Raw genomic sequence first — 72,089 nt, forward strand, 5'->3', positions numbered from 1 at the left:
TTACAAATAATCTGTATTGCTATCAGCCCTGAAAAAAAACATATTGGTTGACCCCTTGGTTGGTTCATTATCCTGCCATTTAATCAACCCTCAACTTTATAGGCCCTGGAAATCTATTTTCTCAATCAGCTTCTCACCATCAGTGAATGGATCATATGTGTTCTATATACACACAAGCATTTCATGCTTAATCATATACAAGCACATACTGTATATGATGATAAGACTCTGAGACAAGTAATAAATAGAAGTTTAACACTGGGTGTAGTTACTTTTTGAAGACAAAAAATTTTTGGTGTATTAGTGTTTTTTTCTTGCTTTTCTCACCAGTCAGAGTTTAGCTGGGTTTTTAAGTGTTAAAAATATTTATATATAATATTTTATAGTATAATCCTGCCATCCAGAGAGAGACACACTGAGAGCAAGTAGAGCAGGCAGAGAGCGGGAGAGTTTCTGCCAAAAACAAGCAGAGACCCAGGGAGACATGATAGCAGCTGCTCGCTAATAGCTACGTGTGTTTACAGCAGAGAGCAGGAGGGAGGACAGATGTCACATTCCTTTACTCTGTGCTGCGACTGCTGCTGCAGACAGTCAAGGAGCAGACACTTTCAATTTATAACGGTAATGTCTGTCACCCAACTAAGTAATGATAACACGCTTAGTATTTTACAAATTAGGGTTTTTTTATTTGATGAAGGTGGGCACTGATACGCGAAAATGAACTAAATGGGTTTTATTCCTATAAAAAAAAAATGACAGTGAGGTTGGTGGGCAAGTAATATAATCGGTGTATGCCTGATCACCATGTCTCACTAGAAACAACTTTACACACAGCAACACGTTTTGCTCCCACCCCCCACCGCCGGGCCGAACAACTTTTCTGGTGGAAACCGTTAATGACAATTTGTTTCTTACAATATGATTTAAATGATTTCTGTGATCGACTGATTGATTAATTGACTCATCATTTCAGCTCTATTTGATTTTGATTGCTAGCATTTTCTTTCTGTTTTTCTTCCCTCTCGTGCTGTTTAATGAACAGTGGAGCGTTCTGAAAAGTCTCAACAGGTATAAAAAGTCAAGCAGTAAGTCTTGTGTAAAAAGGCTGTATTTAGTCGTCTTCAGGGAAAGGCTGTGAAACCTTGGTGCAGGAGGACTGTGAGAGCTCTGATGTGTCTGATCAGTGCTGTATCTTCTGGTGTCTCTTGAGGTTGCTGGGATGGGAGAAGCGGCGGTTGCAGATGGAGCAGCTGAAGGGCCTCTCGCCTGTGTGGACATTGCGGTGGATATCCAGTTGGCTCTGGCACACAAAGCTCTTGCCACACACCAGACAGGTGTAGGGCTTCTCCCTGGTGTGCCTGGCCATGTGCTTCTGCAGGTCAGACTCCAGGAAGAAGCGCTTGGTGCAGCTGGTGCAGCCGTATGGTCGCTCCATGGTGACAGCGTGGTAAAATGCCAGGTGGAGGCCACTGGAGTAAGGTTTCTGGTAGCTGTGGTTGGGGTTGGGGTGGGTGACAGGGCGGTGCAGAGCGATGCTGGATGAGTTGGCTTGGTGGACTGTGTGTGCATCACTGGAGGTAGTTACGCCACTAGATGTTCCTGGAGTATCATGACGGGGGAAAACGGACACTGCCACCTGCACTGAACTCTGTCCTGCTGATTCCAGCCCAACACACTGAATTGTGGGTAATGTATTTTGTTCATGTCTGTCTCTCCGTCTGCCTGTTTCTCTACTGCTCGGGTCTAAAGCTGTGTTCCCTTCATCTGACCACTCACACTCTTCTGCCTCCTTGTCTGATGTGCCCCCTCCATCAATGACTATCACCTCTGACAGGGAGGACTTGGAGGTGAGGCTGCTGGTGTCTAAGGCAGCATCATTATCTTTCCTGCTATCCGTTACATCATCACAGGAAGTCGGAGTGTCTGAGCTTGCAGGTGGCTGACTCTCCCCTGCTCTGACATCACCTTGTGTTAACTCCAGCTGGGGACTGTGGATAGTGTTGCTGCTGCTGTCTGTTTCAGCTGTCCTGTCGACAACAATGCTGACGATGTCGGATCCACTGACCTCCACTTTGCTGTGATGTCTGGCTGGTCGGGCATCCTTTGAGCCAGTGTCACCGTTTGTGCCGGTCTCCAACGCTCCCTCCACCTTGATGATCAGGAGCTCCCCCTCCTCCTCCTCTTCAGGCTCTGCTGACTGAATGGACAAACAGAGAGGTGCATTAACAGGTAATGTCCACATTTTTGAGTACTGAGGACTGAAGACAAAGCTGATTATTTCTGTATACAATACAATGACAGGCCACATAACATATTCAAGATATGCACTTTTCAGCAGCAGGTATTCTTCAACCACTATTTCTTGCATTAATCTAGCAAACACATAATGATGAAGCGGAAACCTAACAAAACTATAACAATAAAAATGCTTTGTAAATTACTATTATTAATGCACTAAAGTCCTGGTGGTTATACCACAAAATGACATTCACTTGTCCAGGTGAAATAGGGGGGCTGGAAGCTTGGTAACGTAGTGACTATCCACTGCAGCCAAGCTAGTGCTCATCAGTCACAGTAGCTTCCATGCAGGTTCCCTCTACTGTTCTGTTTACTTCACCCAAGCATCTCACGTAAAATGTTCCTGAATAAAAAGTTACTATAGAGGGAAAATAAATCTCTTGTTAGCTAATGGGACAATAACTTCACAGTTTATCAGCTATGGATTTACTTCATCACAGTGAACCAATCCACTGATTGAGGTGATTCCATTGGAATGAATTTAACCTTTTTAAATCCTAGTGTATCCAGGCCTCAACCCTATTAAAGCGACATGAAGTTTGATTGACAGAGACTTTACACATTATTATATACAGTATCATGAATCTGCATCTTTACCACAAAGAGCTCTGTCATTTACTGCCTTATCTTTGATTGATGTATAACTAATCGTTTTAAGAATAATATCAACAGTATCTTAAAATGCAGATTTTTATTTAAACTTTTTCAGCCCTAGGTATTGTCTGTAGTTGCATATAGTCTCAACAACCAAGTCAGAGGACGCTGTCAAAGTGCTGCTTCCTCTACCGCAAGTTTGTGTGCTTGTTCACTGCCTACAGTTATTATGAAATCTTGTGCAGTAGAGCACACCTCCCTGCAGATTGAAGCATGGAAGCTGCATAATGAATTGCAAAATTTTCATTTTGATTTACTCAGCCCATATTCACAGTGTAAATTACACCACTGGGTACAGTGTATGTGATATACATGTGGTGTAATCAACTACACAGCCTGCATGTTTGATCAATAAGCTTAAGAATGTATACTGATATAAATGACTGCAAACCATTTATTTTTAGAGTGAAAATTTTTTTTGGTTTTCATCAGTAAAATTTTCTGAAGGAGCTCATTTATCTTGAACCCTGGCAGCCTTTATATCATCTATGTATTTGTAATAGACAGTGTGGGCCAGATTTACTAAAACATGTTCCTTACCTCAGAAAAGGAAGAAAATAATAATATATACAGTATAATTATATAAAATTTACTGCATATCACCTACTGAAATAAGCCAGTGTAATAAGGGAGTGGAACACTACTTTATTCTGATTCTAGCGTTTAAACTACATGTCATGATCTGCAGTACATCCCTCCAGCTTCCTTTCAACTGTGCATACAAGTAAATCAATTACCACATAAATGGTCCAAAAAAGTCAATAAATAATCAAACATTCAATTTGAAACTGCGCCAGCTCAGTTTAACAGCCCAGTTGCTTTTCTGATATTGACCAGGAGCTGCAGCAAGTTCATGTTCTCCCCAGGAAACAGTTTAGCAGCTGATCAGCCATCCAGATCCGGGAAACCCTCATGTCAAACTTAATTATAAGTGTCTGAAAACTTACTTTCATATCTTATATTCTTCCAAAAATAGCACAAAAAGTAAGGAAATTTGTGTTTGGTAGATTATTTCTTTGTTGTAACAATGCTTGGCAATAAATCTTTGACCGTTGGAAAGCCTGTTCATTTCCCTTTCAAATGGTGCCACATTTGTAAGGAACATGCATTTGTGGGATGAGCAGCAGAGCTGAGTATGTGGGTTGCGCCCATGAAAAATTTGCCAAATCTTCTCTGCCAATGCCAAACAGCTTATTCTGCCATTGACTCTTGATGATTGAAGTTTGAAGAAACAAGACATATTGGCAATTTAAAAAATTTAAAAAATGTATTCATTTAACAAAGGGGAGCCTAAGTAGCATATGGAAGAACCATACACAGCCACAACAGCCTGGCACCTCCTCCTCTTGCTGGTCATACACTGCTGTGGGATGGCATCCCATTCTTCAATCAACATTTGTCGCAAGTCAGCCAACGTGGTTGTGTTGGTTACTCTGGCACGAACAGCACACTCAAGCTGATCCCACAAGTGTTCAATGGGGTTGAGGTCAGGACTGCTGGCAGGCCATTCCATCCTCTCCACTCCCAAATTCTGGAGGTAGTCTCTGATAAACCCTCCTCTGCAGGGGCGAGCGTTGTCATCTTGGAGGATAGAGTTTCGTCCCAGACTGTGGAGATATGGGATTGCCACTGGCTGCAGAATCTCATCTCGATATCTCTCTGCATTGAGATTGCCTCCAATGATGACAAGCTTCGTTTTTCTAGTGAGGGAGATGCCGCCCCACACCATCACACTGCCTCCACTCTATCGGTGCAGCAATCAGCCTAGCGTTTTCGGCGTCTTCTCCACACTTTGACCCTGCGATCCAACTGCCGTAGGCAGAATCTGGACTCATCGCTGAACATAACGTTCCTCTACATTTTCAGGTTCCAGTGCACGTGTTGCCAACTACCGCGCAAACTGGCCTGACGGTGAAGGGCAGTCATGGCAGGCCTCCTGGCAGCCCTATGAGACCGGAGATTGGCTGTGTGCAGTCTGTTCTGTTCTGCAAATAATGCCGCAACTTGGTTTTGCGGAAAACCAACTTGAAGTTGCCCTATCGCATGGGCCCTATCCAGATCAGTCAAACGTGGCATGCCGATTCTTGGAGCAGACACCCACTGACCACTGTAGCAGGGCCCATGCTAACGGGTGCTGCCAATCAGGCACCTGATTGGCAGCACCTGGGGGTACCGCCAATCAGGCGCCTGATTGGCAGCACCTGGGGGTACCGCCAATCAGGCGCCTGATTGGCAGCACCTGGGGGTACCGCCAATCAGGCGCCTAATTGGCAGCACCTGGGGGTACCGCCAATCAGGTGCCTGATTGGCAGCACCTGGGGGTAGCAGAAGCTCAAAACAAGAGTCAATAGCAACAGCAAAATAAGCTGTTTGGCATTGGCAGAGAAGATTTGGCAAATTTTTCCACAGTCAGTACATACATTTTCTTGTGGATAATGTGGTATTTGACAATGATCAGTTTTCTCTTTGGCCATCTTTCCCTTTATTGCCAAAGAGAATGGTGTGTCATGGCTTGATGCCCCTCCTTCTACTGGAGGAGCTAGAGAGGTGCTAGCGCTGGCTGATGACACACTCAGGCTAGGAGACCACAATACATCAAACACTGAACATTCTTTCAGACTGACACTGTGCTGCCTTAAATCTTTGGTCAAATTTGATGTGCAACCTGACTTACAGCTAATTGACATCCCACATACACTGCACTTTGCCTTGTTGTTTTCTGTGTGCTCAAAAGTGAAGCCACGCTTTTGAGCATTTACCATGGTCCATCTTTCACTATTGTTGTGACGGATCTAAACAAAATTGACACGCTGTTGTGTTGATTCATGATATAGACAGGTCCTAGCAGATAGCCATGCCCTTGCAGATATGTAGCCTTTGTTTGCAATAATACAGGGTTATCGCTTTTAAGGAACTGATAAGTAGAACCAAAATTCAAAGCCATGTGCACAAAACAAACAAAACAAGGGGAAAATGACTACATTGTGCTACTAGAAGAACTTTTAGCTGTGACTGTACCATGGAGTAGCTACCTCTGTTTTGGTGGTGGTGACGACCTCCTGATCAGGGTCCTGGTCCAGGTTGATGGGCTGGGTCTTCTGCACAGACTGCTGAGCCCCTGGACCTCTGTTCAGAAACCTGGTCCTGCCCTGCAGGGAGGGGCCTGTTAAAAGAATAGAAGAATGATCAGTCACTAATTTAGCTCAACTCTACATGACATTATTTGTAAACAGGACAGACTCATTGGCCCTCTTTACATTAATATGCGTCTTGGGTGATCCGATCGCAAGTGGGCTTTAAGTGCTTTAAGTGCAGGTGTGAATGCACCCAAGACACATCGAGGACACATTGAGATGCGATCACTCAGAACACATTCGAAGGTGGTCTGAGCTGCATGTGGCCACATTCACTTAGCAGTGTAAACGTTCAACATAATGGAGCTCAGGATTTATCAGGAGGACGGCTGCTTTACTCCAAACAGTTCCACTGTATAAACCTGGACTCTGTGTATGTGTAACAGCTGACCTATTGGATGTGCAGAAGAACACAGAACATTAAGTAACATAAGATCCTGATCGATCCTGTAAGCATATCGGAAGATTTAAATAATCAGTGAAGCTGCGCACGAGGCACAGCAGTTAACAGTTAACAGTTTTGTTAACCTGGGTCCATGGGTTAGAGTTCACACTTGTGTGCAAACAACCACAGACTCTGGGGAAACAGAGTTTCTTGAGAACTCCCTTTATTTCTTAGGCCCTGTTTACACGTGGCATCAACATGCGTCTCGGCTGATCCAATCACAAATGGACAGTACAGGTAAGTAAGTAAGTACAGGTGTGAACGCACCAAAGACATATTGAGGACGCACTGAGATCCGATCACTCAGACCACATTCGGAGGTGGTCTGGGCTGCATGTGGCCAGATTCACTTAGCAGTGTAAACGCAATGCGTCCTGGGCCACACTGAAGGACCGCCTACTCAACTGACATCCTCTATTTTCCTGCAAACTAGGCACGGGAATTGCATTGCTGCCTCCTGGTCTACAGCTGTGTTCAACTTTTTTAGTAACAGGATAAAAGAATGCATTATTTTGTTTTTCCATTTTTCATGTGAATAAAAAAAAATGTAATCCACCTCCTGTTTTCCCCATTCCCCTAACCCGTTCTCCTCTTAAAATCGACAATTGGAATATAAATTAAACCAAAACCAGAAAATAACTTGTTTTTTGCTTGTCTAAAAAAATATTTCAGAAGCCAAACATTGCTGAATAGTTTCTTCTTTCCTGTCAAGTTGATAACTACAGTTTTTAGATTTGCTGTGGTGCTGGACATAATGGAGCTCAGGATTTATCAGGAGGATGGCTGCCTTACTCCAAACAGTATGAATCTGGACTGTGTGTGTAACAGCTGACCCGTTGGATGTGTGGAAGAACACAGAACATTAGGGCTGGGCAATATGACCAAAATCTGATATCCCGACATAGGTAATTTCATATCCTGATAATGATACCTATCCTGATATAGCACATTTTTATTCAGTGAATAAATAGTTGGTCTGTGCCCCTCTCCTTCCCCCCGCTGTTTGTCCATCCTTTGTGCAGATTAAATTAAATTACTCTTCTGGCTTTTTACTCCCAAAGCTTTTGTTGCATTTACAGTGATGTAACAAGTGAAGTTGTCGTCAACTCGAGTACTTCACAAGCTTCACTGTCTGTGTTCAGCACACACAGAGGGCTCAGCCCCGCCCACAGTGAACCATAGAAAGCAGAGGAGAGTAGCGCGACCAAAAATGACAGGAAAATGCAGCAGAGACTCTCACACTGAGCTGATATTAAACGAGTGCACATACATTTGGTAAATAACATAAATAAAGAAAGTCTCTACTGCGTTTTACTGTCATTTATGGTCACCGTTTCGCTGCTTCTCTGCTTCTCAGTGCTTTCTCAGTGCGGGTGGGGCTGAGCCCCCCCCGTGTGTGTGAAGTGCAGCAGAGGAGACAGACAGCAGTGGAGAGTTGGAAAGTTGACAACAACTAAACTTGTTATGTTACTGTAAGTGCAATAAAAGCTTTGCGAGTAAAAAGTCAAGAAGAGTAATTTATCAATGTATCAAAAAGATGGACAGACTCCAAATTATGAAAAATATTTCCGTAAAGAGTGTGATTTGCATCACAACAAAATAAACTATAGAGCACATATATATCGTCATATTGCATAGCCCTACAGAGCATTATATTTACATTAGATCCTGACCGATCCTGTTGGTGTGTCAGAGATTTAAATAACCAATGAAGTTAGACTGCTGTGCCTCATGTGTAAATGTCTCAATATAGGCACAGCTGCAGGGAGCTCACTGTATATAGCTCTCTCTCTCCCTCTATATATATGTGTGTGTGTGTGTGTGTGTATATATATATATATATATATATATATATATGAATGAAACACAGGTCGGAGTCAGTGTTGAGTCAGTGTAGATTAAACAGATAGAGCACGCTTACACACCGCTCATGTCTCACTCACGTCTCACTTGTACTATGAGAGTGAGCTTGGACTTTTAGGGAGGGATGAAAGCTGAGCGCTGTAAAGGAAAGAGGTGCGCTGGATTTATAACACAACGGAATGCGGCACAATAATCATTTCATCTCAATAAGCTTGTGTTCATAATCGTTGGAAGCCAAAATTGTGACTGAAAATAAAATTCTATTCATCGCCCAGTCCTACTGCAGCATTCTGCATAATTTAATATTTTGTCAAACTCATGTATTACAGCAGGTTTACAAAGTGCTACAATCATCTTATATGGTAGGTTGGGACCTTGCATTGTAGCCCCTGTACCCATTCAGCGTATGAATGTGTGAATGGGTGAATGTGATTTGTAGTGTAAAAGCGCTTTGAGTGGTCGGAAGACTAGAAAGGCGCTATATAAATGTATAAGTACATTTACCATTTTGTGTAAAGACGAACAGCATTGTCTCTGTATTGTTGGTAGAAGTGCAAGCAAGAAGCAACAGTAGTACAAATCGTGTGCTTGAGTCTGCAGCCATTACTGAGTGTATCCATCCGTTAATATAAACTGCTCTGTCTGAAAATTTGGAATATAGGGCAATTTGAAATAGAGCTGGGCAATATCTCGATTTTATACAATATGTATATTATACATTTTATACAATATGTATAAAATGTCTAAATCGAAAAATCAAATTACAATATACAAAAAAAAGTTATTTTAGCCACTTTTTGAAAACAAGAAGAAAACTTAAAGGGCGCACGCATCCTGGACTCAAGAAGTGATGGCATATGACTCATCCCCCTGCCGACTCTGCTACCAGGCCAGTCCAGGTTTTCGAATGTAAACATCAGATTAAACATCAAGACCATCTGTATATCCATCTCAACATCAAAGGAAATGGTCCTGGCCACATGGATCTTCTGGGGTTCCTAACCGCCTGGGTCAAGCCTGCGTCAAATTCAAAGCAGTGTTTCATCAGCAAAAACACCTGGGCTGTATTTCATGGAGTGCTTTTTGGACTACTGTTGGTACTCACTGCTGTATTGCCTGTATGTGTCTGTCTGGCCAGAGCAATCAACATTGATGGAAAACAGCTGGGACACAGTGATTGAGTGTGGGACGAATGCTGGCTCATGGCCAGTTGATGCTTCTACAGTGAGTTTTCATCATAACTTACTGAGGTATTTTGCAATCTATTCCTCTGTCCTGCAGCACAGACGAGCCCAGGTACCAGAGTGAATCACCGATCCAGTGGACTGGTCATCTGCCACCCCATTTCAGAGAATAGCAGGTCTCCTCTTCATGCTGATCCTACTCTCCGGAGATGTTCAGCTAAATCCTGGACCAGTGATCCCTGGAGCACTGCAAAACTTTGATGCTGATTTGTGCTTGAGTGAAGGTCTTTGCACACCAAGTCCGTTTTTTCGTCTGAAATTGTTGCACGTTAAAAAATAAATATGACGTCACATTGTGTCAATCATGTTTACACACCGACTCCGAAAGTTTTGTCTGTCATTAAAGTTTTCGGAGCAGCTTTGATTTTCTGCATTTTTTGCATCCATCAAAAGCCTTTAGAGTTGTTTGACCACTCAGAGCCACTGTACATGCAAACAACACAGCCTCGAAACACTGATACTATCAGCTCTAGCAGAGAAGTTGTACACAGACTGATCTAGCCAATTTTCGCAACGAATATAGTAATAAAACACATCGGACTCAGCATGCAAGGTTTCTGTGCGCAACGATTTTTGTCGGATGACGGATTAAAAAAACGCAAACGAAAAACAGACTTGGTGTGCAGTGACAAATGAGCAACAACTTTCTGAGCCGGGCTTCTCCCTTAATTAAATGAATAACTTTTCGCTACTGGGCTGTGGAAACCTTGACAGGTCCAGTGTCTCTCTCACAAAACCTGCTGCTGACACCACTGTGTGTCACAACCCTGCAGTGAGGAGGCAGAGGTTATTCAAAATGTTCCAAACTGTCAATCATGCAAAAGTCTTTTGGGACCCGAAGCTGAAACCGAGGGGGCTATTCAGTGGACATTTTAACATCAGAAGCATTACTGCAAAGAGCAATCGGCTAACTCATCTTGTGTCTGACTCAAATCTGGACTTTCTCTGTCTGACTGAAACATAGTTGAAACAAACAACAAATGTCTTTTAACATCATAGGTGTCTATAGGCCCCCTTCTGCAGATGACACATTCTATGATCAACTCACAGAAGTCTTGAAAGAGTGCAATCTCAACAAAGAATTATTACTTCTGGGTGAATTTTTAGGGGTGCAACTGACTCACGGTTCGGATCGTATCACGGATTTGAGTCATGGATCGGATCATTTTACGGATCAGCAAAATAAAAAAAAAAGGGGGGTTGGGGGGACAAATAAAACTTTGCTTACTATATATTCTGTAAAACACTTACAGCAAGGAACTTTTGCCCATGGTCTTAAATGAAAACAACATTCAAGATGTCCAATGATTAAATAAAATCTTAAAATAAATAATGCTTAATTGTTAAATTAAATTGCAATATGAGGCCTGATACCTTCCTCTTTTAAACATGGTAGTGAATGAAACAACAGCCTGTGTCCACATCATTGAAACTGGGTAACTTACAAACACAAACACACGTCTTGTCCTGCAGCTTAGCTTGTTGAAAGAGCCACCAAACAAATATTCAGCGGGGAAAAGTGCACCGCTAATGTCAGTTAGCAGCTACGTAGCTGATTAGCTGCAGCACATTAAACAGCATGTAAACATACCTGCGGACCCATTAGATGCTGGTTTGGTCGTTGCTCTTCAAAATCCCTATTAGTGACACACTGTCTGTCCATGACTTGTACTTAGAGAAATTTGTTTACGTTGTCTTAAATGAGACATTAAATTTTGCAATTAATTCACGGTTCACATGTATGCCGTACCGTGTGGGGGCAATCCATACAGATCATGGATCAACTACGATCCGTTGCACCACTAGTGATTTTAATGTGAACTGGGAGGACAAAACTAAGAAAAAACTAAAAATGATCACAGAGAAATTCCAACTAGAACAACTAGTAAAAGGCCCAACTAGGATTGCAAAATGCTCCAGTACACAAATTGATCTGATATTTACTAACAAACCAGAAAGAGTAACTAAAAGTTATAATTCAATCACTGACTTATCAGATCATAACCTAACCCTATGTGCGAGAAAACTGACTAAAAATAGATTTAGGACCACAGCAACTAAGACAATGATCCTTCAGTGCATACCCAGAGCTAAGCAAGAGAAATTTATCAATGAAATTAACAGCTGGAACTGGGATGATGTACTGTCCTCTGATGATCTGGACCATGGCAGTGATACTTTTACTCACAGAATCAACTCTGTGAGGGAAAGATTTAATGTGAGGATACAAATGAAATCTACAAATCAAAACAATTTCCCGTGGTTTAATGAAAATTTGTGAAAACTAATGAAATCTTGAGATGCTGCACTAAGGAAGGCTTAATTAATTAATTAAAACTAGAAAAGACACTGGCATGCTGATTTATAAAGGTTTAAGGAACAAAGTTATCCAAGAGCTAAGAGATGCTGATTCTCGTTTTTATCTCAATATGTTGAATGAGGCAAAAGGCAACAGTAAATTGATCTGGAAAAACATCAATAATCTCACAAGGAGGGACCCAAAATTTCTAGGAGATTTTAAACTCGAAGTACAGGGAAAGTTAATTGAAGATCATTTTACTATTGCTTCTGTCTTTAATAATTTTTTTCTTGAGTCTGTATATGAGTTAGGAAAAAAATGTACAAAAAGGAAACTGGATATTGTTCCTATAGGTGCTACAGGCCAGGTTTTCAAGCTGGTAGAGACTAATGAGTTACAAGTAAACAAAATCATCAGCTCCTTAAAAATCTCCAAATGATTTGACACTATGTTTGTTAAATCACACAAAGATATTTTAACTCCCCTATTGCTCATTTAATTAACTTGTCTTTTAAACACAGCTCCTTTCCTGATGACTGGAAATGTGCCATTCTCATGCCTATTTTTAAATCTGGAGACCGCCTTGATGCCAGTAACTACAGACCAATAAGCATACTGCCAGTACTCTCAAAGGTTGCTGAGAAAGTGGTCATTAAACAACTGACAACATTTCTTAATTAATTAAGAAACATTTCATAATTTTGGTCTACACTGTATGCAATTTGACTTTAGAGAAAATCATTCCACCAAAACTGCTACCTTGCACTTAATAGAGCAAATTAAATCAAGACTTGACAAAGGAGTAGTTGGTGCTGTATTTTTATATCTGCGTAACACATTCGACACAGTCAATCGTGATGTTTTAATATCAAAACTCTCTAAATTTAACTTCTCATCTAGAGCACTGACATAGATGTTGTCATATTTATCTAAAAGGATACAATGTTTTAAGTTGGTGACACACTGTCCAGTAACATGTGTTAGGGCCCTATTATTTAGCCTCTATGTTAATGATCTCCCTCAACAGTGTCATGATGTAGAACTACAAATGTATGCAGATGACACTGTTGTGAACACACATGCAAAAACAGCTGAGTTGGTTGCTGCTAAACTAACAATTGCATCTGAGTCTAAATGTAAACAAGACAAAGGGTATGTTTTTCTCTAAAACCATGATACAACCTCCTAACGCTGATATTCTCACCAAAGGTGAAAAGACTGACATAGTTACTGATTTTAAATATCTTGGTGTGACACTGGATCCAAATTTGAACTTTAAGAAACATGTTAAAAAAAAACGGTTAAAACCATAAAGTACAACTTACCAAATTTTAGACATATTAGAAACTGTCTTTCTTTGGACGCGGCCAAGATAAATATACATGCTATGATTCTTTCCCATATGTCTTATTGCATCACATGTTCGGGGAGGGCTGGAGAAACAGCCATAAACCCTCTTGAGTCCTTATACGAACAAACTCTAAAAACTCTGGACAAAAAGCCAATGTATTTCTGTCACTGTAGGGTACTAGAGAAATACAATATACTGAGCTTTGAGAATTTTAGATTATTCTCAAATTTGTGCCTAGTTTATAATTTTAAATGGTTTGGCTCCTCCTCCACTATGTGACTTTGTGTACACTCGCTCAGTAAGTTCTATTAGATTCCCCAGAATATCCTCTACACAAGATTGTACCATACCATTTCGTCGCACTGCATTTGGGCAGTCAGCTTTTTCTTTGAAAGCCACAACTCAGTGGAATGCCCTAACTGATGATATGAAGAACTGCAGTTCAATCAATACATTCAAGGCCAAATTAAAAAGGCCAATCAGCTCTGTGACCACTGTCTAAATTTCATTTGTGGTCTTCTCATTAGCGCAGGTAGTCTTGCTTTTAATTTGACAAGTTTACATTATTAATTTCTAATTGACATTGTGGGTGTATGTGATGTGCTGTTGTGTGTAGCTTTGTATTTTATAAGGTGTGTTCTGTGTGTTTTTTACTCTGTACTGTTTGTTGTTGTACTGTTGTATGTTTCGATTGTGGGAGACTACGGATGTAAATTAGCTTTGAGCTAACTCCAGTGCAGTGCATCTTTTACGTTAAAAACTGTACACTGTCCCAATAAATAAATACAACCAATCACCCGTAAACTGTGACGTCACACGATTAGTTACACTACATGAGCACCTGCTGCTGCTTACAAGACTGTGGTGACTCCTGGTGTCGAGCTGTCTCTGGTTATCTCGAAGTCAATTTAACGTCCCATCTACATGAAGGACGGACTGAAAATTGCTCTGCACACTGATCTGTGCTCTCAGCTTTCCCTCCTCAATATTATGCTTCCCTCGTGTATGTTAATGGCCATATTCAGAACAGTTTTGGACGGAGTTTTGTATTCGTGGTATGTGCCAGGGCTCCATACCAGCCAGTGTATCCCTGTTGTGCCGGTTGAGGAGGCGGACCCCGGGGAAGCGGCTGCTGATGGAGCCCTCCGCTCCCTTCACTCTCTCCGCTCGGTACCTGGTGACCTGCAGCTCCAGCAGTTTGATTTTACGCCGCAGGAACTCGTTCTCCTTCTGGCTCCGAGACATTTCCAGATGGACCACGGCGTATCCGTCGTCCACAACTTTGCAAATTTCTGCGACGGCCGCGTTAGCTAGCATCTCCATGATGGAGGCTATCTGTGAATGGAAGTCCATGGCAGTCGACATTGTCATTGCGAGCTCAAACAGTCTGTATCTTTGTTAGAGGAAACGGGCGTTTGTCCAAATGACACTGACGGGAATTAAAAAAAACGTTGCAACGCTACCTGAGATGCATAACTGGTTGGTTACACTTGTTGAAAATAAAAGAGAAAAACCTAAGCACCCAGGTTGCAGAATCTTTGTTCTTTGTTTGATGTGTTGGCTGCGCGGAAGCACACATTTTGCCAGTAATTTTCCGACAGAAACGATGGATACAGTAAAACAGCGCCCCATCTGTCGAGGAGCCGACCTGCCACACAGTACGCGAACAGTACACTAATCTAACTATAAAGGGTGCAAGTGTCTTTTTATCAATGTCATGAAATGCATTTTCAATTTAATAGCATTTTCTGAATGCAAATGCATTTTAATAATGCATATTTACACAGAATGATACATGAAGATCTGGTCCCCCATCTCTTCTATCTCTCTTTTTTTACTATTTCATTTAAGGTTTTTCAAAATATTTACATCCACTGAATTAGACACTAGATCATCCCAATCAACCCATCCACCGAGATGGGTTGATTGGGATGATCTAGCAACAAGCAAAAGAAAGAAAAATAAGACAATCAGTGGTAAATTTAATTTAAATTCCGCCTGAACCGGAAGTTGTTCCTGATGCGCCATTTTGACAGGCGTCCCAAGTCTCTTCCACGTTTCCCTCACTTGCGTCTTTTCCTTGCGTCTTAGTCCCTCCCACCGTGGATGCAAGGGGAGACGCAAGGAAACCAAGCGAGGAGAGAGGACACGAGGAAATTTGTTTTAAGAAACATGAGACGTCCTCTCCTCTGAAGCGTCATGTGAAGCGACGTGCGTTTCTGATGACGGCGACAGCTGATCACAGCTGGACCAGCTGTCAGTCGGCTTTAACAGCTGTAGAAACTTCTGATGGAGTGTGTGTCTGCACACATGTGCACTGTGCTAATACTAATAAAGGTTCACAGTTATCACCGCTAGAGCAGCTGTTTTCTCTCTGCAGCCTGTTACCTGTTTAACAAACACCTAAATAAAAACCTGCATTCTATATTTGTACTGTGTCCTGCTCAGACGCACGGGAACCATTTCTACTATTTATTGATATTTGTATCTGTATTTTTTGATAATCCTGATAGTGAATTCATCATTCAATAACCCAGAATATGATCAGGGTGTCTCCTGAACACTGGAAAATATGTATTTGGCTAAATGTTTCAGGGCAAATGGAAATGATTTAACTCATACCTGACGCTCAGGAATTTTCAGCCTCACATGTGACTGAATGGAAATGATAATAAATTACTTAAAATATAAATGTGTTTAACTGTTATTATGGATCAAATTAAAGTCAGGAAGAGTCTGTCTGTCAGCAAGAAACAGTTTAATGGAGGAAATAACATCATGAAAAGACAAATCTTTCTTATAAATGAAGAAAGTTGTTTATGGTTCTTTTGTTGATTAGACCGACAATTAGGCCTAACAGATTTTTAACTATCATGAATCAGAAAACAAATAAAACATAAAACTTGGGAATGATACACTTAAATTGAATCTATAATCTGTCTCCACTTCAGTATGAAACTGCAGTGATGTATCAGATCAGTCTGATCAGCTGCAGCGTCCAATCAATAACTGATATCCAATAAGGGGGCGTGTCGGCCGGTAAAACACTTCCGTGAAGGCTGCTCTCGTGTTTCCTCGCTCCTCGCTCCTCAGAGATCCCTCCTCGCTCCTCCGAGCAAAATAAGAGACTTGGGACGCTCGTCAAAATGGCGCATCAGGAACAACTTCCGGTTCAGGCGAGGAGCGAGGAGCGAGGAGTGAGGAGTGAGGAGACATAAAATAAGAGACTTGAGACGTGCCCTCTTATTTTGCCCCGAGGAGCGAGGAGCGAGGAGCGAGGAAACATGAAAGCAGACTTCCCGGAAGTCTTTTACCAGATGACACGCCCCCTTATTGGATATCAGTTATTGATAGGACGCTGCAGCTGATCTGACTGAACTGATACATACAGTTTCATACCGAAGCGGAGACAGATTACAGATTCAATTTAAGTGTATCACTCCCAAGTTTTATGCTTTATTCGTTTTCTGATTTATCATATAGTTAAAAATCTGTTAATTGTCAGTCTGATCAACAAAAGAACCATAAACAACTTTCTTCATTTATTAGAAAGATTCTTCTTTTCATGATCTGTTATTTCCTCCATTAAACTATTTCTTGCTGGCAGACAGAGTCTTTCTAACTTTAATTTTATCCAAAATAACAGTTAAACAAATTTATATTTTAAGTCCATTATCGTCATTTCCATTCAGTCACATGTGAGGCTGAAAATTCCTGAGCAGTGGGTTTGATATGAGTAACATCATTTCCTTTTTTCCTGAAACATTTAGCCAAATACATATTTTCCAGTGTTCAGAAGACACCCTGATCATATTCTGGGTTATTGAATCATGAATTCACTATCAGGATTATCAAAAAATGCGGATGCAAATAATAATATAAAAGAAATAGTAAAATAGTATAAACACATTCTGCAAGTAGAAATCGTTCCTGTGCGTCTGTGTAGGACACAGTATAAATGCCGAATGCAGGTTTTTATTTAGGTGTTTGTTAAACAGGTAATCGGCTGCAGAGAGAAAACAGCTGCTCTAGCGGTGATAACTGTGAACCTTTATTAGTGTCAGTACAGTGCACATGTGTGCAGACACAAACTCCATCAGGAGTCTCTACAGCTCTTAACCCTGTAAGGCCCACTGTTGCAATATTACAACAATCACTTTTAGCTCTCCTAAAAAAAAATCTGTAAATGCTTTTTTTTAAAGACCACATTTACATAGTCAATGGGTCCTATTGTCTATCCTTGCAATGCTATTGGATGGTAAATAGGTCCGGCCATCTGGCCATGAACTCACACTACTTTCCATCAAGCTCATCTTCTTGTTTTATTGGACCGGATTTGTCAAGAAAGAAGTAAGTAACATGCCTTGAATATTTTTTTGTGATGATTACAATGTCTAGAACATGTAGACACTTAGTTATTGTGGAATACATTCATCAAACTTGATTTTGAGCGTGTTATGTCTATGTTGTAATTCTACAACACTGGGTTAGAGTGGTAGTTAAAATAGCATGTGCACCTTACACATGACATGGGGACACTGCACTTCTCACATGTTCACATATGGAGAAAATACTAATAGAAATACAATGTCTTTCATGATTCACTATAACTAGGTTCTAAATTTGTTTTCTCTGTTAAAATTTTGAGTTTAGACAAGAATTGAACAAATGAATAAACTGTTTCTGGTTGCAGTATTTGAAACTCAATCTGTAGCAGAATCTTTTCAGTTACAAAATTACATTTAACTGATCCTGGGCTTTTTTCTGGGCTTTGTTTGCCCAAATAGTTGCCTGTTACATTAGTTAGAAACAGGTTCTGATTGTTCTGAATGTTTTGGGGGATGGTTGTTGCATTGCTCAGGGACAGGTGTGAATGGTCCTGGTATGGAGATGTAAATGTTCTGGGGGGATGGAAGCACTCCTTTACTTATGATAAGTAAAGAGCATAATAGGCCAGTCAGACAGTATTGTGTGAATTTAGTGGAATGTGTAAATGAATTAGGATTAATTTGCACTGATATTATTTAGCCTGGAAAATACTTAGCTCTCAATCCTGAGCACTTGGTCCACCACCTTATCTATTCTTTCAGGTTATCTCATACAGTATAATACTTATATGTATCATTCATACATATTTTTATTATTTGTTTATACTTTTTTCCATTTCTGAATGCAACCAGCAAAGAGAGGTCTTCTATACAGTGTGCAGACTGTGACTGTTGCCATCCAAAATGGAGAGAGTGATTTTGAAATGGAATCAGACAACACTGATGCAAGTGATGAAGAGGCAGATGAAGATGCCAATGAAGTGGACAAAAAAACCAACAACCCACTGACTTGAGCCAGTGATTATGTGGACATTGAACCCCAACCAAACAAATACACCATGCCCTGTGACAAGGTATCGCTCACTGAAAAATCTCACATTTTCCAGTGAAGACGAATAGAGGACGCTGCAGACACTGCAATAAAGGAAGTGTGATGCCAGAATCAGTGCAGTGATGTGGCTGTCCTTCGGAAGGATTACTGGATGTTTTAGTTCCTCACTGAGAGATGACTGTTTTAGTCTCCCACCAATACAAAGGACCCCATCATGCAAGATAGGGTCAAGGCAAATGGTTTGAGCTTGGAAGCCTCCCTTGAAAAGTCTTCAACTCTTGGGCAAAGGCTTGCTGTTGGACAAGCTTGATTATCACTTGAGCAGCTCTTTCCCGTTCTTCGATTGTCACAAGGTCACTGTGATGTCCCTGTTTCGATTTCAACCTCTTAATTCTTGCGATAACTCTAAGGAGCTTTGTCCAAGAAGAGAACTGACTTAGACGGTCAAGAATGTTAGCACAATCGCTAACTTTAGTTGCCGATACCAGAACTGTTCTGGGTCACCAACAAGCAGCTCCCTTGAGAAGGTTTTGGATGTACTTCTTGCTCCCAGAGAAACTTAGGCCCTGAAATCCAACTTGAAGCAGAGATATGTGCAGCATGAAGACCTCTGGGAGCATAATTGGCTGGGTTTTCCGCTGTATCAATGTAATGCCTCTGACTGGGATCTGTGTTTTCCATTATCAGCTGAACCCGGTTTGCAACAAACACATGGAACCTCCGTGCCTCATTGTTAATGTATCCCAGCACCACTTGGGAATCTGTCCAAAAGACGATGCTGGCATCGGAGAAGTGACGCAATTCTGTTCTGATCACATTACCTAAGTCTTGTGGGTAGTAGCATCTTGGGAATTTGTCATCCTTCAACTCCTGAAGACCTATTTTCCACTCTTCCCGCCGTAATCTTAAATCCTCTGGCAATGGATCATCCCATCCAATGCCTCTGCAGCATAGCTCTTGTAGTATAGATTTTCCAGTTAGAGCAAACGGTGCAATGAACCCAAGTGGATCGTACAGAGAGGCGACCACTGACAGGATACCTTGGCAGGTTGAAGGCAAGTCCTTTGGTCTGACATTAAAGCCAAAGGTATCATGGTCTATTGACAATTGAATGCCAAGAGTATGCTCTGTTGGAGTTGCATCCATCTTCAGGTCAAGAGGTTCAATTGTTGCCGCTCTTTCTGAAGGATCCACGCAGTCAAGGACTTCTTTCCAATTGGAGTTGAACTTATGGAGACGTATCCCTCCTCCCTTGCACAACTCCTGTGCATCAGTGATCAATGCCTTGGCTTCTCTGACTGATGCAACACTGACTAATCCGTCATCGACATAGAAGTTTTTCTCGACAAAGGCTGATGCTGCTGGGTGGTTAGCTGCATGTTGCCGCGCCAAATACTTCAGTCCAAAGTTGGCACATCCAGGAGATGAGGCAGCTCCAAAGGAGTGGACTGCCATACGATAGTCCTGTGGTTCCTTTTGTAATTCTCCATGCCCCCACCATAAGAACCTTAAATAGTTTTGGGATTCAGGAGTGACAACAAATTGGTGGAACATTCTCTCAATATCACAGACTATGGCCACAGCCTCCTTCCTGAAGTGACAAAGGACTCCTACCAGGGGGGTGATTAAGTCAGGTCCAGTCAGTAGAGAGTCATTCAAGGAGACACCACAGAACTTTGCAGAGCAGTTGAAGACAACTCTTAGTTTATCAGGTTTGTTAGGGTGATAGACATCATGATGAGGGAGGTACCAGATAGTCTCTCCAGCAATTGGTGTAGGTGCCAATTCTGCATTACTTTTACTGATTATTTCCTCCATAAATGTTTTATGGTGGTCATGATACTGTTTATTGGCCTTCAACTTCCTTTTCAGACACTGAAGACTCTTGTTATTTGGCAGCGAAGGTGGGCTGCTGTTCTTGAAAGGAAGGGACATCTCCAAGTGTCCATCCTCCTTCTGTCTGATGTTGTCACTTAGAAATGAACATCATCTTGAGACACATACTTTTCTTTAGCAAGTCCTTTCATTGAAGTCTAACTCCAGACCCACTCGTCAGTGGGTTTCTTTTATTGTAATACGATGCACAAAGCTTTGACTTCCCTGCCTGTCCAGATGAGGGTTATATAAGCCTATTATGCTCCAGCCAAGCTCAGTTTGCTGTGTGAAGGGTTCATTTTCACCACCTATGACAACCTGAAGCGGGGCCAGTGCTGATGGGCAGCCATATCCAAATAATAGCCCTTCTTCACAGTCTTGAAGTGATGGTAGTCGGTCTGCTAGGTGTTTGAGGTGAGGCCATAGTAGTGCTGTTTTCTTTGTTGGAATGTAAGACTTATCCACTGGGATAAAGCCACGGGTGTAAGCTTGCTTTACTTTGAGGTGTTTTTCAGAATGGAGTCCTCGGACTTGTAGACCACGAATGCTCTTACTTGACAAAACTGTGTTGACAGCTGTCATTGTACTAAGTTTCAGCTTCACTGGTTGAGGCTCAACATTCAAATCTTCGAGCAAATCTTCGAGGATGAATGTTGAATCACTCTGCGTGTCAAGTAATGCATAGGTAAGAACCTCTTTCTGTGGCTCCTGTACTGAGGACACCAGGACTGGAACAATGTTTGAGGTAGCCGGGGCATATTGTGTTGAAGCATAGGACACGACATTGTGAACACTTGTACGGGTGTCTGCAGAAGCTGAGCCATTCTTTGTTTCCACTGGCCTTTGTCTCCACTCTTCATGCAAGCAGGTTGGATGGCAGCAACTGCAGGTGCTACAGGTATGTCGCCTTTTACAGTCTTTGGTGGTATGTCCCTTCCTCAAGCATCCAAAACAGAGGCGATTTTCATAGATGAATGCCTTTTTATCTTCCATGGTCCTTGAAGAGAAGGTGGGGCATCTGGCAATGCTATGTGTTTCATCCTTGCAGACTGGGCATGGTGGTCTTACTTTATAATTGGATGTTTTTTCTGTGTCTCGGTTGGGTTTCTTTGTTTGGGCGCTTGTGTTTAGGGCTCTGGCTCTCTTGAGTAATCTTTCATCTGTAGTCTTAGAGGTCATCAGGAGTGTGGAGGCAATAGGATTGCAGGCTATCCGGGCTTCTTTGTTCAAGAACACTGTGAATTGCTTAAGATCTGGATAATTTCCGGACTTATCCAAGTCATCAACAACAATTCAGCTCCACTTTCGCACAATCCACTCTGGTAATTTTTTAAGCAATTTGTGGTTCTCTTTACAATCATTCAAGATTCCCAACCCTTTGACATGTGGGATTGTTTCTGCACATCCTTGCAGGAAGTCTGCAAACTCTCTAAGTGCTAGAGGGTCAGTTGCACCAATCTTAGGCCATCTAGTGAGTTTGTCTCTGAAAGCTTTCTGCACAATGAATGGGTCTCCAAACCTCTCTTATAGGACTTTCCAGGCACCTAAATATGCATCCTCTGAGTTCCTGTAAAAGAATCCTTCCACAGCTTTACGTGCTTCTCCAGTGAGGTAAGTTTTCAAATAAAACATCTCCTCACTAGCTTGGAGGGGCTTATGGTCGATAAGAGTCATAAAAGACTTTTTCCAGTCAACAAATTTCATAGGATCTCCATAAAATGTCATCGGTTCAGGCACGGGCAGGCAGTTTATGCTTATGAAACTTGCTATTGCTTGGGCTAGATTGACAGTCTCCTCGGGGGCTGTTGCTGCAAGAAAAGCTGGTCGAGGTTGGAATGATGGAGCACTTGGGTTCAGCTTGATTTTGGCAGTTTCAGTACTTCATATATTCAACCATAAATGGTAAAGGCAAAAGTATTCGTGAATATTGATCTGTATATCTTTCTTTCGCCGCACAAATCAGTCTCTCTGTCTTCAGATTCCTGACCAATCAGTGTTGAGAGTCATCATATGTGCCCTCTTGCTCGTCACTTGCACTGGGCAGCTGCAGCGGAAGGACCTCACCAGCTGTGAACGGACCTTTACTGTTTTATTTACCCATTTTCTGACTTCTTGAAGTTATGTGTGTAACCCAAAACAACCATATACAACTTCAATAAACATTCCTGTGGATCTTAAAGTCAGACATCTCTGGTTAAGTTCTTAGCGGACACCCTGCAGTGGGCCAGTTCCCAGTTAACTAGTTTTAAGTAGTTTTTACACCATACACTCAGTATATAATCCAAAATCCAGCGTACAGGCATTTCTCTGATTTACACAGTCCATATATTAGTGCAGTTGGTGAAGATGTGCCAGTGAGGTGACTGGTGAAGGCAGAGTGTGTGGCAGCCACCGCGGTGTCTCCAGTGGCAGCACAGTCATGTTCACTGCAGCAATTTTACACAGAAAAACTATATGAAAAACTAAAATCATACCTGGTGATATATGCACAGTATTAGAAGATATGATTAAAAATATATTAGTGCTCTGTTCTGCAGTTATCTTTAAATAACATTTGTTTAAGTTATTTGATGTCATTTGGGATTTCTACAACCAATGATGATAATTTCAACAATTAGTTAACGTGATTGAGGTGAAAAATATCATTATACTCACCCTTAATATCAGGGAAAGGCAAGCCAGACTTCCCTGCAGCTGCTGTGCTGCTCCACAACTGACCTTCTCCTCTGCGCTCCTGGTGGAGACAACACTGATGAAATATTGAGCAGACTTTGAAGATTAGAGTTGGCTTATATCTTCTCAAATTGAAAGGTGCTTATAGAATAGTTATAGCTCACTACGAGCACAAGTACAGATAACACTGCTGGTTTGAATGTTTATGATAATGTGGATATATATTAAACATTTGATATTAAGCTAAATAAAATGTGTGGGAGGATTATTATACAATCTGGCTTCAATTCACCACCTCACCATCTGCGTCACCAATTTCCCCTTCCTCTAAATGTTCTTAGGCATAGGTCAGAATTTACGTACAGGTGCGCACATTGGGCCTCATTTACTAATATGTGCATAGAAATGTTCTTACTTGGTGCACAAAATAAGTGCGCATGCAAAATTACCGTCAGATTACCAGCCATTGCAAAGAGTGTGGTGATGGTAAAAAGGTAGGAAAACTGGCTGGTAAACATGCCATAGGCACAACCATATATATATATATTAAGCTCCTTCTCACCCCCCTCCCATGGGGGGGTGGTGGTGTGTCTTCCTCAAGTTCAGGTCCTCTACCAGAGGCCTGGGAGTTTGTGGGTTCTGCACAGTATCTTTGCTGTTCCTAGAACTGCGCTCTTCTGGACAGAGACCTCACATGTTGTACCTGGAATCTGCTGGAGCCACTCTCCCATTTTGTGGGTCACAGCCCCCAGTGCTCCAATTACCACTGGCACCACTGTTGCCTTTACTCCCCACATCTTTTCTAGCTCCTCTTTCAGCCCTTGGTATTTTTCGATCTTCTCGTGTTCCTTCTTCTTGATGTTGCTGTCGCTTAGGATTGCCACGTCTATCACCACTGCCTTCTTCTGTTGTTTGTCGATCAACACGATGTCTGGTTGGTTAGCCATCACCAGTTTGTCAGTCTGGATCTGGAAGTCCCACAGGATCTTGGCTTGATCATTCTCAACCACCTTAGGAGGTGTCTTCCATTGTGACCTTGGGACCTCCAACCCATACTCAGTGCAGATGTTCCTGTACACTATGCCAGCCACTTGGTTATGGCGTTCCATGTACGCTGTTCCTGCCTGCATCTTACACCCTGCTATTATGTGCTGAACTGTCTCAGGAGCATCTTTGCACAGCCTGCACCTGGGGTCCTGTCTGGTATGGTAGATCCCTGCCTCTATTGATCTTGTACTGAGTGCCTGTTCTTGTGCTGCCATGATTAGTGCTGTCCTTCAGTCCAGCCTTTTCCAGCCACTGGTATGATTTCTTGATATCAGCCACTTCTTCTATTTGTCGGTGGTACATGCCGTATAGGAGTTTGTCCCTCCATGATGGTTCCTCCTCCTCCTCTGCATCATTGGGTTTCTGCTGCCTGAGATATTCACTTAGCAGTTCATCTTTGGGGGCCATCTTCCTGATGTATTCCTGGATCTTGGTTGTTTCGTCCTGGACAGTGGCTCTGACGCTCACCAGTCCTCGGCCTCCCTCGTTCCGCTTAGTGTACAGTCTCAGGTTGCTGGACTTGGCATGAAACCCTCCATGCATTGTAAGGAGCTTTCTTGTCTTGATATCAGTGGCCTCTATCTCCCCCTTTGGCCAGCTTATTATACCAGCGGGGTATCTGATGACTGGCAGGGCATACGTGTTGATGGCCTGTATCTTGTTCTTCCCATTCAGCCTACTTTTCAGGACCTGCCTTACTCTGTGTTGGTATTTGGCTGTGGCTGACTTCCTTGCGGCCTCCTCAAGGTTCCTATTTGCCTGCGGGATCCCAAGGTATTTGTAGCTGTCCTGAACGTCTGCAATGCTGCCTTCTGGTAGCTCAATCCCCTCGGTCCTGATCACCTTCCCTCTCTTCGATACCATCCGACCACACTTATCTAGTCCAAATGACATTCCGATGTCGTTGCTGTAGATCCTGGTGAGGTGGATCAGTGAGTCGATGTCTCGCTCATTCCTGGCATGCAGTTTGAAGTTATCCATGTAGAGGAGGTGACTGATGGTTGTTCCACTTTGGAACCGGTATCTGTGGCCACTCTTTGAGATGATCTGGCTGAGGGGGTTCAGGCCTATGCAGAACAGCAGTGGGGATAGTGCATCACCTTGGTATATGCCACACTTGATGGTAACTTGTGCAATTGGCTTTGAGTTGGCCTCCAGAGTCGTTTTCCACAGCCCCATTGAGTTCTTGATGAAGGCTCTTAGTGTCCTGTTGATGTTGTACATTTCCAAGCATTCCAGTGCAGTCAGTTTCTTTAGCCAGTAGGTGTGGATCATGTCCGGGCCCGGTGCTGTCCTGCTCTTCATACCTGACACTCGTTCTTGGATGTCTGCCATTGTAATGGTTACTGGATCTTGTTCTGGGAGATTGCTGTGGTCTGCTAGGTCCACTAGCCACTGAGCATTGGTGTTATGTGATGCCTCCTTCTCCCATATGCTCTTCCAGTATTGTTCAGTCTCAGCCCTGGTTGGATCTGTTCTCATGTTATTACCTTGCCACTGAGAGTACACTTTGGATGGTTCAGTGGAGAACATCCTATTAATTCTCCTGGCTTCTGCTTCTCCTGTGTATCTCTTCAGGCGGGTAGCCAGAGCTGTGAGCCTTTGCTTGGCAGTCTCCAGTGCCTCGGGTATAGACAGCTTGTTGTACTTCCTGGGTATTCCTTTCATCCCCACACCTTTCTGTAGCTTTGAGAGTTGACTAACTTTTCTCTGTGTTGCCTTGATCTTGGCCTCCAGCTTCCTTCTCTATGGAGGGTAATGTTCTTTGTGTTTCATCTTAGCCAAGCATCTCTAGGATCACTGTTGCTGTGGTGTATATGGTCCTAGTAGGGATAGTACATAGCGCTGCATTCACATCCTCTAGCAGACTTTCAGAGGGTACTTTGTCACTTAGCCTTGGTAGTCAGCTACGGGGGTGCTGGGTGTCCAGCTTAGTTATGATAGTCATTCTTAGGTCAGTTACGACCTTGTGTTAAGGTCGTAAGGGCTTGGTACCCAATCTCGGAGTGTGGGGAGGATGATGATATCTCCCCTCTGACCTGTCGTCCTGGCTCCCCCTTGCCGTAGCATGTTCGTTGTACCTCATCAATCTCTAGTTGTGATAGCAACTAGAGATTGCAGTTGCCGTGTTTGGAAACTGTTTGGAGTGAAGCAGTTAGCAGTTGTCCTCCTGATAAATCCTGAGCTCCACTATGTCCAGCAGTGCAATATACAAATCAAATGCCCGTCCTATTGATTTGCTCTGGCGCCGCGTCAGAACATATATATGTATATATAACAAATATAGAGTTATATGCAGGGATCTCCCGCAGCTGCGTCTCCCCATTGAGAGACACTGTGCGCATTTAAGCTTGAGGCACAGCGGCATAACTTCAATGATTATTGAAATCTCTGATACGCCGACAGGAACAGTCAAGATCTAATTTTAATTAATGTTCTGTGTTCTTCTACACATCCAATAGATCAGCTGTTACACACACACAGTCCAGGTTCAAACAGTGAAAGTATTTGGAGTAAAGCAGCCATCCTCCTGATAAATCCTGAGCTCCATTGTGTCCAGCAGCACAGCAAAACTAAAAACTGTAGTTATCAGCCTGACAGGACAGAGTAAACTATCCAGCAATGTTTAACTTCTGAAATATCTTTTTAGACAGACAAGCGAAAAACAAGTTATTTTCTGGTTTTGGTTTAATTTCTAATCTAATTGTTCATTTGATGAGGAAAATGGGTTTGAGGAATGGGGAAAATTGGGAGGTGGATTATGTTCTTTTAATTGACATGAAAAACGGAAAACAAAATAATACATTTCTTTATCCTGTTATCAAAAGAATTGAACACAGGAGGCAGTAATTCAATTCCTGTGCCTTGTCTGCTGGAAAACAGAGGATGTCAGTTGAGTAGGCGGTTCTTCAATGTCGCCCAGGACACATTGCACTTACACTGCTAAGTGAATGTGGCCCAGACCACCTCCGATCTCAATCCATCCTCAATGTGTCTTGGGTGCGTTTACACCTGTATTTAGAGCTGTCCACTTGTGATCGGATCACCCGAGACGGATGTTAATGCCGGGTGTAAACAGGGCCTGGGTGATCAGATCTCAATGTGTCCTCAATACGTCTTGGGTGCATTCACACCTGTACTTACTTACTTACTTAACTGTACTGTCCATGTGTGATCAGATCACCCGAGATGCATGTTAATGCCAGGTGTAAACAGGGCCTAAGAAACAAAGGGAGTCCTCAAGAAATTCAATTTCCCCAGAGTCCGTGGTTGTTTACACACAAGTGTGAACTCCACCCATGGACCCAGGTTAACAAAACCAGTCGTTCCCCTCTTCTCTCTTTTTCCTCACGGCTGCTGCAGGAGTAGGAACTATTTTCTTTACGGCAGAAGACACAAGAGCCTGCCTAAGACTCAGTAACTAACTTATCTAGTGCCAGCAGCTTCCACACAAGTCTGCTGGCTGATTTAACAAGCACAGGAGCCACAAAGCAGAGTTAGCTTGCCACGAACTCTGTAAGGACTGCCCAAGGAGTGACAACTGGAGCATCAACTACCTGTATGCCTGCATCCTTCAGCCTTGTAGCCAAACTCTTCTCAGCCTGACTCATCCACGGATTCACCAGTTAAGAAGCAGCACGCTACAAAGCATCTCTTTCCCTCCATGGACTCGGTAACAACTGAGCATAGCCTAGCAACATATAGTATAGCATAGCACAGCACAGCTAAGCAAGACTGTTTAACTAAATCAATGTACTGTACATGCATTGATTCAGCTAAAGTTATTCAATGAACTATTGTTGTGATGTCCAATTCATGGTCAGGTTATTGCATAATCACATCCAGTGACTAGGCCTTGCATGCGACTAACCTCTTCCTAACCTGGCACCTTTATCCTACACCAAATTGCCTTGAACAGAGACCCACACAGTTATGAGGTTTAAAATCCAACTTTGCACACTTTGCTTCAGGCAGCACATGTGGTTCAAGACACCACATGGTCTGGCCTTTTGTCTTTGTGGTTCTCTTTGTCGGCCATATGTCTGCAGCATGCCATGTGCTCAGTCAGGTGACTTCAGCTGTCTTGCCATTGTCCCCCCCCCCACACACACACACACAAACACACACACCTGTGTATAGGTACTCCTGCATAGAGCAGTTTATTTCTTCTCTAGCATAGAGCCTAGAACCTGGCTACCCTGAATTCAGCAGCAGGTTGAATTTCAGTGAGTGCAGAAAAGATAGATTCACTACTCAAAGTTAGTCTCAGTCTCGCCTTCACCGGAAATTACTTCACAGTGTCCTCACCTTAAAGTGCTTGAGCTTATAGCTAAGGACATTGAACATTTTGACCCAGACAGCTGTAATCACCACATCGAAGATTATTTTAGAGATCTAGAATACAATCTAGTTGACTTGCCCCATGCAACCCAAAGTGAGAAAGACTTGTGTGGAGGACCAGCTCTGAAAGTATCCACAAGTTTATACAATCACAACGTCCCAGTCGGAATTGACTACCAAGAGCTCTGTCAAGCACTAATAGAAGAATTATCTTCTACTGCTGATGAGACCACATCAATGGTTGCAGCTCTCCAAGTTAAACATTCCCGTCGTGAGCATCCCAGAGATTATTACCAACATTTGAGGCATGCGTACTTCCAGGGCAAGAATGCACCAGGCTTAGAAGAAAACCTCACCTTCAAGTCCTTGTTCTTGCAGAACGTTCATGCATGCGTACGCACTAACGTTGTACTTATGATGCGCCAAGGTAACCACTCACTGTGCGAGATAAGAAAGATGATACAGGTGGCTTGGGAAACTGTTGTCACTTTCAAAGCAGGAGGGAAAACAACTGAGCCTGCCAGCTCAAACACCAAAGCCTCACCCAGGTCTATTGTCTCAAAAGATCACCTCACAACCGTCGAAAGGGGCGTGACAAAAGGCTGCAGAGGGACACTGAGTGTAACCACCATGTCCACCAACTGTGTTGAGATAGGCATTCCCACAATAGAAACTTTAGGAGGCCATACGCAGAGATTCTGGACCAGAAGAGTGACCAGCCAATGGACAGATCAGAAGATGACTGCAGCATCTCTGACCACAGTTCAGTACATAGTCACCATCAATCAGACAGTGACAGCACCTCTGAATCCCTGTCTTCCTCTGGCTACCCGGAGCGTTACAGCCCTGAGCCATGAGTTTAAAAACTTAAGGCACAAGAGCTCTAGAGCTCAGTTCTCATGATCATCGCTATCAACACAGTCCACCCCTGTACTGACAGTAAGACAGATACCAGTAACTTACTTCTCTTGCGGTTACATAAACAAACTTGGGTTGTTAGCAACAGTAGCAACCTCAGCAATTCCTCCACTCACCAGCATCACAAAGACCCAACCCTTCGTTCCTGGTGGCATGCAGCAACTCTCCGTTCCTGCTAGTGTGCAGCAACCTCCTGTCCCTGCTGGCGTGCAGCACCTCCTGTCCCTGCTGGCATGCAGCAACTCCCTGTCCGTGCTATCGTGCAGCAACTCCCTGTCCCTGCTGGTGTGCAGCAACTCCCCATCTTGGCTAAAGTGCAGCAACTCCCCGTTCCTGCTGGTGTGCAGCAACTCCCCATTCCTGCTGGGCTGTTGCAGCAACTCCCCGTTCCTGCTGGGCCGTCGCAGCAACTCCCCGTTCCTGCTGGGTCGTCGCAGCAATCTTCTGTTCCTGCTGGGCTGTCGCAGCAATCTTCTGTTTCTGCTGGGCCGTCGCAGCAATCCTCTGTTCCTGAGCTGCGCCAGTCCCCCGTTCTTGAGCTGTGTCAGTCCCCCGTTCCTGAGCTGCACCAGTTCTCCATTCCTGAGCTGCGCCAGTCTCTCGTTCCTGAGCTGCAACCATCCTGTCCCTGTCCACCTGAAGTCATGGAGTCACTCATTGGGTTCCATCTCCTTGCTCTGATTCTGCCTCTGTCTGGCCCACAGGCCTTCCACCTGAACTTTTGCTCTGCCCCTGTTCAGTCCCCAGGCCGTTTGCCTGGGGCTCCTGGCTCTGCCCCTGTCCGGCCTGAGGCTGCCCATCTGAGTGCTGCCTCCTAGGTTCCCAGTGTCCTGGCTGCCTGCTCAAGTGCCACCTCCCTGGCAACCTGCACCTTGTCTTGGCCTTTGGACTGTCTGTTTTTTCCTGTGTTTATGGTCTTTGTTCCTGGTCCCAGTGTCTCCTGTGACTTTTGAGTTCATTCATTAAATATTCAGCATCGTATCCAACCTGCCTGCCGTCTCTGCGTTTGGGTCCACCTGCTCCACTCACCCACCTCCCTGATACCAGTGACATACATACACTCACAGACATTTACCAGAACACACACAAGCACTTCTTGTCATTTCTCAGTTTGTACATCCTCAATTCCTTTTCTCGCCTCCTCTCCTCGCGTCTTAGTCCCTCCCACCTGAGATGTGAACAGAGGAGGCGAGGAGGAGACACGAGGAGAGAGGAGTCGAGGAAACAGACATTTAACAAAATGAGACATCCTCGCTTCAGAGCCATCATGTCAATTAAATATAACATGCTGCAGAGCTGCATCATCTGTCCATTGTTTTGTTATAGCCTGCTGCTGTATTTTATGATCTCTGACAGATGAGCATAAGAGTGTTGATGACAACTTATATATTTACTTTGAATTCAAATTACAACATGGCATAATATCTCTCCTCGCTCCTCTCTCCTCGAGATGCATTTTAGGAATTGAGACATCCTTAAACATGGCGCACTGAGATCGATATCCGGGTCACAGACAGGAGGACAGAGGAGAGAGGAGACAAGGAGGCACAAAATAGAGAAATGAGAAGAGCCCACACACACACTCACAAATGGCAGTCAGATCAAGGAGAAGAGAGGACTGTAAAACCCATGGACTTTTGTCTAAGAACAATTAATATGGTATATTGATATGTATATGTCTATCATATGTGTGTTGTTATGTGCTTTAGTTAGACTTTTATTCCACTGCCTTTAAGCCAAGAAATGTACCACAAACATAATTCCATCATCCTTGACAACGCTAACATCATGTTTAGTACCATTCTGCTTGTTTCACTCTCAAAATGCTACAGCTACTATCAAAAATGCAAAATTAGGAATCATGCAATTGTTAAATTGTAAATACTGTGATAAAGGGAGTAACCGTAACTGTATTTAGGAGTCCGTGGAAAGGAGGGGACTGACTCTGCTCCCCTAGAACTCTGCAACACATGGGATTGGCCAGGATGCACCTTCTGGGTGGGCAGACTGAAACTTTAAAACAGTCTCTTATCTGAGACTCCAGACTGGTTTTACAGGCTGTTTTTTCTTGCTTTTGACTTTGTCTTCTTGATTTCTGCCATGCTGGTTGAAAACACTGAAGATGTGATTCGGAACATTAGGAGATGAAACCTCAGACATCTAGAGTCATGAGTTAAGGATCAAAACTAGAGGAGCCTAAACCAGGAGCTTCCAATGGGAAGTTTTCAAATCCGGACTTGCTGACTCACTTATCATTACAGGATCCAGTGAGAAGCCACCCCAGGGAGCAAGCAAGTTATCTGCAAAGCTTCATCAACTTGCTTAAACCCTGGTACTTTCATAATTTGAAATTTCAATTGGCAATTCAGAACTAAGCTGTGTTACCATTGATTTGACTTGCTGCTTCTCAGGTAACAGTCATCTCATCTTTTTATCAGGTCCCTCATACTAACTACACAATAGATAACCACATTATTTGATTACATTCAAATAATTCACTAGCCATAGCCTTGTGTTCCAGTTTCCCTTTCCCTCTTGTGTCTTATTTGTAAAATGTTGTGGTGTTTAGTACTTGTAGCCGTAGTATTAGTAATACATGTGTATGTAACTAAAGTGGACTTGTTGGTGTTTCATGTGCTTGCATCTCAGTCACTTAACCTTAAAAGACCTTATACCCTCACAAAATCACAATTAAGATTAATAACAATCATAATTCTAATTGACCTCTCTGGTGTGACCCACAAGGAGGAATATTTCCCTAATAATATATATACTCTAATATGAATTATGTCACTGGATGAATAATTTCATGTTGGAGCACAATAATAACTCATAATTCCCTCATAAAATCATAAAACTATTTGAGTGCACAAATCCCTACATCAGCGATGAATCACTTTGAACTGAATGAGTTGAGTTCTAACATTTACAGAACATAAATGTATCCTTTTCAAACTTCCTTCCCATACACTACTATTTACATATTTCTTTGTAGGAAACTGTGAAAAATGACACAAATTGAGATACTGGCTTTCCTTGCAACTGTTGGCTGGCTAAACATAATAACAAAAATGTTTTGTCCATTGGTAATTTGAAAAATCATGGTAATATCTTTAACAAAGTTTATTATCTGTAGGTAACAATAAATGAGTGTTGGGCAGACCAAATTTAACATTAAGTTCAACAAAAGATGCAAACTCTTCTGATGTACAGATCTCTGATGACTGTCAGCTCTTTCTCTCTCCATTATTTATGGAACACACTGTCATTGAAAAAAGGGATGAAATTATGATTATACCAAATTGGGGGCATTAATGAGAATGTACCTTTAACCTGTCTCAATATTCTCACATAACATCTTTTTTTAAAACTATTGGAAGATTCACATGTTTCCATAGAGAAAAATATGATGAAGAAGAAGAAGTGCTGACAGTGAACCCTTTGTACATGAATGAGCCCTCGTATGTATCCATTTGGGTGGGTGTGGGGCAATGGCAACAGATCCAGAGTTGTATGCTTGTATGCATGAATGATAATGCTCTGACATTTGCTGCTAAGCAGTAGTGTCTGACGTCTGGAAATGAGTACCTTCCTAACTTTTTTGGCTTTTGCAGATGTCCTTTAGATATATGATGTGACTTAAAGCCCCATATCAATGACAGCACAATGGAATCAATTTTAAGTTAACTGTTAAAGGATGGGTTCACAATTTTTCAATTTTTCAAGTCTGTCCTAAAACAACAGTCAATAGTAAGTATGAGATTCCATCATATAGTGCACTTTCAATGTAAGTGATTAGGGCCAAAGTCCATAGCCCTCCTTCTGCAAAAATGTATTTAGACGTTTATCTGAAGCTTCAACCGTCCAAATTAACCACACCAAGTCCGTCTCTTTTAAAGTTACTGTCTTTTTAGTACAAAATTCCCACTTTTTATTATGATCCTTCACCGCAGCTTGACAGGAAGAGACTGTTTGTGGAGACACAAAGAGGGAATATTTTAGTAAAAAAAAAAAGAAAAAAAAAAAGACTGTAACTGTGGAAGATACCCACTTTATTGGACTAACTCAGACTGCTGAAGCTTCGTATTATCTTAAGGTAAACTTTTATGCTTTTTTTTCTTAACACAAGGACAGTGGATTGTGTCCTCTATCACTTACTCTGTGATTACATTGGCATTTGGAGATATTCCAATGGTTAGTATGAACAGGGGGAATGATTACAGCAGGCAGAACCAGAACAAACCCCCGCCCCGCATTGGCTCTCCTCCTGATGCCCCTGCACTCCAGTCCAGCAAGCGGAGGTAGAGGCACAATAACAATGCTGAACTCAGGAGGAGAAAAGATTAAGAACTTCGGGATAGTCTCGCGACGTTTGCGTCTGCAGCCGGCGGGCCGCACAAGGTCACTGCTGTCATCCTGCGGTGACCCGAACCGAGCCGAGCAGAGCCGAGCCAAGACGAATAGAGCGGTCTGCTAGTGAGCGCTTTCTAGAAGCGACGACTGAACTCTGCGGTGCATTTGTCAAATTGATCCATAAAGCTAACTTTCTGTTACTCAGAGATGGCTAGAGGAAACCGCAGCCGTCCCACAGCTCCAGCCAGGTAAAACACTTGCCTCAAGTCAGTGGTGTTGTAACACTGTAGCGGATCTCAGTTGCGTATTTAAAGCGCAGGAGTTGCGCTAATTCAACATTAGTGTCAGAAACATTTTAAACGTTAAAACAGGCATGCCTTTGTCAGTAAACCCGAGATAGTTTGTCTAGATAGGCCAATAACTACCTTATACAACTATAAAGTAATTCAATTATGGTTGCGTCAGAACTCCAGTCAAAAGTGAAGTTAGGTCTCGGCAAGGTCACTACGCAAAAGGTAATCTTTTTTTTTAGGCAAGTCAGAGAGCTGTATGGCTGTGTTGTATCCTGAGATTTTTCTGAAGAGAAATAGTTGTATAGTTCTACATCTCTATACTTACATTGTTACACTGTTACTTACACTCAGAGTTTTATGTGTTTTAGTTTTGGGCTTGTGAACAAAGACAATAATAATGTTTGACTGAAAATCTTCTGCAATTGTTTTACCACAGTGGAGAAAATTGTATTTCAAGTGTATTGTAAGAGTTGTGTACTTTCACAGGGGCCCAAATGTATTAAAATGCTTTTGTGAACTGTAATGTGACAAGTAAATGTCACTGAGCATTACTAATGTCAGAAACAATTTGTTTTCCTCAATGTGGTTGTTAGGTAACACTGTGTGGATAACAGTTACTGCAAGGACACTTGTTCAATCATTTAATCCATCATGACAGTTTGGTGATTGTTTAAAGTATTTATCAAGCAACAGTTCTCTTCTGCTTCTCCAATGCAAGCATTACATTATATTATAAATTGGATACTGTTGGGTCTTACTGTATTAATTTGAAAACTCAACTCTCGGCTCAGTTACCTTGTGATAGACATTTGACCTTATCTTTGAAATTCTATAGACTAGACAGATAGGTAGGTATTTTCTCTGCAAATGATGGTCTTGCATGAGGATATACCCCATACTAGGGCCCAACTGATACTTGATTTTTTGGGCTGATGCCTATACCGATGTTAGGGAGTAAAAAAAATTCTGATATCGATGTATCAGCTGTTAATCTTATACATAACAAATATATACATAAACACACATTTTTTGCAATGATTCTTCAAATGTGGTTATCAAACATTTGTGACAAAGATATGTAATGGAGGCATGATAGTTTACAGTTTAACACTAAACTTTATTGTATGAAATGACATCAGTGATCTGAAATAGTAAACTTCACTGGGAATTTAGTAATTATAAATAAAAAACATGTATGTATATATTAAACTTGAATTCAGATAAAGGATCAAATATAAATAAAATGCTGCCTATACAACTTTAAAAAATAATAAATAAATAATATATATATATATATATATATATATATATATATATATATATATATATTGGTGCATGATGAACATATACCCCAATACTGATATATCTGTGATAGGTCAATATTGGCTGATAATATCAGCTGACCGATATATTGGTCGGGTTCTACTCCATACTTATATTTGACAGTTTATTTTTCTGATAGAGCTCCAGGGGCCAGGAGAAGTTGTGGTGAAGGAGACAAGTTCACTTGGTGGTGTTGTCATTTATACAGTAGATTATGTAATGTACTTTAAGCCTCTCTAATGCACAGGAAATGGACTGTTTTTGTTCTCTTTGTAGCCCAGCTCCATCCCATGCTCCGGCCCCTGTTCACCCACCTCCAGCCGCCCTGGCCCCGGCTCCAGCTCAGTCCCAGGGACCAGGCCTCATGGCCCAGATGGCTACCACAGCTGCTGGGGTGGCAGTAGGCTCAGCTGTTGGCCACGTGGTTGGCAGTGCCCTTACAGGAGCGTTCAGTGGGGGCAGCAGCAGTCCAGAGCCAGCCAAACCTACATACCAGGTAAGAGGTAGAGTCTCCTCAGACAGAAGATAGATACTTCACGTCCGTCCCAACGTTTTGCAAGTAGTCAAGTGGCTACTTGTGTGACATATTTCCGATTACTGTCACAGTGCCCAAGTGCCTGTTAAAACCTCTGGAAGTTTATCAGAACTCACTGGGACTCTCTTGATTAATGACGTCCTGTCAACCACACAAATACAAATAGGCCACTGTCCATGACTTTGAAGTAGTTGGATCAACCAAACAGTATTACAGTCAGTCAGATGACAGAAAAATGCACATTCAGGAGCTGAGAGGAGAAATATAAAGCAATTAAATCAAGTTATCTAAAATCACATAGGTTTAATGTACATTAGATATAACACAGTGTTATTTTGAATGATTTAAAATCTAATATGTCATAAATTTCAACTTCTTGTCTGTAGATTATTGTTAGTTCTAAAACCAGCCAATTGGCTAGGGCTGTAGTCAACCAAAGAAAATCTTGATTGACTGAAATTGTACATAATGCTCAACTAATCAATTAGTCGCGGGAGGGGGGGGATTCACAGGTAATTTGTTAGTCTGTCTCTTCCGCCGCAGGAAATAATGGATTAATCTTGGAAAGCTATTGATGTAGCACTTCTCTCCTTATGAAGATAACACAGTGATTATTTGACTAATGAGAATTTGGTTGGATGAGAGCTTATCGACCAGCTAATCGGTCAGTCGACCAGGAGACTACAGCCCTACAATTGGCACACTACCACAAACAGCTGGACTGGTTTAGCACAATATACCATGGTGAATTGTGCGATACACTTGGTTCTGAATATCGTTTCAAAGCAGTATTAGGAGAAGTGTGGGTTGAGTGCAGTGTGTGTTGGTATATTTCAGATGTGGGACACACTTCCCTACTTGCAGTGCGTGAACATGCATGTAAGCCCTCAAGACCACAAGTGTGGGTATTGGGACAGACCCCTAGTTTGGCTTTAAAATGCCTATATGGTCTTCACATTTTCTCTGAGGCCTTCCACTTCGGTCCGGGTCTGTGTTTTAGTCTGACTTATTTTACTTTAAATACAAAGCCCAGAAGTTAGATTTCTGAGTAACAAAAATAATCTACCAAGTCCATCCATACTTTCGTTTTGGCCACTAAATCCTACTCTTCCTAAAGTGGTCAGGTATGACCACTATCTGGCTGAGAGTATCAAAGAGGTGTCAACAAAGGTTCCACTGTAAGGGCAGAGACACACTCCATAGCAGCAGGTGGAACGGACACCAATTGGAGCATTTACAGTTTCAAGTAAGATAAAAGAAGTAAAAACCAGCAGGACAAAAAAGAAAGTGACAAACAGTCATGATTAACCGTTCATGGTCCAACAATAATAAAATGTAAAGAAGAGAAGCAGCTGACTCTGCTTTACTCTACCACTAACGTTACTCCCAACATCAGCTGTTCAAATGGAAGTGTCATGTGTAGATTTTTTCTGTTATCACTGATTGTTGCTGCCATTCAATATCCTAACATTAGCAGGCTGACTGCTACAATGCACAGTTGCCTAGGTAACATAGGTAATGTTGTTGTAGGTAATGTTCTTTGCAAATTGTCACACTCACTACCCGATGAGATTGTATTGTATTGTATTTATTGGGACAATATACAGTTTTAAACATAAATGTTAACATTTGATGCACTGCACCAGAGTTAGTTAAAGGCTACTTTTGGCTTCCAACGATTATGAAAACAAGATAATCAAGATAAACCGATTATTCTGTCACATTCCGTTTCGCAATGGTGCTCTGGTTTTGTCTTGTTATAAATCCAGTGCATTAAGTGTCGGAGCAGCAAGACAGCGCAGTGAGAGACAGACAGACAGAGCTGTGTCTTCCTCACAGCGCATATGTGTCTGAATTTAACAGTCAAACGTTCAGCGGTGGAAACTGACTCATTGCGACATCTACAGGCTGCTTTGTTTTAGTTTCAGTCAGACTTTGGATGCTATTATTTAAGATGCGAGGATGTTTTGCTCCGTGTAATGATCTCTCTCCATTCATCCAGCTGCTCAGAGCTGCACTTCATCTGTCTGCAGCTGGGTTTATGTTAGCTGGCATATGCCGGCTTTTTGCCAGTATCATGTGTAGTTGTCCGGCAGATGAAAATATCAACGGCCAAAATGTCTGGTGGGAAATATGCCGATTGCTAAATTCATTAATAGCACATTAAATAACTAAATATTGTGTGACCTATAAGATATGTTGCCAAAATAACTTAAATATTAACTTATATTATGCAAAAGTTTGGTTTTGCCTCCACTATTAAGACATTGAGAGATTCACTGAGTGTTTGGTCAGATGTGACTAAGTGTAACACGAGATTGAAAAGCCAGCATGCACTTCAGGAAGAGTCCTGCGCTTTGGCTCAACAGCAGTTAACACGACTCCGAAAAGTAAATGGTAAATGGACTGTACTTGTATAGCGCCTTTCTAGTCTTCCGACCACTCAAAGTGCTTTTACACTACAAATCAGATTCGCACACATTCATACGCTGAAGGGGTACAGGGGCTACCATGCAAGGTCCCAACCTGTCCATCAGAGGAAATCTAATCATTCACACACATTCTCACACTGATGGTACAGCCGTCAGGAGTGATTAGGGGTTAAGTATCTTGCCCAAGGACACATCGACATGTGAACTGGAACCACTGATCTTTCGATTAGTGGATGACCCGCTCTCGATGAGAGGCGGGCTCAGGCAGACCGCGGCAGGTGGAGGTGGTGGCGGAGCTGCAGCTGCAGACTGCCCGCATGGTAGCATTAAATTAACAACAGCAAGCCTATTTATTTGATTTGATTGTATATGGACTATATGCTCAGTTCACAGAGTTTGTGAAGAGTTCATTCTGCTGACTTAAATATATTTGTTGGATCATAGTGTTTGTGTTTTTGTGTTTTATTGCTGTTTAAATGTAGGATAATAGTATAACAACGGTAAGATTCATATTGTTTTGTTGAATGTTTGATCAGTGAAAATGAGTTAACATGAGTTAACAGATAGATAATGGTTTGCTACAGATGGTAGCTGGCCAGCTAACATTAGCCTTGCATTTGGCAATTCTGTTCGCTAACTAATTAGCAATGCATTTTTTTGTTAAACGGCCAAGAGCCATTGTATCACATTGGCTCTACTTTGACATGCATTCTCGTTAGTAAAACTGGTTTGTATGCTACTAAAAGCAATGTGCCATTGACTGTTGTAACCTAGCCAGCAAACCATATAGACTATGCAAAGTTTACATCTGTTGTTGCGGGGATTGAAACAGCTGCACAGACAACTTTATAGGCTACGTTTAACAGCCTCTGTGGCAACAGCCCATCCTCTGATCATAATAGCCCTACCTCTGGTATTTCGCTTTTCATCCCAAAATGCAAAGTTTAGTAGGGCCTACAGAATAGTATCATTGTTTTATGTCTTGAAAATAAGCTTTCCCTCTATTTTTATCATTGTGATGTAATGCAGACAAGGCTGCAGCAGCGCCAGAAATGCAGCAGCGCCAGATCCCCTAACAATTTAATCTCTTTGCACCTTTTCTCCATCACCTCCAAACATAACAATCAATTATAGCATAGCCTAATACCTTTGGCCTAGTCTATATTTATTTTTAGGCTATAGCCAATATTCTCGAATGTCTAATCTGTCTACTAATTCTGAAAACGAATAGGCTTGGCTTTCTATGTACATTCAAAATATGATTGAATAAAGGCTATAATTACATAATCTTTTATTTAGGCTAAATTAGTTTACACAATATCAATTCTTCAATGGAGATGGATCGGATAGCCTAATACTTAGCCCAATAGGCTATCCTATTACTATTAGACAGGGCCTTCTCTTAGGCTACTAATTAAAGCCACAAACTGAAAATCATACACATCGTTTCTTGACAATATAACAGTACTATATACAATAATGAAACAATGATTATAGCCCCACGATGTAAGCTATTAAAGATGAATGAGGATTAATGAATCAAATCTTGGCAGACATGTGCACATTAATGTTAACTGCCTACATAAGCCGACGTTAGATAAACACCAAAATATAGATTTATAAACGTGACAAAAAACCCCAAATTATAACAATCTTAATATCCAGTAATCAATAGAAATAGTGATAGCAATAGAATAAAGTTAATCAAGATTGTATAATCAAAATCAAAGTTAACAAGGAGCAAGAAGCTACAGTTCCAAAAGGAGCAACCCGCAATTTTACCACTCAGACAAACAAGAAGAAATCAGTCATTTTGCAATGACCTATGGCCTATGTTCCATCCAAGAATAATCCACAAGGAAAGTTTATTTCAGCAGCAAAGAATCGTGACAGTTTGCAATTAGATGAGCCCGAACGCTGTGTTCACCTGTGTGCGCACAATTATTTCCCCTCATCCACTTTGTCTGTGAAAACGTCCAATTGGTCTGGTAAATAGAACACAGGAACTTGCCTTTGGCCTTGAGGAGTTGTGGCATTTATTCACTGACGAATAGACTAAACTGTACAGACACTGCACTGCTATGTTCACAGCTGCTAACTTCATAGTCTGTCACACACACACTCTCACTCTCTCTCTCTCCCCCATCACCTCACCTACTGTTAAACCCATGTGGGGAAAACATGCACAGAAAGAATATATTTATTCGTTTAAGTGTTTATGTAGTTATTAGGCGCTAATGTTTTCCTATTGAACGGATTATCAGAGGTTTACACCACCCCTCTCAACCTGATTGAAAATTCCTTCCAATTGGGCCAGTCTATTCAGATTGAGGTGGTTACATGAGGCATTTTTATTCTGATTGGGCTATTATTCCGATTATTAGTGGAATATTAGGGCCCATGGTTGAACGTAGTTGCTGCCTCTGCTTTAAAGCAAAAGTGTTGCTGCTTCTAGTTCTTCAGTAATCCTTAGTTGTATGTTGTATATATTCAAAATAAAATAATCTTAATCTTTTTTATTTCAAACAAAAAATGGAATGAGTAAAATAAAAATATCTCTGGTTATCAAAATATTACAAATTGCATGACATATTTTGGTTTCAGTTGTTTATTCATTTAGATAATTTCCTAATTAAAAAAATATGGTTTTATAAAATAACAACCTTATTTTAAGTACGATATCAAAAAAAAAGGCCTTTGCATCAGCTCCCAAACTCTGATATCATATCAGCACAAGCATGTACCATGCAATACCCAGCCCTAGGTGTAGTATACTAAAAGTTGAGACATTTCCTTTCGCTTCATGTATTCACAGGATGTACAAATGATTCACCAAGTAACTAATATTTGAAGATACTTTAAATACGCTTATGAAAATGATCCCACTAATACCCAGACTGTTGCTTAAAAAGTTGTGACCAACCAGAAGCCTCAACATTCATTTCTAACTTTCTAGCTGCTCTCCTGTGGTCAAATATCATTACACCTCAGATGTGTGATGTGTTTCCTCCCTTGCTTGTATCATTCTAGGAGCCCCTTCGGCCTGCTCCAGCCCAGCCAGGCCCTTGTCACTTTGAGGTCAAACAGTTCCTGGACTGTGCCACCAACCAGAATGACCTGAGTTTATGTGAGGGCTTCAATGAGGCACTCAAACAGTGCAAGTACTCCCATGGTGAGTCTGTGGTGAATGTTTGTTAGATTTACTTTATACAGCACTGCTCAAAGCAAGCGTGGCTTTAACTCAGATAACTGTGGTCATAGCATGAGATTATCTGTTTTTGATTTCTATAGAAGTATTCATATAGCTTCATGTAAGACATTCTAACTAAATTTGGTTGCCATAACGGCATAACAAGCTTTGTTTGATCATGAATTTGTACTATTATTATTTATGATTTTTCTGATAAGGAGCTACAGCAAGTTGTTGCACTTATGTTTAGAACACTATCCGTGTTTCCCCTGTAATTGTACAGGCCTGATGGGCCACCAGGCCAACAAGAGGCCCCATTGGGCCAAAAAAATATTTTCTTTAATGCCAAAAATAATGCCAAATATCCATTCATTCGGAAATCAATAATCATTTGCGTTTGGGAGCCTCTGAGCCTCTGTTCTGAAACGTGAGTGAACCTCTGTGTTCTTGCTTGGGAAACTCTTGACGTGATGTGAGTGCCTCGTCTCTTTAGGGTTTTTTCGGTGCATACCACTGGGCCTGAAAAAAATTCTAGGGGAAACACTGAACATGATATGAGTGTTTATTTATGTTGACCTGTTGTTCCTGTTTTTCTGCAGGTGTGACATCACTGATATGAAGGATGAGCCCCAGCTGTCACGATGGACATATTTCAGTAATGAAACACATACTGTAGACTGTCGTGGACACATACCCATATGATTTAATGACTCAAAAATGTAAATGCTGTACCTCAGGCAGTCAGCATTCTGGTTTGTTTTGTATGACAACTGTGAAATATATGGAATGTTTTTGGTAATGTGTACAGTGATTAAACTTTAATAAACAGCTGCTACTAGCAAATTCTGTCAACATGTGTTGTATTGATTTCTGTCTGTTTTACCTAAAATTGACCTAAACTGGAATATTTATGGTTACTGTTTATTTTCTATGTGCTGTTCATTTTCCAATAATGTCCACAGACATCCACAGACAGATGTCAATTTCCGTATTTCTTTGTTCCTCGCTTCTTGATCCTCGGTTGACCCAGAAATCATTCTGGTCTGCCATCATAAAGGCTGCTCTAAAGTGCTTATTTCTGCTCTGAGGAGCGAGGAGAGATCCCTGAGGAGGCCTGAGCGAGGATACATGAGATCAGCCTTTATGGAGTCTAGTCTTTTACCAGCTGACACACTCCTTTATTGGAAATCTTTTAGTAATTGGACGCTGCAGCGGATCACCACAGTTTTATAGTGGAGTGGACAGATAAATAACAGATTCAGCTGAAGTATATTACTCGCAAATTTTATCTTTTGTTTGTTTTCTGATTCACCATCAAGTAAAAATAAAAATCCAGATCAGTTCAGTACTGGATCTGGGCTGGTGCCAGATCAGATGAAAATCACTATTTTCCTCAAATATGGGCTGTATCTGAGGGCTGGATCTACACTACCTCTGGCCTCTTTCATAACTATGTAGTTTCAGTCCCCATAACACGAATCTATACAAAAATATAGATTTATCCCATTACTTTCAAAGTATTCAATTAAAATATATATTCTTATACAAGAATTACATCACATTTTATCACATCTGTTATAATACTTAATATAATGTATATGTATAATATAGTTAAGTTTTTAAGCAAAAGAAAAACAATTATATGTCTCAACAGTGATTAAAAATGTTACCACAGAAGAAGTATTGAAAAAACAGTAACATTATATTCAAATGTGTGAAATTATCTTTCAGTTGAATGTACAATGTGTGTCTGTGAATTAAATTTTTATCAGCAAGGCTATAAAATGCTCAGACTACAGACAGTTAAAATGATGTTTGACAGGAGATTATTTTGATAGTATAAATCATAAATATAAATTAAAGCCGCAAGCAGCATTGAACGGGCCTTCGCGCCCTTGCGCACTTCGGGCCGCGGCGCAATCGAAGGGCTTCTGTGACGGGCATGTAGATGTCTTCAGACCCGGGCTGTTCTCAGAGAGTGCAAGAAGGAGATAAACATCACTTCCTTTGTCCACTATTTTGCCCGCTGTTGGGGCTGCTTTACTGAAATTTCGTAGGGGGCGCTATTCAGCCAGTTTGCATCACTGATGGAACATTGTCATGTACACGTGTTCAGGCCAGGAGTCTTATCAAACGTAAAGTTCGGTGCAGACTGGAGCATTTACAATAAAGTTATAGCAACTTCCTCTGTCATGGCGAAACATCAAATCTCAACAGTGTGAGGATGAGAATTTTCTGCAGGGTGAGACATGGCTGCCTTGCTCACACCTGTGTCATAAAAATCATGCAAGTTTTGTGCCCATTCACTTGAATTTCAATTAGTAAATTGAAAACCCTTGATGAGTTTGTGTGTAAAACAAATTAATTTCCTAATTTTCATCAAGTCTATTTTTAGGAATGTAAAGACTTTTAATGGTAAATGGACTGTACTTGTATAGCGCCTTTCTAGTCTTCTAACCACTCAAAGCGCTTTTTACACTACAAATCACATTCACCCATTCACACACATTCATATGCTGAATGGGTACAGGTCCCAACCTGCCCATCAGAGGAAGCTAACCATTCACACACATTCATACACTGATGGCACAGCCATCAGGAACAATTTTGGGGTTAAGTGTCTTGCCCAAGGACACATCGGCATGTGGACTGGAAGAGCCGGGAATCGAACTGCCGATCTTTCGATTAGTGGTCGACCCGCTCTACCTCCTGAGCCACAGCCGCCCACTAACTAGAGATGCATGACATTGGATTTTTGCCAATATCCGATATGCTGATATTTCCAACTCATTGTGGCCGATTGCCGATACTGATATATGCACATATTTTTACCAGCTGGCTGAGGAGGCTATTATGCATGCAAGCATAGATAATACTATGATCAAGAAAGACAATATATGAAGGAAGAACTTAGGAAGACTGGAGTTCAGTAGCTCAGCATTAAAGTTTTTCCTTCATATAGACTATAGTCTTTCGTGATCATTAGTACAATATATGATTGCATGTGTAATAGTCTCCTCAGCCAAGTGGGAAAAAATATGTGCATATATGATCATCGACAATTGGCAAAAATGACAGTCAAAAAGTAATCGTGTTAAATAATTGTGATCCAATATTGAACAAGATAATCGTGATTATGATTTTTGCCATAATTGAGCACCCCTAAAAACAACATAAATTGTGATTTACATACACACACACACACACACACAGAGTTTAAATATGTATGTGATAAATTGTAAATATGTATGTAATGAATTGTTTTCTTTAAGAAACTGTTACTTGAACATTTTTCAGTTTGCTCCTAAAATTATATGTGTGCTCCTAATTTTTTTTCATTTAGGAGCACATGTACTCCTTGAAAAAAAAGTAAGGATTGAACACTGCTGTGAGATGTGTAGAAACACTAAGTAACTGGAGTGTGAGTTTTTTGGTGAGTTTTTGAGCATGTTAAGGGGGTCAAATTTAGGGTTGAAGTGGCGTATTAATAAAGAAAGAATAAGAAAGAAACAAACACACGAAATACAATAGGGTCTTCGCCCTTTGGGCTCAGGCCATAAAAAAGTATAAATGGACATCAGTTTGTGCAACAGGTCCTGGTGTTAAAGATATCCCAGGGAGCTGGCAGCTTCTCAGCCAGAAATGAACAGCAGCTAAAGGAAAAAGTTACTATAGTTTAGTGTATTTTGAGTGCTTGATTCTCCTCTTAGTCCTACTTCCATTGTATTCTTCAGCAGTGTACTATAACGATGTAAACATTTTTATTGACTAAATTTATGACATTTCAACACTCAAAGGATCAGGCAGGTGTTATTCAAATGATTTCCCATTGTCAACAAATCCTATGAGGACCGTCTCAATACTTGTTTGCAGGATCAATTGGTTATTGGTGCTAAGGATGTTATTTACCAGTCTTATCCTTTAAATTATTGAAATGTCTTTCTTAGTGAAAATATAAAAGCTGATCCATATTTTCTTTCCAAAACCTAGCTGTAGAATTGAAAATTAAGATATTTTCAGAAATAAGCATGGTAAAGGGTGACTAATTTGAAGAATTTCAAATATACTTGTAGTATGTATTACAACTCGGTTTATTAGAACTGGGGTCTTATTTTTCATAGTTTTGTCCATTATTTCTCTCAGTTATGACAACATTATATTTACCAAGTTAATTGCTGAAATATGCCGAAAAAGATGCCAGATGGGTCAAGAAGAATAAGCAGACGATCATACAGGTTAGAAAAAAGCCAAACGTTTATTTAAACCTTATTTGGAGGTATTACTGATAGGGAGCACACCTGAAATGTCAACTATGACCCCAAAACAGGAAAGAAAGGAGCAAGTGTGTATAAACTATGATGCATGTTCAGAGCAGACAGTAGTTTCTTGTTTTCTCCTCCAAATAAACAACCGGGGCTTTGTTTAAAGCCTGTATTATTGTCTGCATGCTCGTCTTTTTGACCTGTCAGATTTCTGTTATTGTAACTGACAGAAATGACGACCCAAGTTTTAAAAACACAATGAAACACAAAAATAAGGAGAAACCTCAGGAACAGAAGAGGAATCTGTGCTTATTTGTCAACTGTCCGGAACAGAAGTTGTATTGGTTGTTTGTGAAGGCCCTCTTGTAATTGAAGAAATTATTATTCTCTATTATTATCATTATTATTCTTCCAAAAGAAATACATCTTTGAGGGCCTAAACATGCTCGGAAACTTATGAAACTTTGCACATTTGTCAGAAGTGGTGAAAAATTTAATATTTTATGGGTCTCCGGGGTGGGTGTGGCAAAATGGCTTGAGAGTACCCCCTACAAAATTTCAACTTTGAAGCCACTCCTTTCAGTTTAACGTAGATGAACGAAATTTGGTAGGCACATGTATCATGGCCAGACGCACAAAAAAGCCTCTTTGAGCTATGCCTTAAGTCCAACAGGAAGCAGTTTTTGTCATTTCCAGGCCTAGCAGGTTGACCTGATCCACCTCAAATTTGGTCAAAAAAGCCTCAAGACCTTGATGATACTATACTGTGAAGATTGTTAGTTTTGGTTGAACAGTGTTGCAGTGGCAACGAAACAAATTTCGAACAGTGTTTTAACTCAACCCCACATCGTCAGATCTTTCCCAACTTTCACATGTTTGATAAGAGTCCTGTTCTGAAGACATGTACAGGCCAATATTTAATCATAGTAATAGCGCCACCTACTGGCAACAGGAAGTTATAGGCCCCATACTTTTACTAACTACTCCTAGCAAGTTAACCAGATCCACCTAATTTTGGTCAGCTAAGTTGTAAGATGTTGTTGATGCTGAATGGTGAAGCTTTTGAGTTTTCATCAAAAGCTGTTGCCATGGCGATGCATTATTTGCGATGAAACAGGAAGCTGTTTTTGAGGGGCTAGAGATGCTTGAAAACACACACATCAGTAGCGAAACATGATATCTGATATGGGTCTTGGGCTCGGACAGTCTTGACGTAGGTGAACAAAATTTGGCAGGCAGATGTATCATCTCCAAATGCACAAAAAAGCCTCTTGAAGCCATACCCTAAGTCCAACAGGAAGTCAGCCATTATGAATTAACTTTTGCTCTGTTTTTGCCATTTTGGAGGCATTGTTTTTTAACCATAGACTGTGTAAAAATATGGACGTAGTCACCCTGACGTCACCCATTGGTTTCTGAAGGGCGGTTTTGAAAAGTGAGCCCCTCAAGCTGTCGCCGTCTTGGCAGTGCATGACTCTGCCTAACTCCCAGCCAATCAAAAATGGGCAAAGAGGCAGGCCGAATGGCTGAAACAAGCCACCTAGCGGCTAGCGGACCTGTCACTCAAAGCAGCCATGTCCTTCATTATGCATATCTTTACGACTTCATAAAATTTAAACGGGTGAATTATAAAAAAATTCACCCCCTGTTCAGTTGTCATGAAAGGGGAAATTAGCTACAGAGACCAAAACCATTTTTTGTACCAGGCTGTAAACATGTTTATTTCTGCTTTAAAGTTGGACATTTTAACATGGGGGTCAATGGGGATTGACTCGCTTTTGGAGCCAGCCTCAAGTGGCCATTCAAGAACTGCAGTTTTTGGCACTTCCGTATTGGCTTCATTTTTCAGCCCCGGAGGTTGGCGCCTGGTTTTAACAAACTCCTCCTAGGGATTTGAACCGACCGACTTCAAATTTGGTGGGTGTCATCTTAAGAACTTTGCGATTTTTTGAAATATATTAAAATCATGAGTTTTCGTGGAACACCCTTGACAATTTGCTTGTCTCACCATGAAACAGGAAGTTGTTGTAACTCCACTAGACTTTGTCCAATCTGGCACAAATGTCATAAGCTTAATAAAAGTCCAGGCCTGAACACATCTGCATATCAGTATTGAGAATGTTGCCACCAACTGACAACAGGAAGTCAGAGGCAATTTTGGAACAAAGTTGCTTTGATTTTCATGGAATTTGGTGGGATCATTTCTCTCATCATTCTACCCAGAAATACATCCTTTGGTTGCGTAAAAACTCATGAAAATTTGCAAGTATGTTTGTACTAGTAAGTATTTCGATTTGATAGCAGAGATGGGCTTGGGCGTGACACAGCTCTATGGCGCCCCCTGTTACTTTTAGCATATTTGAGACATTACATGAAGCGAAGCGTGTGAGCTAATTAAGGCAACCCAACTTGAGTCGCCACTCCACTCACATGGCACACTCTCCTCACTGTAACATATATCCAATGCACCCTTATAGTCATGGCAGCATACTTAAGCCATCAGTCTCACACTTTGCTGCATGCCTGCTGCCACAACGCTCACACAAGCTATGGTGCCACTTGCTGCCGTTCATATAGCGTTTCAAAAGCCCCACCTCCACCCCGATTTCCACAGGTAGGCTCTGAGTCTATCTTCTATATCAAGCCATTTTAACATTTAATAGCTAGAATGGATATGCATTGCAGATATCCATAATTCAATTCTTCCTAGTCAAAATGAACATTTCAGATATCCACAGTGTCGTTCTCCCTAGGACATATGATGTTGTTTTTGCTATTCATGTGTATTGGGCTTTCAATTTCAGATATCTGCAATACATGTCCAGTCTAGTGATTAAATGTTAAAACGGCCACTTATTATTTTTAAGGATTTTTAGATATCTTAAATTTATTTTTGACAAGTACAATCAAAGTTGTAGATATCTTGAAATACAATTTCTGTTAGTAAGAATATTATTAATTACCATAATTACCATTCTGACTAGTGAGAATACAATTTTGACTGGAAGAAATGCTATTATGGATATCTAAAATACAATAACAGATAGGAGTGTTCCATTAAATGTTAAAACGGCTTGCCATAATCTTTCCCTTGGGGGGAAGTTAGTATCGTCACTTCTCACTCCCTGCTATGCTGAGCTCACTGTTTCCTTGTGGGGAGTGACAAGGTCAGAACACTTTTAGCAGGTCTCCTGGCTGTGGTGTCTCAGTCAGTCAGTTCAATGTGTCAGTGTCCACTGCATGTGAGCATTTTTTGCTGAACTGGTCCGGCTCACATCGTGAGGAATTTACATGAAAATTATCTACGCAATTACCTGTATTCACCTAGCACATTATTAGGATCACCTGTGCACCTGCTTATTCATGCAATGTTCCAATCAGCCAATCATATGGCTGCAGTGCAATGCATAAAATCATGATGATACAGGTCAGGAGTTTCAGTTAATGTTCACATCAAATGTCAGAATGGGGAAAAAATATTATCTTAGTGACTTTGACCATGGCATGATTGTTGGTGCCAGATGGGCTGGTTTGAGTATTTCTGAAACTGCTGATCTCCTGGGATTTTCACACACAACAGTTTTGAATGCCACAGCCTATCTGAGTGTCCTTGCTGACCATGTGCATCCCTTTATGGCCACAAATTACCATATTCTAATGATAATGCGTCATGTCACAAAGAAAAAGCCTCAAACTGATTTCATGAACATGACAGTGAGTTAAGTGTACTTCAGTGGCCTCCCCAGTCACCAGATCTGAATCCAATAGAACACCTTTGGTATGTGGTAGAATGGGAGATTTGTAGCATGAATGTGCAGCTGACAAATCTGCAGATGTGATGTAATCATGTCAACACGGAGAAGGATCTCAAAAGAATGTTTCCAACAGTATTGGGTATCGGGCTGTTACTTTCCTCATGTACTCCTAATCGTAATCGTAAAACTAGAGATATTTTAGTGATGATGACAAAAGTAGAGCCGAGTATTGGCCAAGGCGGGTCTGATATACCCATTAAACCCTACATGACAGACAGGAGTCTAGCCCTAGACACCCCTGCTAATCCAGAACCTGCTGCAGCGGACAGAGGGGTAAAAAGGACACTGGATTTTGGTCACTCTGTTCAGCATCAGGTGCCACTGTTGCATCATATGGACCCCCCACCCTACTCAGAGCACCATCACTTACCAGATCAGCATAGCGCTGACCCCTGTGCTCCCATCCGCTCCCATGAGAGGTGCTCCACGCACTCCAGGGGAGTGGAGCACTGCAAACTATACTATATAAATTGTCAAGAGGAGGACAAATAGCTCCTTTAACACAGGCAATTTGATAAAACATCTAAAGAACCAACAAAATGCCAAGTTCAAGGAGTTTGCTAATGCTGCCAGTGGTAAACAACAACAACAAACTTTGCAGCAAATGCTGGAGATGCAAGAGAAAATGTCTAGAGTCAACCCATGGATGGTAAAAAGTACATTGCCCTTGATGACCAGCCCTTGTCAGTTGTAGATGATACGGGATTTAATAGTCTTCTCAGTGTACTGCAGTCAAAGTATGAGATTCCCAGCCATCACCACATCACAGACACTGTATAACTAAAGCTGCATGACTTTGTGAAAAAGCACATCAACAGCCTGTTGCAGGACATTTTGACCTTCATCTTCTCCACTGATATTTGGACTAGCAATGTCAGCCCAATGTCTCTCATCAGTTTAACTGCACAGTGGATTGATGAGGATTTTACTCCCCAGAGGGTCGTTCTACAAGCAAAGCAATTTTGGGGTTCACACACTAGCCAAGCCATTGCATTTGATGATATCCTTCAGATGTGGGGCATTCCAAAAAGTTATGCTCACGTTGTGCTGTGGGACAATGCCAAAAACATGATCAAGGCCATGAGTTATGTGCTGTACTCTGTTGTGCCTGTTGTGTGTCGCTCATATCCTCCAGCTGGCTATTAATGAGGGTCTTTTGGCTCAGAGTGTAGCTAATGCGGTGGCAGTAAAAACTTGCAGCCAAAAGAGGGAAAGGAGCCCGATGGGGCTCAGGGACACTTTCGGTCAGCATCACCCGTCACTCAGGAGAGTTTTCGGTTATCTGGATGGGACATCAGAGATCGATGGGACGACAGGACAGACAGGCTGCAGGAGGAAAATAGGAGACTACAAGTGGAGCAGGAGGCCCTCCTCAAATCCATAGTTGCTTCCCCGACATTTTCCATTCTCCATCAGGAAGACAGCATGCATCCTCTTCAGGTTATCGTCACTCTTCAGGGAGACCCTATGACAGCTCCCCTGTGTCAATATACAGATCTGACAGAGCCTCGCATCAGGTATTTGCCTACCATTATCACTGTCCACTGCGGCATGACTATTCTCCTACAGTAATTCCAGACACCCCTACGCTAATACAACGGCTGCCCTTAACCAGCAATACGGGCAGCCCCACCAGTTGGCCCTACAGTGGATTGCAGAACTGATGGATGGCCCACATGTCATGTCTGGTGACACCAAGGCATTCAGAATGTTTGCTCTGAAGGTGCGGTCGCTGGTCAGTGTGGCCAAAGATGGGTAGGAGAGGGAAAGTTTCACAACTATGCCACCTGGGGAATTGCACCCCAGGAAATGCACTGATGAGTACCCTTAGTAATAAGAGGTCACACAGATTCACCACACTGAGAGGATGGGAGACAGACTTCCAACTACAAAAATTTATTGGTTAAGATTTACTGTCATTAAAAGAACAGAAAGATGTCACGGGTAAACAGCCTGAGTGCCAAAACAACAAAGTCATTTGCAGTATGAAAATAACTAAAATAAATAGTAGGAACAAGGCTAAGGCTTAGTTAGTGGGCAGACTAAATCAAAAAAATGGGGGGGGGGGCACAACTCAAACAGAAAAAACCCCACTACAAACCTGCCGCACACCTTACCAGCTCCTGTCCTAAAAGAAAAGAAACAAAATTATAATACCGCTCATAGGGGGACATTCAGGCAGATACAGTAAATTACACAGTTAAAACAGGAGGGCTATACTAAAATACACACACAGCACTCACACTCACATACACACAAACAAAAAAAAAAAACAGCAAAATAACTAATTCAATAACTAACACTAACTAAACATATACAAACAAAAAAAAAAAACACACAAAGTAGCAGATAATAACAAAACAGAATTAACCCAAACTCTGCTGTGGGCAGAGACCAGGAGTGGTAGCAGCAACCCCAACAGCTAATATTAAACTAAATAAATTAAATAAAAAAATTAATCCACAACAAATAAATCAATAAACAAAAAGAAAAGAACTGAATCAAAACAGGAGTTGTGATGGGATGGAGAACAAAAGCTGCAGAAGCACACTATGCACTTTAAGCAGCGTGTGTGAATACTGGCAGCAGCAGCAGCAGCAAAGAAGAGGGAGAGAGACATAGCGGCTGCACCGGGACTGGAGGCCGTGGAAAGTCGTCCTTCACGATGCCCAGCTGGCGGCACAGATCACCTGGCTGCACGATGCAGCCCCACACAGAGCGCAGGGGGAGAGGAGGCACAAACTGTGGCCTTAACAGCTACAGCAGACAGAAAGCAGGATCGTTTTAATATACAGCATATAATAGTTATAAATCAATCAATCAATTTTTATTTATATAGCGCCATATCACAACAGAAGTCATCTCAAGGCACTTTTCACATAGAGCAGGTCAAGACTGTACTCTTTAATTTACAGAGACCCAACAATTCCCCCATGAGCAAGCACTTGGCGAAAGCGGTAAGGAAAAACTCCCCTTTAACGGGTAGAAACCTCAAGCAGACCCCGGCTCTTGGTGGGCGGCCATCTGTTTTGACCGGTTGGGTTGAGAGAGAGAAAGAGAGAGGGAAAGGGGGAGGGGGGACAGAAGAAAAACAATCACAACAACAACAACAAGCACAAGCATCAATAGACAGGGAAGGATGCTATCAGGACTGTGAAGGACCGCGAAGACTTGGCCCGGGACTCAGGTTTTCCTGTGAGATGAGAAAGCACAAAAAACTCCGGGGAAGAAGCAAAGTTAGTGACATGCATTGATGTTACATGAATGCATACAGATGGAGAGGAGGAGGAGGAGGAGAGAGGAGCTCAGTGCATCATGGGAAGTCCCCCAGCAGTCTAGGCCTATAGCAGCATAACTAAGGGCTGATCCAAGGCGAGCCTGGTCGGCCCTAACTATAAGCTTTATCAAAAAGGAAAGTTTTAAGCCTACTCTTAAACATAGAGAGGGTGTCTGCACCCCGGACTGAATCCGGTAGATGGTTCCATAGAAGAGGAGCCTGATAGCTGAAGGCTCTGCCTCCCATTCTACTTTTAAAGACTGTAGGGACCACCAGTAAGCCTGCATACTGGGAGCGCAGTGTTCTAGTGGGATAATACGGTATTATGAGCTCTTCAAGATATGATGGTGCCTGACCATTAAGGGCTTTGTAAGTTAGGAGAAGGATTTTAAATTCTATTATAGATTTTACAGGAAGCCAATGTAGTGAAGCTAAAATGGGAGAAATGTGGTCTCTTTTTCTAGTTTTAGTCAATACACGTGCAGCTGCATTCTGGACCAGCTGGAGAGTCTTTAGAGACTTGTTAGGGCAGCCTGATAATAAGGAATTGTAATAATCCAGCCTAGAAGTAACAAATGCGTGAACTAGTTTTTCTGCATCTTTTAGGGACAGGATGTGCCTGATTTTTGTGATATTACGTAAGTGAAAAAAGGCAGTCCTTGAAATTTGATTTATGTGGGAGTTAAAGGACATATCCTGATCAAAGATAACTCCCAGATTCCTTACGGTGGTGCTGGCGGCCAGGGTAATGCCATCCAGTGTAGCTATATCATTAGATAATGTGTTTCTAAGGTGTTTAGGGCCAAGCACAATAACTTCAGTTTTATCTGAATTTAGTAGTAGAAAATTGCAGGTCATCCAGGTCTTTATGTCGTTAAGGCATGTTTGGAGTTTGTTTAACTGATTGGGTTCATCTGGCTTCACTGATAAATATAATTGGGTGTCATCTGTGTAACAATGAAAATTTATGGAGTGTTTCCTAATAATATTACCTAAAGGAAGCATATATAAGGTGAATAGAATTGGTCCAAGTACAGAACCTTGTGGAACTCCGTGTCTAACTTTTGCCTTCACGTAGGATTCATCATTAACATGTACAAACTGAAATCCGTCTGATAAATAGGACTTAAACCAGCTTAATGCAGTTCCTTTAATGCCAATTAAATGTTCCAGTCTCTGCAAAAGGATTTGATGGTCAATTGTGTCGAATTCAGCACTAAGATCTAACAGGACAAGTATAGAGACAAATCCTTTGTCCGATGCAGTTAGGAGGTCATTTGTGACTTTCACCAGTGCTGTCTCTGTGCTATGATGCGCTCTAAATCCTGACTGAAAATCCTCAAATAAACTATTGTTATGTAGAAAGTCACATAACTGATTAGAGACTGCTTTCTCAAGGATCTTAGATAGAAATGGAAGGTTAGATATAGGTCTATAATTGGCTAAAACACCTGAATCAAGAGTAGGCTTCTTAAGAAGAGGTTTAATTACAGCTACTTTAAAGGACTGTGGTACATAGCCTGTTACTAAAGACAAATTGATCATATCTAGTAAAGAAGTGCTCACTAAGGGTAAGGCTTCCTTCAGCAGCCTAGTTGGGATGGGATCTAAGAGACAGGTTGATGGTTTAGCTGAACAAATCATTGAAGTTAGTTCAGACAAGTCTACCGGAGAAAAACAGTCCAAATATATGTCAGGATTTACAGCTGTTACTAAGGTGCCTGTGTTTGGGGAGAGAACGGTGCCTGTTGAGGGCAGGAGGTGGTTAATTTTGTCTCTAATGCTGTCAATAAAATAATAATAAATAATAATAATAAATGCTGTCAGTCTTACCCAAGCGAAGAGAGCTTAACACCCGGTCCAACATACAATCACCACTTCACGATGTAGGTGGAGAGCAGATGCCACGCTCCCTGAAATCCTCACCGCTGCACACCAAACCGGCTCGGCCAACACTGCTGTAAAATGGTCACACAACGGCCGCTGTCACACAATAATGTCCCATAAAACATGTATAGCAGCGCCAATACTTACTTACAAGTTGTTTTGCGCCGTCAACTGGAGCACGCCAGACAGAGTCCTCACCCAATCAATGCCAGGCACATCTGAGCGCGTGAGTGAAAGCAGGACTAATAAGCCAGGTGGCACCGCAGCGCAATCAGCCGCAGGTGAGACTAATTGGGAGATTGCAGTGGAGGTGGAGCAGCACTCAACCTGCCACATCAGCATGCTGGCCCAGTTGGGGACGAAAGGAGAGGTTGAGCTAGAATGCGGGTTCCATGTCTCGAGGCTACTTGGGAAGTTGCCACACGATATGAGATCCAGTTTCCAACGATACATTCATCCTCAACACATCCCCATTCCAACCCTCCACGACTTCTCGGACTGGCTCGAGTACGAGTTGCAGGTGCAGGTTGATACTTCCAGGTTAAGTGCGAGGAGAGACATGACTCATAAGAGAGAGGAGAGGACAAAGCCTTCCATCAAGACAACCACTATTCTGCTGAACATGGAAACGCCAGCAACTGGACCCACCACCACACCAGTAGCCACCGGCAAGGGAAGGAAATATTGTCCTTACTGTGACAGCCCTAAACACTCCCTGAATAATTCTTCCAACTTTGGTCAGCTACACACAGCACAAAGACAAAGTTGGATAAAGGACAACAATCGGTGTGGGAGAACTCACCGTGCTGCAGACTGTGACTTGAAGATGTTTTGTAAGACTTGCAACAAATGCCACCTCCTTGTCCTTCATGAGGTCAATGATAGGCCTATCGGCAAAGGAGAAATAAATCTAACACCTACCTCACACAAGCTGATACCCACACCTCACGGCTGGGGGAGGAAGTGCTGTGCATCAACAAACTCCCAGGGGGACTTAACATTTTGCTGAAAGTTAGTAAGGTTCTTCTGTGGCATGGAAATTGGACTCTAGAATCCTACGCCATTCTCGATGATGGTTCAGAACGGATGATTCTTTTACATGCAGCTGCACAACAGTTAGGTCTTGAGGGCCAGCCAGAGAACCTCCCTCTGAGGACAGGACTTCCACGCTCTTCATGGAGAGGCTGTTTCCTTCAGTATTTCACCTGCCTCTCAGCCTAAGAGAACCTTCCAGATCCAGCAAGCTTTCACTGCCAAAACACTCGATTTGGCTGAACATACACATCCAGTGAATGCCCTTAAAGGGAAGTATCAACATCTCAGAGGTCTGCCACTACAGACCATCGATCATGCCAAACCACTGCCGCTGATAGGATCAGACCAGCCTCATCTAATCACTCCAGTGAAGCCCATCCGCCTTGGACCTCCTGGGGGGGGCCAGCAGCTGTTGAAACATGTCTGGGCTGGACACTCTAAGGCCCAGCTCAAGCCATAACCCACCATTTGACTGAGCAACAGTGCTACTTCACCTCTTCCCAGTCACCAACTGCCGACCTGTTCAAAGAGGTTGAAAAATTGTGGCAGATGGACGTGCTACCATGGCATTGTGCCAAAGCTAGCACCAGGTCGCGCCAAGACCAGGAGGCAATTAAACTCCTCGAGGAGATTGACGAAGTCTCCTGAGCAAGCCCTCACCTGGACAGCAGAGACCCAGAGACTAGTTAGGGAAGGCTATGTTGTCAAACTTGACCCTGGAGTTGAAGAAACCACAACTAGCTGATATATTCCGCACCACGTGGTGCAGCACAATGGCAAAAATTGAGTCGTGTTTAATTGCTCCTTCCAATTCTGGGGCCAGTGCCTCAATGAACTTCTCCTTCCTGGATCCACGCTGGGGCCATCCCTTCTGGTGGTGCTGCTAAGATTCCAAGAACATTCCATTGCTGTGAGCAGCAATATCCATGGAATGTTCCACCAGGTGAAGCTGTTAATGGAGGACTGTCCTCTGCTCCGATTCCTCTGGTGAGAAATTAAATGGGAGGAGCCCCCCAGTGTCTATGAGTGGAGGGTCCTCCCCTTTGGCACCACGTGTAGCCCGTGCTGTGCCATTTTTGCTCTTCAAAAGCATGTGATGGACCATAGTCAACTTGGGGAAGATGTCCAAGAAACTGTGCTGCAGTCATTTTACATGGACAACTGTCTCCAGAGCCTACTATCAGAGGACCATGCCAAAGCTTTAGTGGATAAACTGTACAAGCTCCTAACAGAGGGAGGCTTTGAGCTTCAACAGTGGACTAGCAACCAGCCATCTGTTATCAGTCACCTCCCCTCAGAGGCCAGGTCCAACAGCGCTGAGCTTTGGATAGCACAGGGCAACCCAGATGCTGAAGAGTCAGCACTTGGCCTCCACTGGCACTGCCCATCAGACAGGCTACGCTACAAGCTGCACCCTGTCATCCATTCCCAAGTGACTCTGCGCACAATCTATGAAATTCTAATGAGTAAATATGATCCCCTTGGCTTTATTGTCCCAAACACCACTAGGGCTAAAGTCATAGTGCACATCCAGTCCTGCCAACGTGATATCCACATATTTTGTGACGCCTCAGAGCGCACTTATGGGTCGGTGGCCTATCTAAGGACCAAAGACATAAGTGGGAAAGTGGAAGTTGCTTTCCTCAATGCATGTTCCCGAGTAGCCCCAAAGAAGTAGCAGACTATCCCCCGTTTAGAGCTATGTGCGGCACTGACTAGAGCCCAGCTGGCTAAGGTCCTCACCACTGACTTGACAATTCCTATCCACCAGGTTGTACTATGGACCAACTCCACCACAGTGCTTACATGGCTTCAATCCGACACATGCCACATTTCTCCCATTTTAGCTTCACTACATTGGCTTCCTGTAAAATCTAGAATAGAATTTAAAATCCTTCTCCTAACTTACAAAGCCCTTAATGGTCAGGCACCATCATATCTTGAAGAGCTCATAATACCGTATTATCCCACTAGAACACTGCGCTCCCAGTATGCAGGCTTACTGGTGGTCCCTACAGTCTTTAAAAGTAGAATGGGAGGCAGAGCCTTCAGCTATCAGGCTCCTCTTCTATGGAACCATCTACCGGATTCAGTCCGGGGTGCAGACACCCTCTCTATGTTTAAGAGTAGGCTTAAAACTTTCCTTTTTGATAAAGCTTATAGTTAGGGCCGACCAGGCTCGCCTTGGATCAGCCCTTAGTTATGCTGCTATAGGCCTAGACTGCTGGGGGACTTCCCATGATGCACTGAGCTCCTCTCTCCTCCTCCTCCTCCTCTCCATCTGTATGCATTCATGTAACATCAATGCATGTCACTAACTTTGCTTCTTCCCCGGAGTTTTTTGTGCTTTCTCATCTCACAGGAAAACCTGAGTCCCGGGCCAAGTCTTCGCGGTCCTTCACAGTCCTGATAGCATCCTTCCCTGTCTATTGATGCTTGTGCTTGTTGTTGTTGTTGTGATTGTTTTTCTTCTGTCCCCCCTCCCCCTTTCCCTCTCTCTTTCTCTCTCTCAACCCAACCGGTCAAAGCAGATGGCCGCCCACCAAGAGCCAGGGTCTGCTTGAGGTTTCTACCCGTTAAAGGGGAGTTTTTCCTTACCGCTGTCGCCAAGTGCTTGCTCATGGGGGAATTATTGGGTCTCTGTATATTAAAGAGTACGGTCTTGACCTGCTCTATGTGAAAAGTGCCTTGAGATGACTTCTGTTGTGATATGGCGCTATATAAATAAAAATTGATTGATTGATTGATTGACATGCCGATATAAAGAAATCCAAGACCTGACAGACTGTGATGCCTGGCACTATGTGGATTCAGATAACAACTCAGCCGATGACATAACTTGGGGTAAGTGTCTGTCTGAGCTGAGGATGCAGAGCCGTTGATGTCGAGGTCCCGCCTTCCTTTACGGGGCTCCGGACCAGTGGCCTACGAAGCCAGATCCCACACCAGATAGTGGTGAAGAGCTGCTAAAGCCATTTACCTGTCTGCATATTGTCTCAACAGTAAGCCTGTCCCTACCTGATGCAAATCAGTTCCAGACATTGCAGGAACTCCTGACCACCACAGCACAGGTGCTTCATGGGGCAGCTAATACCCCTGTCTCTGCTGATGACTATATATATATATCACCCACATGCACACACATACATAAATGTAGATAAAACACACCAAACACAAGGTTTTTTTTTTTTTGGTTTTTTTCTCTTTGTTTTGTTTTGTTTTGTTTTGTTTTGCTTTGTTTGTGCCTTGGCCCACATGTGTCCTGAAACCTCATGAGTCCCCCCACATCCTTCTGCCTCTCCTCCGCCGACCAAGACCAAAAGGATACAAGATCCACCTACTATGGATAGAAAAGGGCAGAAGCCCTGAGCTATCCCTCCAGGCCCATGATCTTCTACGTTCTACGTTCATGACTATCAGAATGCAGAAACCATGCTCCTACAGAAGGTGCAACAGGATTGTTTTCCATCAGACCAGACCCACTTGAAGGAAGGCAAGCCACTATCTAAGTCCAGTCGTCTGATAACTCTAGTCCCCGAATGGGACAATACCACCAACCTCATCCGAGTAGGAGGCTGGCTTTGTCAAAGCCCTCACTTTGACAAGTCAACCATACACCCTGTTGTGCTTGACCCGAAGCACAAAGTCACCAAGCTAATTATCAAGGATCTGGATGAAAAATTATGCCAGCCTGGCGCAGAGAGAGTGTTTGCCGAAGCTAGGCAGAGATATTGGATACTGCAAGGGAGAGAGGCCATTAAGCGCCTCCAGTGGGGGGGGTCTGGAGTGCCGAAAATGGCGAGGCCAACCAGAAATACCAAAGATGGCTGACCTGCCCCCAGCGAGACTCCGACTGCATCAGCCGGCCTTTTACTCAACAGGTATGGACTGCTTTGGCCCCTATGTCATCAAAGTGGGTCGAAGAAACGAAAAGAAGTGGGGCATCATATTTAAATGTCTGACTATTAGGGCAGTTCATCTGGACCTCATGCCAGCTATAGATACAGACTCCTTTCTCATGGCCTTTCGCAGATTTGTAGCTCGCCGGGGCAGGCCAGTTGAGCTTCTATCAGACCAAGGAACTAACTTTAAAGGTGGGGAGCAAGAGCTGAAAGAGACCTATTAATGCACTGCAACCTGAGCTGCAGGCCATGTTGGCTGCCCAACAAGTGGAATTCAAATTTAACCCCCATTCAACCCCCCTAGCGCTCCACACTTCGGGGGCTGCTGGGAGAGAGAAATCCGCTCCTTGAAACAGGCACTACGGACAACCTTGGGATCTCAAACTGTAACAGAGGAGGTCCTGCAGACTGTCCTCATTGAAATTGAGGGCATTCTGAACTCAAAGTCCTGAGGTTATACATCATCTGATGTTGTAGACCAAGATCCGGTGACTCCCAACACTCTGCTGATGGGGCAGCCTGATACAGCCTTTCCTTAAGGGGTCTACCCCGAGTCAGAGTTGCTCAGCCAGCGGAGATGGAGCCACAGCCAGATACTGGCTGACCATCAAAATTGACCCGAGGACAACAGGAAGGTTAAGTACTCATATTGGTACACAGTATCGGCAAGTACCCAAATGTAAGTACTTGTACTTGTGCTTGGTCTGAAAAAAAGTGGTATTGGTACATCCCTAGTATGGTGTTCCTAATAAAGTCCTTGGTGAGTGTATAGTCACCTTCTCTCTTCTTTCCAACCTAGATGATAAATGGAGTCCACAACATCATTTATCTCGGTGGCGAGATCCAGAGCCAACTTGGCAAGGATTTGGATAAGCCTCTCTCTGATGTTTTGGCCTCTATATTCTTTGAGGCTGGAAAGACAAAGGTTCTAACATCTTGTATATTGGTCTGCTTCCAACACTCTCTCTTTGAGAGCTTTGTGATCTTTGAAAAGTTGAGCCTTCTGATTTTCTAGGACTTCGATTTTGGCTCTGCATTCCTTTATCTCTTTGGAGTTTAGGTCCACACTGTGCGATGGCAGCTAGCATTGCTGGATTTTGCTTCTGCTGCGAGCCAAAATCCTCATTCATAGATTTAATGTTGTTGACCACAGTGAGGATTTCAACATTTATGTGTGGTTTGTCATTTTTGTCTGTCTTCCCCTTTTTTGGTTTAAAGTGGGCATTTGTTGATGACTGAGATAAAGGGCATCTAACTACCATATGGACAGGTTGAGAAACCTCAACTGGTGTGCAGGGGGTGTAGTCCTTCCAAAGGGCTTTAAGAGTTATTAACAGTAAGTATACCTAGCTTTAACCTAGCTTTAGCTTTAACTAGCTAATAAACCCTTATGAAAACAGACAGATCTTAATGTTATTTCACCAGTGTATTGCCAAAAAATGTTTGAAATGATTTAGGAAATATTATTAGCAACCATACAACAGTGTGTTTTATAGATCTAAAATAGTTTTAGAAACAGCTTCACAGTAATAACACAATAACTAACTTTAAAAAGACTTTGCAGTATTTCTTAAGTATAACATTAGTGTGTGTCCTTTCAGCAATGGTGAAATAGGAATGTCCAGAGATGTGTGACGTAACATGATGTTTAGTATAGGCCAATAATATTACATTGATGTAGACATGGACATGCACTCTGGTATACATATGTGGAGATGGGCCTCAAAGTAGTGTATGTACATTCCAAATTTACATCAAGTACATTATATATTACATATATCAAGTACATTATTTCAACATTCAACTTCAACTCTTTATTTGAGGACGGGAAAATGGGAAACAAGAAATATGGTCTTTATGCCAATTTCTAATAAAACATTCTTTTACTCATTGCTTATCAGATAAATGTCTCTAATTCTTGTTGTAAAAGTGCATGGTTGTTTGATATTGATCCTGTTCAGCTGTAAAATGGTTGGAGTGACACAGCTTCTGAATGTTACCAAATTGTATTTATTACCATAATAAAAGTTGAGAAAATACATTGTCCCTATTAACATGTATAGAGATCAATAGAATTATACCCACAGCCAATTAACTTATACACCAAGTAAATAAGCTCTTAAAGGTCATATTAACTCATCACTATATTTTGCTGAGATTAATGGGTGTCAGTACAAAATGACATCTAATGATATTTAGAGATTGAGAGAGAGTATGATTATATATTCATTTTAAGAATGACTAACAGTATCGTAGTAATTTCTTGGTGAAACACTTACTTATCAATTAACATTCTCCCCAGTATACCCGTTACAATGAACGAGACTATAAATACACAATTGCTATACAGTACATATTAGTGCATAATGGAAGGATCGATATTAATATTGGTAGGCCTATCTGAAAGACAGAAAGATTACAATAAAATGATACAACTATCACAGAGGATGGGGTAGCCTATGTTAATGTTTCACTCTAATCTGTTTCTATCATAATTAATAGTTTAATAATACAGATATTTAATATTTCAAACATCTGTCATTGATACAATACACACAACTCGTTTAAAAGACTGCACAAGTCATTAAAAATCGTTTCTGATCAGCAAAAGAACCATTGAAGGATTTGCATGATCTGTTATTTCCACCCATTACATACGCGCAGACACAAATATTGGCTAGTAGCTGCGTCAAGCTCCCAGCGGTTGGCTACATCCGGTTTTGGTTTCAAAATAAATCTGTATACAGGTTCAAAATATTTCAATTCATCTTCGATCCAAAAAACTGATCGTCCCTTCCTTGGTAATCAATGCATTATTAATGGCTGTTTTCACTGTGTCTGTGAAAGGTTTTACTTCATGACAAAAAACAAGATTCTGCTTTAAACGCAAATTCAGCAACCATTAAAATGATTAAAATGCAAATGGTATGTTATATATTAACATTTCACTACAGAATGCCAAGATATTAAAGTAGCAGCTAATGTAATAAATGGTTAAAGGAAAAAGCGAACCAGATGAACACAACTTTAACTGAAAGCTCATTCCAATGCACGGCACGCATTTTGAAATTTAAATCGGAAAAGTAGGCTTCGATGCTCAGGAATTTTCAGCCTCACATGTGACTGAATGAAAATGACGATAAATGATGTAAAATATAAATGTGTTTAACTTTAACTTTAATTTTATTATGGATAAAATTAAAGTCAGGAAGACTGTCTGTAAGCAAGAAATTGATGAAATAATAGATCATGAAAAGAAAAATCTTTCTAATACATGAAGAAAGTTGTTAATGGTTCTTTTGTTGATCAGGTCGACAATTAATACCATATGATGAATCAGAAAACAAGTAAAGCTTGGGAGTGATACATTTAAATTGAATCTATAATCTGTCTCCACTTCGGTATGAAACTGCAATGATGTATCAGATCAGCCAGATAAGGTGTGGCGTACAATCAATAACTGATATCCAATAAGGGGGCGTGTCGGCTGGTAAAAGACTTCCGTGAAGGCTTCTCTCATGTTTCCTCGCTCCTCGCTCCTCAGAGATCCCTCCTCGCTCCTCGCTCCTCCGAGCAAAATAAGAGACTTGAGACGCTCGTCAAAATGGCGCATCAGGAATAACTTCCGGTTCAGGCGAGGAGCGAGGAGCCATTAAATAAAAGACTTGAGACGTACCCCATGTGTCCAGTCGTCGCAAGAGACTTCACTCAAGCATTGTCATCAAGATGCCTTTCATCGACATACAGAGTAATTTAGGAGTCAGCGCTTTCTCCGAGGAGTTCCTGAAGAAGCTGTGCTCGTGCACCGCGGCTGCTCTGGGAAAACCAGAGGACGTGAGTGTTACATTTCTAGTTCTAGCAATGTTCAATGTCAAAGCTGTGTACGGCTACCCCGTATCTAGACAGCAAGCGTGTAAGACGCGTTTTTCACTCGCACGTCACACGCAACAGATATGCTCTCATTGAAAGCTATGCAGACTTGGAAAACTTTCCATTTATAAAAACAGGTCAAATAGTCATGCTTTCTGGAAGTGATATCTTCATTTATTTTAAAAAATAACTCAACTGACAAAATGTTAGCTTTTTAATCCAACTGTTTATAATTTTAGGCAAATTCCATAAAATACATAAAATGAATGGACCAATAGAAAACCTTTACCTTATTTATAATTGATATTAGCCTCTATTACAACTCTATAGTCAAGATGACAAATAGAAAAGCAGCAAAGATTATTATCAATTATTAACCTGTGCCCCTTTATTTATTTATTTATTTATTGTCCAATGCGTTATTTTGCTTTTAGTGAATGTAAAAAGCTTCTTGCGCAATCCCTTTTCAGAATGTTTTTTTTTTTTATGTCATAATCGAATTCCCTGGCACTGTCCTCTCTTTTTGTTCTTTAAGCTGTTGAGTTCTACTGTTATCAATAAAGTTGGAAGAAGGAAAAACAGAAAGAAAGTTATGCAGCTGTTTGACCGTAGTGACTGTAGTGACACGCGTAAAACGGAGGAAATAAAAACGCGTTTACGCCCGTGAGACGGCTGACACGCGAGCCTGCACGGAGCCGGTGCAAAGTTCAACCTAGTTCAACCTAATTTAACTTTGAACTTTGCGTTCGTATCGAGACCTCGGGTGGAAAGCCCTATCTTGGAAACAGGTTTCCATCCAAGTAGGCATGTCAGATGTGTTTTAATAGTTACGTAGCTTGTTGTAGGTAGGCAATATGGGTAAACAGCTTAGGTTTGTTACGTGTTCCCCCTCAATAGCGCTACATACCTATAAAAGTTTCTTAATTGAGGTAATGAGGTATAATTGTCATAAAAAATATTTTGTTGTTACAGAAAACTTATCACATTTTCTCCACTTATTTAGAGGATGAATATAAAAGGTGATGGAAAAATCTCAGGGACCGGTTTATTAAGATATTAACTTTTTAAAATGTGAACATCTACCAGCCACTGACAAGGAGATGTTCAAATTCACTGGCCACTCAATAGTAAATCATTATTTTGTGTCTGAAATCTACTAGCCACTTTCATATTTTACCAGCATTTGCCTGGTGGCTGGTGCTAATTTCCCACTCTGCTTTTGTCAGAGACTTGTTTTTCATCTCCCACCACATGCACAACCTCCAGTTTTTAGATAAATATGCTTATATGGCACAATGAGCTGTTAGAGAGTTTTTCATCAATAGCTGTCTAATAGCTGTTCAACACAAAAGATACTATAGGATCAGCACCAGCAACTGCACATTTGATAAATCATTAGATACTACAAATATTACAAAGTTAACCAATCTTGCCAAGTTTTTTAAATTAATAGTAAGTATGTGCCAGAGGGTGGTTGTGTATTTGTAACATATTATGGGAAAAAAAGCGTGGGTTGGGATTGATGATCTCACTCAAGACTTAATTAGGATGAACCTGGCCTGTCTGAATATCCAACATCAAACTGTCTACAAAATGGTCCAGTGTTGTGTTATATGCTGCTGATTCTTCTTGAGAAGCTGACTGCCTAAGGTTCTGAAATCAAAGAGACGTTGAGAGAGATTGCAGAATTTGAAGCTTTATTGTCCATCCGAACCAGGGTTTCCACATTGCAAACAGTACATAATCTAAAATTAGTAATACAAGCCAAATACTAAATCAAACTATTACCCATTGAATTGCAATTAATAATCTATAACTCAAAGTATCATTACAACAGATTAAAAGAAAATGCAACTAAATACAGGTAAACATGACATGCTTACATTCTCTGTAAAAGCAGTGAGTGTGGGCCTTATGTAGTGGCTGTAAGCCCACCTGTTTGTAATTTGTCCATCAAGCAGGGGAAAGAAGTAGGTCAAATTGTAGTAGGTATTCTGTCCACCAGGAGCTGACATCCAGCCAGCATGAGGGTTCATTCCAGAATTCACAACAGTTATGATGATCCATATTTGACTGCTTTACACTCCCTAATGTTGGTTCTGTTTATTGTCTTTCAGAGGATGAACTTGGTGGTGAAGCCCGGGCTGCCAATTCTGATAGCTGGCTCTTGCTCTCCGTGTGTGATGCTGTCGGTGTCCGCTATAGGTGTGACCGACACTGCTGACAAGAATAAGGAACACAGTGCCAAGATCTTTGAGTTTCTGACCAGAGAACTTGGTCTGACCGAAGACAGGTGAGCACTTTGGTGGTCATTGCTTCTGCCAGCATTTATATACCATCAGCTTACGTAACAAATGAGGTTCACACTGAAGTACAGGTACAATCTCTGAGTTGTTTTGGCCTGCACTGAATCTCAAACTTCACTGTTTCTATACCATTGGTATTACTACTTCCATGCACAATTTCATTTGACTTTCTGAATTAAAAAATGAGGCATCTGTTTTCTGTATGTCTTGCAAATGCATTCCATGTATATAACTGTACATAAACACATAGATAAAGTACAAGTAAATACAGAGGCTGGCTAGTTCAAGTATTCAATCAGAACAATAATGACAAAACAAAGATAAAGAAAGACTTGTGACTGTTGATATACTAAATAATTAAACTGATTGAACAACCCCTTCAAGCTGCCTGGCTATATTCACTTCGGGCAAGTTGTATTACTGCATATAGTGGTTTGACTCTTCCTGTCAGTTGTTAGCAGGTGTAATTTATTGTTAGCGACTGGTTGGACCAGAATGTGACATAGTGAAATTAATTTGAAAGTTTTTGTGTAATAGGGGGTGTTGGACTTGACATTGTTACTATTTGTGGGGCTAGCTGGTAAACTAGTTTGGCTGGGGGGCTAATGATAAACAAGTTGGCACTAGCAAGCCAAAATAACTCGCAACACTAGCTGCTTGTTAACAGTTAGCCAACTAGCTAGCTTGGTTGCTAAGACAGACAGTTACACATTCAAGAAATCAAGGACACATTTGAACCATCCAATCCTATCTAATGGCTAACAGAGCAGACCATGCTGTGTCTATTTTGTGGAGGAGTTTATACACCTGCTATAATCATCAGAGAGTAGGGGAGTCCAATCCCCTGCTCTCTGTTGCCTCAAAGGTCAGCACTGTCAAGAGATGGTTTTCAATTGGTCAATGGTGCAAATTTGCATGTCCAAAGTTGAACTCTTTATGAAACCACAACAGAGATGTACAGTATTTCACGTCCTGGAAAGAATCCACTGATCACAGCTGTTTAATTAAAGTGAACAGATTTTGAGCTAACATTTTGCTGTTACATATACTGTAAATGCTGTTCTGACCAGGTCCTTACAGTAGAAACACAACTCTGAGTTATCTCTTTTAGCCCCACTCTGTCTGTATTGTATGGGGGTTATCTACAGTATGGTATCTGAGCCAGACTGTTGTTCCCTGCTGCCAGCATGAAACATCCTAACCCATTTTATCGTGCTTGGGATGATCCGTGCAATTAACAACAAGAAATCAGAGCAATCTCAGACACTTCTTTATGTGACACAATGATGTGATGAAATGCTATGTTTCAGCTTGACTTCAATTCACCAAGTACAATATGTGACCTTGTCCTGCTCTTATCATTCTTTGATAATTTGGCTACACTTTTTTGTAGATCACCAGAAGTCAGTGTGGTGCAGAATAGACTGTCCCAGTTAAAGCTACAACATACGATAACATCCATGACACTACAGATTCACTCAGTGCAAATTAAATTCTGCTATTAGAGTAGCATTCCATAATCCTTTAAAGAGAGACTTATTGAAAAGCTGCAGTATTATCCTCCAAATTGTGTTATTTTCATATTTGAATGAATGCAGAAATGAGTAAATGATTTTTTTGACTTTTTAATTCACAGGATCGTTATTCAGTTTCACGCGCTGCAGCCTCACCAGGTCGGAAAGAAAGGAACCGTCATGAGCTTCTTGTGAAGGACACCATTGTTTCTGATAGTACTCATTCCTCATTCATCTCATTCCTAAATGACAATGAAGAATTAGAAGGCTGATTTGATCAATATTACTCACACTGATGTAGAGTTAGTTCAGGTATGCTGTCCAAATCATGTTTTACCCATCTGCACTTAGTCTGTTCTGAAAGCTGTAAAACATTATGTTAAGATTAAAGAATCGCGTTAGGCAAAGCAGCACGGGCTGTTACTGTTCTTAAAGTCACTTTTATTACATACTATGTGGCCTAATCCTCTTCTGGAAACAAGACTAGAAATTTAAGATGTATTTTCATCTATTTTCACTAAAACATGGATGAGATGAACTGGACTGTGTCTCTTTTGTGCATCATGTAGCCTCCAGGAATGGAATACAATTATTAAAATGTGTGTTTGTAATTGATTTTGAAAGGATTTACAGTTTGTCTTATTTTCCTGTCAGAAGTACACTTATAATACAGCATTAGCAAGGGCTCATATTTTTCAGTGAGTGGATATCTCATTTTGGAAACAAAGTTGCTATTTTAGCTTTCTTTTTTATTAAATTTGAATGAAATAAAAGACTGGTTTATAGGTGTAGCCTAAATAATAAATAAATAATATAAACTCTTTAAAGTATTTTAATATCTGTATATTTAAGGCTACTTTCAAAGTTTGCATGAGGACTTTGTGTATATTCTTCCATCATGGTTTTCACCAAAAAGTTATTTATTTTATTATTTTTATTTTACACCAACGAACCAATTATTGTTTATAAATTAGACGTTATGTGCAATTAACTGGATTTGTCAATGTAAAGATAAATAATATTAGCCATTCGTTAACTGAGAGCAAATAAATCACAGAAAAAACATAATGGCAAACAAACAGAAAAGACTAAAGAGAACGCATCTGCTAGGTAGTGGAGAGTTAATAAGGAGATGAGGACACACCAGTGTTTGCGCCTGTGGTGTCCTCCTAATACCACAGCGCCCCCTGCAGGCAAAAGCTTTTTCAATCAGAACATTTTCTAATATTTTTAATAAGCTCCTTTGAGTCGGGTTTGAACCAGTGACCTAACCTGAAACATCTACAGTCCTCCTCTCTACCAATTCTACCACCATCAAAGTGGAACTGGTAGGAGTTAATAACAGGATGTAATACAGGACACATACTGCAGAGGTCTCCATGTATCATAGACATGATGGTAATAAAACTTAAATGTACACATTTTCTTAAGATTATTAAGAGCAAAAGAAATACAGAAAAAAGAAAGTCAATTAAAATCACGTCAATTTTATTTATATAGCACCAAATCACTATCGAAGTAATCTCAGGGCACATTTCACATAGAGCAGGTCTAGACATTACTCTTTAATTAACAGAGACCCATATATACAAAATAAAGAGAACTGCGTCGTTCATTCCTATGAAAGTTGCTCAGTGGCACATGAACATGGATGTATTATAAGAGCTGGATACCGGACTAAAAATGGCGCCCATTCAGTCCTATAGAAATTGCTCGCCTGGCACATACGGCAAAAAAAGTTTCTAGCTTCCGGGTTTGCTTCCGCGAATATGCCCACTGAATATGCGCAGTAGTGTTTCCCCCGCTGGCCCCACCCGCAAGCTCCTGCTTGGCCCATAGACTTTACATTGTGATGACGTCACAGATTTTTAAATCGCTTTTCTCAGCTTAAGGAAAGTTTTACAAACATAAAACCTCCATGGATCCAAAGTTCATAATAGAAAGAGTCATAAATGACATTGTTTGCAGTTCGAGGGTGCCTGTCAACAGTTTTACAGACGTCTCTTTTACAATAGTGGTCTATGAGGAAAATGCTTTTTGGGCCGCAGGAGGATTTTTCGCTGAAATACAGCAAGTGGCCACTGGGAAAAATTGGCTGCAAGGCAGAGCGGCAGTGCCCTATCCAGCTCTTATTATACATCCATGCGCATGAGGCAATAAAAAAATCAACTTCCTGGTATAAGTATCCGGATCTTCCGCATTGCGCGGCCCATAGAGCATGTGCACTAGTGACTTTTGCCGGCCGAGTCGACTACTGCCGGTTTATCCCTCCGGCTAACTTGAATGGGGATAAAACAATTCAATCATGCGTCTCTTCTAGGCTTTTGAAATGTGATTGGACAGAACGGATTTAATTCTGATAGTGACAAGTCATTTTCGGGGGTTGTGACGCTCAGAAAAATTTATCCGCTTATTTACAGACATCTCTTTTACAATGTAAGTCTATGGGAAAAAGTCTTTTTGGGCCAATGTGCATCACGTGACGTTGCAATTACACAGTTTGGCTGCTATGTCAAATTTGCTTCAAAGCCTGGCGCTCTTCCTGTATCCAGTTCTCTTTATGCATCCATGGTTATGCAGTGCCAAGATGGCGACGGCCGGAGCAGCTCATTATCGCCTCTTCTCTCACAGCCAATCAAAAATGGGCAAAGTGGCGGGCCGAATGGCTGAAACAAGTCACCTAGTGGCTGGCGGACCTGTCACTCAAAGCAGCCATGTCCTCCATTATGCATAACTTTACAGCTTAATAAAATTTAAACGGGTGAGCTATAAAAAAAATTCAACCTGTCGTGAAAGGGGAAATTAGCTATAGAGACCAAAACCGTTTTTTGCACCAGGCTGTAAACATGTTTGTTTCTGCTGTAAAGTTGGGCATTTTAACATGGGGGTCTATGTGGAATGACTTCCTTTGGTGCTAGCAGGAACCAGGAACCACAGTTTTTGGCACTTTCGCATTGGCTTCATTTTTCAGCCCTGGTGGTTGCTGTCTGGTGTCAAGCAGGACCACGGCAGTAGGTGGCCTGCAACCACAACCCATGGAAGCCCGCGATCCATAACCAGGCAGCCCACAACCATGATCCATAGAAACCTGCAAGACAAGAAAGCACAAAAACTCTGGGGAAGAAGCCAAGTTAGTAACATGCATTAATGGGGCATGAATGCCTACAGATGGAGAGGGAGAGGAGGAGAGAGGAGCTCAGTGCATAACTGGGAAATCCCCCTGCAGTCTGGGCCCATAGCAGCATAACAATAGGGGCTGGTCCAAGGAAAGCCTGGCCGGCCCTTACCATAAGCTTTATCAAAAAGGAAAGTTTTAAGCCTACTCTTAAACATAGCAAGGGTGTCTGCTTCCAGGACCCAAACGAGGTCCACAGGAGAGGCAGGGCTGGCTCAAGGCATACGCCATATAGGCGGTCACCTAGGGTGCCACCTTGTCTGGTGGGCGCAGGTTGCCTCCTTAGGAAAAAATAAAATAAATAAATAATAGATAAATAAAAATTTGCCGGTGGATGCCCCTCCTCATTTTCTGCATTGGGATAAAATATGAAGAAATACACAAAGAAAGATAGAGTACACTTTGCACCCCGTTCCTCACAATGTTTCATCTGCTCTGCACCGGTACTGTGCGCACTGACAAAGAGGGATGATAAATCACAAAGTCTTTGAGATGTCAAGAGGCCCAATATAGAGGTATGTCATCTTATGTTAACATTAAAATGCCATTTTGTGTGTAACGATAGACATTTCATTTGTAGCAGCTAGCTAGCTCAGTAGCAATAAAGCTAATGCTAGATAATGATGCTACGATAGCTGCTGGACTCAGATAATGTTACAGATTGAAGGATATGAATCTGAGTTGCACCAGCTATCTGTAAGCTGGCACGAGCCACTTGGCATCGTAGCACTTTGTAGTAAACTAGATCGATACTGAAATATCATATCAATAAATTAGGTCTCTACTGGATTACTGTGTTGTAAAATGGCAGCAATTAATGAGAAAATGATGCTGTGTGGCAGAAAAACTGCTGTTTTACCATCAGTTAGTTCTGTGACATGTTATGATCGACACCTAACCTAGAGACATGTGTGTAAATATTAAGTTACTCAGAGTTGTAACTTATCTCCATGGTGTAAGCTTTTATTTTAGTAATGCATAAATCACAACTAAGGAATAATTTACGTTATAACTAAGTTTGAATTTACACACAGATGGTGCAACAGGCTGCAGCAGTTGTTTGTCCTAATCTGCAGCTACATGTGTTTGCTTGTAATAGGCTAATATCTACTCTATAACTGTCCAGATGCAATCAGGGAATATCTTTAGAAGCTCCCAGTTGCTGGAGAAGTTACATCTGATCTCCCATCTCCACCACCCTCTGAAGCAGGTAAGTTCAGCCAGTTATTTGTGGTCTCTGTGTTATTGATAATACACAGCTATGTTGTCATTATTATCACTATTGTTGTTGTTGTTGTTGAATGTTACAATTACACATTGTTACTAATTAAATGTAGGTCTTAGTCCAGTGGTGTAACAGTATGGATGTTCTGTGTGTTTGAATACAGCTGCAGGTCAA

At 41.7% G+C, this 72,089-nt stretch overlaps 3 protein-coding genes and 1 long non-coding RNA gene across 5 annotated transcripts in view; 2 read left to right on the forward strand and 2 right to left on the reverse strand.

Annotated features, from left to right (window-relative positions):
- The window catches only part of LOC137179655 (uncharacterized), a 24,873-nt gene extending 9,941 nt beyond the window's left edge, over positions 1–14,932 (reverse strand). Inside the window, exons 1-3 of one of the 2 annotated variants that reach the window (XM_067584495.1) lie at positions 14,365–14,932; positions 5,985–6,115; positions 2,066–2,197 (exon numbers count right to left, since the gene is read on the reverse strand). In XM_067584495.1, coding sequence (XP_067440596.1) covers positions 2,066–2,197; positions 5,985–6,115; positions 14,365–14,659 — 558 coding nt within the window. In that variant the 5' untranslated portion in view covers positions 14,660–14,932. Of the gene's footprint in view, positions 1–1,199; positions 2,198–5,984; positions 6,116–14,364 lie in introns of both variants that reach the window. The other variant, XM_067584496.1, reaches the window with a different exon arrangement.
- Positions 14,933–33,887: 18,955 nt separating this feature from the next.
- chchd10 (coiled-coil-helix-coiled-coil-helix domain containing 10) lies at positions 33,888–42,499 on the forward strand. The gene is made up of 4 exons (XM_067584524.1): positions 33,888–34,122; positions 35,767–35,986; positions 41,488–41,629; positions 42,247–42,499. Exons 1-4 carry the CDS (start codon positions 34,082–34,084, stop codon positions 42,264–42,266), a joined length of 423 nt encoding a protein of 140 aa, XP_067440625.1. The 5' UTR covers positions 33,888–34,081; the 3' UTR covers positions 42,267–42,499.
- Positions 42,500–51,604: 9,105 nt separating this feature from the next.
- On the reverse strand, positions 51,605–55,028 carry LOC137179673 (uncharacterized). Its single transcript, XR_010927855.1, has 2 exons — positions 54,835–55,028; positions 51,605–52,481 (listed from the first exon to the last, which is right to left on the reverse strand). It is a non-coding gene; the product is annotated as an uncharacterized lncRNA (long non-coding RNA).
- An 8,354-nt stretch (positions 55,029–63,382) lies between these two features.
- Positions 63,383–68,130, forward strand: ddt (D-dopachrome tautomerase). The gene is made up of 3 exons (XM_067584525.1): positions 63,383–63,659; positions 65,813–65,988; positions 67,638–68,130. The coding sequence occupies exons 1-3, from the start codon at positions 63,552–63,554 to the stop codon at positions 67,708–67,710; spliced, it is 357 nt and encodes a 118-aa protein (XP_067440626.1). The 5' UTR covers positions 63,383–63,551; the 3' UTR covers positions 67,711–68,130.
- The last annotated feature ends 3,959 nt before the right edge of the window (positions 68,131–72,089 follow it).

This window comes from Thunnus thynnus, chromosome 3 (assembly GCF_963924715.1).
Source record: "Thunnus thynnus chromosome 3, fThuThy2.1, whole genome shotgun sequence".
Lineage (NCBI taxonomy): Eukaryota > Metazoa > Chordata > Actinopteri > Scombriformes > Scombridae > Thunnus > Thunnus thynnus.

Bases quoted from the DNA above. Each gene is read 5' to 3' on its own strand.
- chchd10 (XM_067584524.1), top strand. From the start codon at position 34,082: ATGGCTAGAGGAAACCGCAGCCGTCCCACAGCTCCAGCCAG. The intron at 35,987-41,487 runs GTAAGAGGTAGA...GTATCATTCTAG, and splicing joins CAGCCAAACCTACATACCAG to GAGCCCCTTCGGCCTGCTCC. The intron at 41,630-42,246 runs GTGAGTCTGTGG...GTTTTTCTGCAG, and splicing joins ACAGTGCAAGTACTCCCATG to GTGTGACATCACTGATATGA.
- ddt (XM_067584525.1), top strand. From the start codon at position 63,552: ATGCCTTTCATCGACATACAGAGTAATTTAGGAGTCAGCGCTTTCTCC. The intron at 63,660-65,812 runs GTGAGTGTTACA...ATTGTCTTTCAG, and splicing joins CTCTGGGAAAACCAGAGGAC to AGGATGAACTTGGTGGTGAA. The intron at 65,989-67,637 runs GTGAGCACTTTG...TTTAATTCACAG, and splicing joins CTTGGTCTGACCGAAGACAG to GATCGTTATTCAGTTTCACG.